Source organism: Colossoma macropomum, unplaced genomic scaffold (genome assembly GCF_904425465.1).
Source record: "Colossoma macropomum unplaced genomic scaffold, Colossoma_macropomum, whole genome shotgun sequence".
NCBI lineage: Eukaryota > Metazoa > Chordata > Actinopteri > Characiformes > Serrasalmidae > Colossoma > Colossoma macropomum.
In genome coordinates, this window is record NW_023494786.1 from 6252161 (window position 1) to 6307586 (window position 55426).

At 38.1% G+C, this 55426-nt stretch overlaps 1 protein-coding gene across 5 annotated transcripts; it reads left to right on the forward strand.

Moving 5' to 3' along the window:
* Nucleotides 1-10665: 10665 nt before the first annotated feature.
* LOC118799100 (NLR family CARD domain-containing protein 3-like) lies at nucleotides 10666-40256 on the forward strand. 5 transcript variants are annotated; one of them, XM_036558808.1, is made up of 9 exons: nucleotides 10666-11750; nucleotides 12265-12364; nucleotides 13482-13612; nucleotides 13744-13989; nucleotides 15142-17082; nucleotides 22358-22531; nucleotides 31541-31714; nucleotides 39231-39277; nucleotides 39554-40256. In XM_036558808.1, the coding sequence occupies exons 3-9, from the start codon at nucleotides 13491-13493 to the stop codon at nucleotides 40090-40092; spliced, it is 3243 nt and encodes a 1080-aa protein (XP_036414701.1). In that variant the 5' UTR covers nucleotides 10666-11750; nucleotides 12265-12364; nucleotides 13482-13490; the 3' UTR covers nucleotides 40093-40256. The 5 variants fall into 5 exon arrangements, with proteins under 5 accessions (XP_036414701.1, XP_036414723.1, XP_036414731.1 ...); XM_036558830.1 differs by having other exon boundaries at nucleotides 13516-13612; XM_036558838.1 differs by lacking the exon at nucleotides 12265-12364 and adding an exon at nucleotides 12479-12594 and having other exon boundaries at nucleotides 11663-11750; nucleotides 13516-13612.
* The last annotated feature ends 15170 nt before the right edge of the window (nucleotides 40257-55426 follow it).

The following is a 55426-nucleotide window of genomic DNA, read 5'->3' on the forward strand; positions in this document are numbered from 1 at the left end:
ATTACAGCGGCCATGGTATTGCTAGCTTGATTTGCTATAAGTCATCAGTCTTTTGTCCAATCTTCTCTAAAGTTCAGTTGTTTATATAAATTGAGACCCAGATGGGGTGTGCAATGTTTGGTCCAGATCAGCCTTTAGGGGCGCATTAGCACTCAAAAACACAAAAAATTAAAAAAATGCTATTACAAGGTTATTACAAAGTCTACAAACAAACAACTGGTCCCATTTGATTCATTGCATTGAACTGAATAACTTTGTAATTGCATGTTATGTCAGAAATTGCACTCATTGTTGGGTATTTTGGCTTAAATTTGTTTTGCTTTTCACCATGGTTGTCCATTTGGTCTAAATGGGCTCATGTGTGCTTGGAATTGTTCATTGCCACTTGCGGCTATATTTATTATTGTTATTATTACATGAATTATGTTTTAGATAAAGGTGTTGCCATTTATTTTGTTTGAATTGGCAAATTGTTTACAGTCTATATTGTAGGTGCTCTGAAATATGGAAGACAGGCTGTGTAATCATGTGACCATATAAAATAGGCCATGGGCTCAGCTTAGTACAGTCTAGTCACACCCCTGATTGACTTGACTTGCTACACAAGCTTTCCAGGATAAACACATTAACAGCAGTCGGATCTGCTTAAAAATTCTTTACAAATGTACGTCTGCACTTTATCAAGAAATCTGTGATGATATAACTTATTTCTCTTCACATTACACTGAATCAAGGCCAATAATAACAGTTTTAAGTATATACTATACCAAAATCCACAGCATGCTTATCTACACAAGACCCGTCCATTGCAAAGAAATATATATATTTTTATTTATTTTGTTACAAAATATTCATTGTGGGCCTTCATTCACTGTGATGAAGTGTGTTGTTCTGGTATTTTAATGTATTCCTGTATAAATGATGAGATATTTGTTATGAAGAGGTCACCCTCAATGGCCAAAATGACCACCAGATGGCAGGGTGACTACCGAGGTCTCCTGTACACTCCTCTGTTCAAACTTTAGAAACCAGTTATAAGAAATAAATAGTAATTGTGTATTAACATGTGCAGAAGTGTGTTCTCTGTAAAGGATGTGTTTATTTATTTTGACTTTTGCATATAGCTATATCTTCATAAAGCTGCCCCTTGTGATTATGAATTATGAGAAGTTCCGTCTGAATTATATGAAGATGGATCATATGAATGATGTGCTTTATTGTTATTGTTTTTAGCTTTTTAACTCTTCAGTTAAATGAACATAAACAGTCCTGACAAACACTTCTGGAGTTGTTTGGAGCTTAAGACACAGAGGAAAAGTGATACCCAGTGCTTCTTATTGCTGCCCGACTACTAGCAATGTGTCTATTTGAAGGAATGGCTTTGGTGGAAAAACTAAACTGATTCACCACCTCAAAAGATTCTTCTCTTCAGTCTCTGTTTGTTGGTTGGCTTTTTAATTACGAGCAACAACAACCAGAGAGAACCGAGCTAAAAACATCACCTTTAAAATCTCAGATAATATATTTATTCTCCAGTTAATAGTTTGTACTATAATAGTATAATAGTATAGTGCACTATAAAATCATATTGCACACTATAGTGTGGATGTTTGAGGGGATATTTAATATTTTCTTGTTACATTTATTTTTTTCTTTACTGTGTTGCAATTTACTAATTTATGATATATGTATTTGTACCAAACAACTACAATCTGTGTCTTACATTCTGTTATGTGAACTTATTATCAGTGTTCAATGAACTTAGACATTTAGGTTTGCAATAAATCTTTTTTTCACAGTATATTTATACACTTTGTAATGGTTTCTTATGTAATTGTTATTTCACTCATTTTGTCTGAATTGTAAGTTCTGTATAAGTTGTTTTGACACTTAAAGCAGATCCTTTAGAATGCTTTCTGGTGTAATCAGTTCATATCCACATACTGGTGAACACAACTGAGCTTTAAGAAATGTTAAATATAGAGGACGTGATACCGTACATAGTGGCTTAATGTATGGCATTATTTTCTTAGAAGTGAGGCAGGTTATTGATTGCTAGCTATGATCACCTGTGTTGTAGTACCTCTTCTATTTCTTTACACATTCACGGTTTTACTGTAGAGCTGGACAACAACTTAAGTTTACTGACACAACTTAATATTCCTTTGTACTGATTTCCAACTTCAAAAGGCTTTGTGTAGTGAGTGAGAATGTAACAGTGAGAACGATAACATAGACAAAATTTTCTTTCTTTGTTAAAACAAAGAAATAAAAGTTAGTACAACTCAAAGAGCTTTGCTAAAGAATAGTTGTAATTTTTTGTACAACAAATATTCTCATCATAGCCCAACTAAATATTTCTTTTATTTGACAAAAAATGTCAGTCAGTATAACAAAGTTGTTTATCAAAAAATTACACACTAAATTGGTGTTGGTGTTGTACTTGATTATACGTGTACAGCTACCTTGTATCTATGCTCATTTCCCATTTAATCAGGTCCATTTAATGTATAAGTGCACTTTGTAGTTGATCTGTTTCTCTGCATACTTTATTAACCTTTTCACCTCATTTATCAACAATCAGGACCCCTGCCTGGACCACCACTGAGCAGGAATTATTATTATTTTGTTCTCCGTACTGCAGTAACACTGACATAGTAGTATGTGTGGTGTTGGCACTACTGTATCAGATACAGCAATGCTTTAAACACCTCAGTGTCACTGCTGGAGTGAGAATAATAAAAAAACACAGCATCTACAAGGAGGATCAACAAGGTAGGAGTGTCTAATAGAGTGGACAGTGAGTGGACACAGTGTTTAAAAAGAAAAGACATATACAATAGAATACATGAAGGAGCATGTTATTGTGAATAACATTGTACTGTTTTTCACAACATCAAACAATCTTAATAGCTGTTGCTTTCACGCAACCGTTTTGCAAAGTAAAGAAAAAAGCAAAGCATGTGAGCCAGAGTTCTAAATACATCTTAAAATTCATAACATTGGCAATATTTGACTAACATTTTAATATTTTTACTAAAAGATGTAGTAAAGCATATAATGAAATCTGTACTAATAATACAAAGAGCAATACTATAAACAATACCATAAGTAAAAGCACCTGGGACAAGCTCTAATTCCTGATTGGTCAAGAACCGGACAGATGGCTGTAGGAAGAGAGAACATTGGTAAAGGTTTAAAATGCTAACTTCAAAAACTGAATCAGATGCCGGCGTATTTCTTTTGACTAACTAAACTTGTACAAGCTTTCAATCCTCTCAAATCCAGTGACGACGTTGCCACCATACCTGAAAAACACGAATACGTTTTTGTTCCTGACCTCTTCTGAGCTTAGATGGTCAGCGAGGAGCAGGGTGGCCAAAATACAAATACAAAGTTGAGTAAAAGCAGAAACACTCTTGGTTAAATATTACCTGTGTAGAGGTATTCAGTTACCATTTGTGCTTGAATATTGCTTCAAAATTATAAGTATCAGAAGTAAAGGTTATGATAGAAAATTTTAATTTTAATAAAAACTTTCTGTTAAGAAAACTTTGCTATAAACACAAACAATGAACTCTGATGTCTGCAGCCACACAGGCCTCCTTAACATAAATATATCAAATTCTATATCAAAATAATATAATTGCAACTGTTGAAGTCCATATTAAACACAATACATTATACATAAAACACTAAATTCTTGTTTCAGCATTATCGTCCATCTGCAATGACTTTCACAAATAAAAACATATATAAAAAATAACCATTAATAGTTTTACGCTTTATGCTATCTGATTGACACTGACTTTAAAACCAAGAACTTCTGTAGGTAAAATCATAAGAAGAATACTTTTGCTTTAACTCAAATAATATTTTATAAAGATAATTTCTACTTTTATTGAAATTCAGAAGTTTTGTACTTGTAACTGCTGGTGAGAAGCTCCTGTAGCTGCAATGTGGTGGGTGGGAGGGGCCTGGCGGTAATGGAAAAAGAGCTATTGAAACAGGACCTTAGTAAAATTCATATTTTAAAGATGGGGATCCACTATGGAGGCAGATATATTAGTCATGAAAACTCTAAAGGAGTAAAAAAAAAGAAAAAGTTGAGTAAACACAATCTGCTGTAGGCGAGTTCAGAGGCATCCTCACCAGTCAGTTTTAGTGATTTTAAAATGAAAATGAAAAATTCTGGTACACATTAGATTAAACTACAGGAAGGGAAAAAAACAAGTGGTTCAGTCAAACAAAAAAGTTTCATTGCCTAGAACCCCCCCCACCAAGAGTATTTTCCAGTTTCAAAGACAGAAGTCCACCATCTTACAATGACATCTCAATCCTTTAAAGTTGGCAGACTCTGGTCCACAAAGTACCCTAACAATATTAGTTACCAGTTCTGAATGAAGCAGGAGGCCATAGCTCTTTTATTTTTTCAATTTCCTATTAAATCACCTGAAATCTCAATGTTTTCATTCCACAATTTGAGGTGGCAACAAAATATGAATAAAAGTCAACTTCAGCTTCATGCTGTAAAAATGACTCGTCAAAAAAAAAACACTGCATATGGTAACTAGTAAATTAGTTTTATTCAGGCTAAATAAATAGTTTGAATGAACAATTCTTTCAATCAATGTAACTTCTTATGCTGAATAAAACTAAATCAATTGCTTGTTGTACAAAAAACCACATGAAGTAATTGTTTTACGTTGAACTGACAAACCATGTAGGGGAGGGTGTATTCTTATAGTAAGTTTGTTATGTGTTACACAGAAAACCATGAGAGACATAATGGTATACACAAAATGCAGGGCAACTACACATGAAAATAAATAAATAAATACATAAATAAACTTTGTTTCTTTAAATTGAATTTAGACAACAACAGAAACCAAAACCTCTGAGCTGAACAACATTTACAGAAACACAGCAGAATAATAGTGAATGTACACAAGCTGAAGTTGGCTTATTATTCAAATTTTCTGATCCACCTTAAACAGTGCAGCAGTAGTACGGCATGTAAGGAGTGTAACTGCTGCACCATTTAAGGTGGAGCTGGTGAGTAAAAAGTCAGTTTCACCCTCATGGTTAATGCAGCTCGTTTTAACAGCAGAAGCGTTTTAAATCCGTCAGATAGAGAGAGCACTGTTTCTCTAGGTTTACCAACATGAGGAAAATGGTCAGTTTGCCTGGTCAGTTTCTCTAGTAAGACTGGAGTTTAAGCACTGAGTGAGGGCTCACTTTGGGTCTCGAGTGTTTCTGTGTCACGAGGCTCTAGTTCAAGTGAAAGTCAGAGTCACGGGTGTTTAAGTGAAGTCTCATGTCTGTTTTTATTTTGTTGAGTCAAGTCTCAATAAACTCGCCTTCTTTACTTAGTAAACTTTACTGCATTTTACTGTAAACTCCACCCACAGTTTCTCAGAATGCTTCCTTATTGGTTCTGTGCTTCTTGAAATCATGTTCACTGAGGGACTCACTGCTGTTCTCCACACTTCATCACTAACTTCAGTTCACTGTCTGGGAGAAGAGAAAACCAGGACTGGATCTGGATTTGATAGATTTTATGAGGATGATCCATAATTAGAAGAACAAACCAGTGTCACTGCCTTGACTCTGATCACTGCAGACTCAAGAACTTGCACGTCAGGAGGCCTAATATCCTCCCAGTGCACCTGTATGTTTTCAGCTCTTTCAGTAACTGCACTGAGTGAATATGAGTTATATTTATGACAGGGTCCTCGTGGAGTAAATGAAGAGATTGTGGTTTTAGTGTGAGGGACTGTCAGGGTTCAAAGGTCGTACATAAAAGAGGGGCCAGGGAACGCCTCACTGATATCACACTTTATCTACAAGTTCAAGGTTCAGCAACAAGAAAAAGACTTTGCACTGCTAAAATGTGAAGATATATCCAAATCTGAAACCTTCAGCAGCGTCTGTTCAGTGAAGATCATAAACAGAGAAAAGCTCAGAGGTAATTACTGAAGATCAACACTCACAGTTTACTGAGGACATTTGATTCATTGCATTGAACTGAATAACTTTGTAATTGCATGTTATGTCAGAAATTGCACTCATTGTTGGGTATTTTGGCTTAAATTTGTTTTGCTTTTCACCATGGTTGTCCATTTGGTCTAAATGGGCTCATGTGTGCTTGGAACTGTTCATTGCCACTTGCGGCTATATTTATTATTATTATTATTACATGAATTATGTTTTAGATAAAGGTGTTGCCATTTATTTTGTTTGAATTGGCAAATTGTTTACAGTCTATATTGTAGGTGCTCTGAAATATGGAAGACAGGCTGTGTAATCATGTGACCATATAAAATAGGCCATGGGCTCAGCTTAGTACAGTCTAGTCACACCCCTGATTGACTTGACTTGCTACACAAGCTTTCCAGGATAAACACATTAACAGCAGTCGGATCTGCTTAAAAATTCTTTACAAATGTACGTCTGCACTTTATCAAGAAATCTGTGATGATATAACTTATTTCTCTTCACATTACACTGAATCAAGGCCAATAATAACAGTTTTAAGTATATACTATACCAAAATCCACAGCATGCTTATCTACACAAGACCCGTCCATTGCAAAGAAATATATATATTTTTATTTATTTTGTTACAAAATATTCATTGTGGGCCTTCATTCACTGTGATGAAGTGTGTTGTTCTGGTATTTTAATGTATTCCTGTATAAATGATGAGATATTTGTTATGAAGAGGTCACCCTCAATGGCCAAAATGACCACCAGATGGCAGGGTGACTACCGAGGTCTCCTGTACACTCCTCTGTTCAAACTTTAGAAACCAGTTATAAGAAATAAATAGTAATTGTGTATTAACATGTGCAGAAGTGTGTTCTCTGTAAAGGATGTGTTTATTTATTTTGACTTTTGCATATAGCTATATCTTCATAAAGCTGCCCCTTGTGATTATGAATTATGAGAAGTTCCGTCTGAATTATATGAAGATGGATCATATGAATGATGTGCTTTATTGTTATTGTTTTTAGCTTTTTAACTCTTCAGTTAAATGAACATAAACAGTCCTGACAAACACCTCTGGAGTTATTTGGAGCTTAAGACACAGAGGAAACGTGACACCCAGCACTTCTTATTGCTGCCTGACTATTAGCAATGTGTCTATTTGAAGGAATGGCTTTGGTGGAAAAACTGAACTGATTCACCACCTCAAAAGATTCTTCTCTTCAGTCTCTGTTTGTTGGTTGGCTTTTAAATTACGAGCAACAACAACCAGAGAGAACCGAGCTAAAAACATCACCTTTAAAATCTCAGATAATATATTTATTCTCCAGTTAATAGTTTGTACTATCATAGTATAATAGTATAGTGCACTATAAAATCATATTGCACACTATAGTGTGGATGTTTGAGGGGATATTTAATATTTTCTTGTTACATTTATTTTTTTCTTTACTGTGTTGCAATTTACTAATTTATGATATATGTATTTGTACCAAACAACTACAATCTGTGTCTTACATTCTGTTATGTGAACTTATTATCAGTGTTCAATGAACTTAGACATTTAGGTTTGCAATAAATCTTTTTTTCACAGTATATTTATACACTTTGTAATGGTTTCTTATGTAATTGTTATTTCACTCATTTTGTCTGAATTGTAAGTTCTGTATAAGTTGTTTTGACACTTAAAGCAGATCCTTTAGAATGCTTTCTGGTGTAATCAGTTCATATCCACATACTGGTGAACACAACTGAGCTTTAAGAAATGTTAAATATAGAGGACGTGATACCGTACATAGTGGCTTAATGTATGGCATTATTTTCTTAGAAGTGAGGCAGGTTATTGATTGCTAGCTATGATCACCTGTGTTGTAGTACCTCTTCTATTTCTTTACACATTCACGGTTTTACTGTAGAGCTGGACAACAACTTAAGTTTACTGACACAACTTAATATTCCTTTGTACTGATTTCCAACTTCAAAAGGCTTTGTGTAGTGAGTAAGAATGTAACAGTGAGAACGATAACATAGACAAAATTTTCTTTCTTTGTTAAAACAAAGAAATAAAAGTTAGTACAACTCAAAGAGCTTTGCTAAAGAATAGTTGTAATTTTTTGTACAACAAATATTCTCATCATAGCCCAACTAAATATTTCTTTTATTTGACAAAAAATGTCAGTCAGTGTAACAAAGTTGTTTATCAAAAAATTACACACTAAATTGGTGTTGGTGTTGTACTTGATTATACGTGTACAGCTACCTTGTATCTATGCTCATTTCCCATTTAATCAAGTCCATTTAATGTATAAGTGCACTTTGTAGTTGATCTGTTTCTCTGCATACTTTATTAACCTTTTCACCTCATTTATCAACAATCAGGACCCCTGCCTGGACCACCACTGAGCAGGAATTATTATTATTTTGTTCTCCGTACTGCAGTAACACTGACATAGTAGTATGTGTGGTGTTGGCACTACTGTATCAGATACAGCAATGCTTTAAACAACTCAGTGTCACTGCTGGAGTGAGAATAATAAAAAAACACAGCATCTACAAGGAGGATCAACAAGGTAGGAGTGTCTAATAGAGTGGACAGTGAGTGGACACAGTGTTTAAAAAGAAAAGACATACAATAGAATACATGAAGGAGCATGTTATTGTGAATAACATTGTACTGTTTTTCACAACATCAAACAATCTTAATAGCTGTTGCTTTCACGCAACCGTTTTGCAAAGTAAAGAAAAAAGCAAAGCATGTGAGCCAGAGTTCTAAATACATCTTAAAATTCATAACATTGGCAATATTTGACTAACATTTTAATATTTTTACTAAAAGATGTAGTAAAGCATATAATGAAATCTGTACTAATAATACAAAGAGCAATACTATAAACAATACCATAAGTAAAAGCACCTGGGACAAGCTCTAATTCCTGATTGGTCAAGAACCGGACAGATGGCTGTAGGAAGAGAGAACATTGGTAAAGGTTTAAAATGCTAACTTTAAAAACTGAATCAGATGCCGGCGTATTTCTTTTGACTAACTAAACTTGTACAAGCTTTCAATCCTCTCAAATCCAGTGACGACGTTGCCACCATACCTGAAAAACACGAATACGTTTTTGTTCCTGACCTCTTCTGAGCTTAGATGGTCAGCGAGGAGCAGGGTGGCCAAAATACAAATACAAAGTTGAGTAAAAGCAGAAACACTCTTGGTTAAATATTACCTGTGTAGAGGTATTCAGTTACCATTTGTGCTTGAATATTGCTTCAAAATTATAAGTATCAGAAGTAAAGGTTATGATAGAAAATTTTAATTTTAATAAAAACTTTCTGTTAAGAAAACTTTGCTATAAACACAAACAATGAACTCTGATGTCTGCAGCCACACAGGCCTCCTTAACATAAATATATCAAATTCTATATCAAAATAATATAATTGCAACTGTTGAAGTCCATATTAAACACAATACATTATACATAAAACACTAAATTCTTGTTTCAGCATTATCGTCCATCTGCAATGACTTTCACAAATAAAAACATATATAAAAAATAACCATTAATAGTTTTACGCTTTATGCTATCTGATTGACACTGACTTTAAAACCAAGAACTTCTGTAGGTAAAATCATAAGAAGAATACTTTTGCTTTAACTCAAATAATATTTTATAAAGATAATTTCTACTTTTATTGAAATTCAGAAGTTTTGTACTTGTAACTGCTGGTGAGAAGCTCCTGTAGCTGCAATGTGGTGGGTGGGAGGGGCCTGGCGGTAATGGAAAAAGAGCTATTGAAACAGGACCTTAGTAAAATTCATATTTTAAAGATGGGGATCCACTATGGAGGCAGATATATTAGTCATGAAAACTCTAAAGGAGTAAAAAAAAAGAAAAAGTTGAGTAAACACAATCTGCTGTAGGCGAGTTCAGAGGCATCCTCACCAGTCAGTTTTAGTGATTTTAAAATGAAAATGAAAAATTCTGGTACACATTAGATTAAACTACAGGAAGGGAAAAAAAACAAGTGGTTCAGTCAAACAAAAAAGTTTCATTGCCTAGAACCCCCCCCACCAAGAGTATTTTCCAGTTTCAAAGACAGAAGTCCACCATCTTACAATGACATCTCAATCCTTTAAAGTTGGCAGACTCTGGTCCACAAAGTACCCTAACAATATTAGTTACCAGTTCTGAATGAAGCAGGAGGCCATAGCTCTTTTATTTTTTCAATTTCCTATTAAATCACCTGAAATCTCAATGTTTTCATTCCACAATTTGAGGTGGCAACAAAATATGAATAAAAGTCAACTTCAGCTTCATGCTGTAAAAATGACTCGTCAAAAAAAAAACACTGCATATGGTAACTAGTAAATTAGTTTTATTCAGGCTAAATAAATAGTTTGAATGAACAATTCTTTCAATCAATGTAACTTCTTATGCTGAATAAAACTAAATCAATTGCTTGTTGTACAAAAAACCACATGAAGTAATTGTTTTACGTTGAACTGACAAACCATGTAGGGGAGGGTGTATTCTTATAGTAAGTTTGTTATGTGTTACACAGAAAACCATGAGAGACATAATGGTATACACAAAATGCAGGGCAACTACACATGAAAATAAATAAATAAGTACATAAATAAACTTTGTTTTTTTAAATTGAATTTAGACAACAACAGAAACCAAAACCTCTGAGCTGAACAACATTTACAGAAACACAGCAGAATAATAGTGAATGTACACAAGCTGAAGTTGGCTTATTATTCAAATTTTCTGATCCACCTTAAACAGTGCAGCAGTAGTACGGCATGTAAGGAGTGTAACTGCTGCACCATTTAAGGTGGAGCTGGTGAGTAAAAAGTCAGTTTCACCCTCATGGTTAATGCAGCTCGTTTTAACAGCAGAAGCGTTTTAAATCCGTCAGATAGAGAGAGCACTGTTTCTCTAGGTTTACCAACATGAGGAAAATGGTCAGTTTGCCTGGTCAGTTTCTCTAGTAAGACTGGAGTTTAAGCACTGAGTGAGGGCTCACTTTGGGTCTCGAGTGTTTCTGTGTCACGAGGCTCTAGTTCAAGTGAAAGTCAGAGTCACGGGTGTTTAAGTGAAGTCTCATGTCTGTTTTTATTTTGTTGAGTCAAGTCTCAATAAACTCGCCTTCTTTACTTAGTAAACTTTACTGCATTTTACTGTAAACTCCACCCACAGTTTCTCAGAATGCTTCCTTATTGGTTCTGTGCTTCTTGAAATCATGTTCACTGAGGGACTCACTGCTGTTCTCCACACTTCATCACTAACTTCAGTTCACTGTCTGGGAGAAGAGAAAACCAGGACTGGATCTGGATTTGATAGATTTTATGAGGATGATCCATAATTAGAAGAACAAACCAGTGTCACTGCCTTGACTCTGATCACTGCAGACTCAAGAACTTGCACGTCAGGAGGCCTAATATCCTCCCAGTGCACCTGTATGTTTTCAGCTCTTTCAGTAACTGCACTGAGTGAATATGAGTTATATTTATGACAGGGTCCTCGTGGAGTAAATGAAGAGATTGTGGTTTTAGTGTGAGGGACTGTCAGGGTTCAAAGGTCGTACATAAAAGAGGGGCCAGGGAACGCCTCACTGATATCACACTTTATCTACAAGTTCAAGGTTCAGCAACAAGAAAAAGACTTTGCACTGCTAAAATGTGAAGATATATCCAAATCTGAAACCTTCAGCAGCGTCTGTTCAGTGAAGATCATAAACAGAGAAAAGCTCAGAGGTAATTACTGAAGATCAACACTCACAGTTTACTGAGGATAACAGTGAGGATAACTGATCTGAGAGGAACAGCTGCTGGGTTCTGTTTTAGGTTCTGCTGAAAGGGTCTGTTTGATAAAGTCAGATAACTGAAGCTAAGCTAAGCTAATGCTCAGGTAGCCAGTAAACCCAGAGAATGTTGGAGCTTTTAGAGCATCAGAGCTTCTTTCTGTGAGGAGAATCTTTAATTTATGTAAATCACCACATTTTGGTTATAAATAGTTCAGAATGAGCTTCTTAAACACGTTTATTCTGGAGAAAAGATGCTAACGTCTAACAGCTAAATGCTATCAGCTGGGTGACTTGTTCGTGCTGTAGTTGAGCTGTGGGTGACTCATTTGTTTGTTCGTGCTGTAGTTGAGCTGTAGATGACTTGTTTGTTCATCCACCATAATTAATTTACTCCACAATGCATATTATCATATTTTTTTGCCTATATGACCTCAGTATGATTTTCCTCCGTTGTTCTGTTTCAGTCTGATTCAGAGAGATCAGACTCCCCTGATCTCAGCTACGATTCCATGAAGAGTCAGTGATCCACCATGAAGATCCAGAGAGGAGGACCGTTCCACTGAGGTAGAGAGAGTTTACAGTATGAATTGTGCAGTGAAGTGTTCCTCACTTCCAGCCTCACCTGATTAACTTCGGCAGGTAGAGCAGAGTAACCTGTGCAGAGCTGTGGTTCCACAGAACATGGAGAGAGGAGCTTCGGTTCCACACATGGAACATGGAACATGGAACTCCTTTCATCTAGATAACATCAGACCTCAGACACATTATTGATAATGGTTATCAGGATTATAGAGGTGATCAGTTCTACTGTCTGTTTATACTGAGATTCTATCAGTAAATACAGTTTATTAATAATGAACTGAAAGATCAGAGAGAGAATATTGTTAATAGTCCTTCTACAGGGTGATAATCTGCTCCGGGTAGTAGAGTTTGTGAAACAGTAACAGAAACTGTAAGTACACACTGAGACCACATCACAGTGCAAAATCTTCTCTCACACGTCCATCTGATCTTGATCATTTAAACAGTTTATTCTGTTTATTTTATTCTGTCATGTTTGAGGCTCGTGTCTGTCTTTCCACTGTTTGCTGATGTTGTTAAAGTAAGTCTCTCAACAACGTAACTTTGAGACAGTAACACATATTTACTCCTAGTTTTAAAAGCTCCACCCATTTTCTGAGTAATTTGGCAATGTTTTGCATGATGCTCTCTCATATTCATGTGGAAGAGAAGCTCATAAACTGTACATAAACTGAAAAAGTCCCCACTACATAATTTATTCAAAAATAATCACCCTTTAATCACATCTCAATTGTATTATGTCACTATGTCAACCTCAGCTAAATGTGAAATCATAACAATTAGGAAACTGTAATTCATTCATTTTTTTGGATTCTTTCATTTTTCATATACAAAGTGAAAGAAACTCATCTGTGATGGACAGTCTGAGCTCTACAAAGCATTTACTGGCAGCAGATTAGTATCATATAATGACTGATTATGATTAATAAAGAGTAGAGCAGCAGAAGGTGTGATGGTGTCAGTAGGTCTAGAACCTGTTTCCTGTGTCTACTTCAACTTCCAATGTAGTGATAAACATGAACTGGATCATTTTAATAAAAAACATATTAGTTAAAAAAATATTTCCTGCTGTGTTAACAACAAACTCATTACTCAACAGAGGTTATACATGTTTATGGATGAACTGTTCACAGAGAGCAGCATCTCCAGTGTCCAGCTGTGTGTGGAGAGTAAAACCTCAGTGATGGAGCTTCATCACTCCAGCAGTGGAGGAAGAACCTCTGATTCAAAGTGAGTAACTTTATATCAGTTCTTAACCTGATTAAACAGAAAGAGGAAATCGTGACTTCTGATCAGAATAAATGAATAAAAGAACATAATTACTCAGCACTTTAATCTCACTGTGGATGAACTTTTCTCAGAGTGAAGCGTGCAGGACCTCCAGAACCCAGCTGTGTGTCTGTGAAGAGTGACCAGTCCATGGAGGAACCTCTTAAATTCAGCAGAGGAGGAGGAGAACCCAGCTGTGTGTCTATGACAAGTGACAGGTCCATAAGGAACCCTCCTGTATTCAGCAGTGGAGAAACCAGCTGTGTGTCTATGAAGAGTGACCAGTCGATGACATTACCAGCACAGTCCAGTGGAGGGAGAGGAACCTCTGACTCAGGGTAAATATCTGCTACCAGTAAACAGCAGTTCAGACGTTGTAAACATGTATCTGAGCTCTTGGCTGCATGTTGTAGATCAGTTTGTAAAGACTGAAGTTGATATTTATTATCAAAATGTTCAGTTATAATTGATTTGGAGATCATTTATACCACAAGAAGTGAGTTTTGACTGAATGCTTTACAGTTCATACTGAGCCAAGGAAAAAGTAACATATATCTAGAGAAATGAGTAAAAATAGTGTTAATGGTTCTTTAAACCAGCACTGAATACTGTTTGATCTCTGTCTATTTAAGATTGCTCTCGATTAAGCAGAAGCAGCCAAATGCTAACAAGCTGTTGGACTGATTCTGCCATTGTGGCAGTGAATGTGGCTGAGAGTGCACGTCTGCAGCCAGACTCTATTGAAATAGACCTGATATTGACTATTGGAGTTTATGAAAAGTGAAAGGAAGTTATTAACCTATTTAATCAAAATGTGATGTTCGATGATGTTTCTTGCAACAAAAAATTGCCAGTAAAGACAGGAAATCACAGTACATAATTTAAAGTGACTAATGATGATTTTATAAATTTTGTTTTCATGAATTTTATGAATTTATGTATTCATCAATGTAAAACTTTGCTTGATTCATGTTTTATTTTGATTGTATTGTTTATTAATAATAATAATAATAATAATAATAATAATAATACCACTTTCAACATTCTCACAAATATTTTGCTGGGCAGCTTCTACGAAACATTAAGGTGCCTGCAGAGTCTCATTGGATAACTTAATGTCTGCTAAGCAAACTAGAGACGCAAACAGTGCCACACACCTCAGTACGGGTTTGATTTTCTGCTGCTCAGATCGCAATGTGTGTTAGTGAACCTTTAATCATGAATAACCAGTTCTATAATATTTAAGACCAAGTTTAACCTCAATTAATGTTATTTACATTATATTACTACATTATTGCCTGAAAATATTTATAATTGTTAATTCTGGAAAAATTAAAAACAAAACACATAATGTTATCTTTGGAATTTGAGATAAACCACAAAAGTATCTTTTTTAAGGAAATTGCTCAAATCTAATGAAATGAATGATTAGAAGCTTATTCTGAGTATTTGTGTTAATGGTGTTTGTTACTGTGTTTGGCCCTGATTAGGCTGCACTCCACACAAACAGCAGTGCAGATAAACACTCTGGCAGATATTCATCAACCAGTGGATGACGTCCTTCACAGAGTCTTAGAGAGACACAAAACCAGCATGAAGAACAAGTACGAGAGCTTATTTGAGGGAATCAGAACAGAAGAGAATAAAACCCTTCTGAACAGGATTTACACACAGCTCTACATCATAGAGGGAGAGAGTGAAGGAGTGAATGAAGAACATGAGGTTCTGCAGATGGAGAAAACATCCAGGAGACGCGTACAAGACTCTCCAATCAACTGCTTAGACATCTTTAAAACTTTACAAGGTCCTGAAGGAGAAACACTAGAAGAGAACATTAGAGCTGTGAAGGCTGACAGTCTCAGACACAAAGAAAGAAAAGAAGATCACAGACCAAAAGAGCCAGAGCTCAGAAGTGTTCTGACTAAAGGCATCGCTGGAATTGGAAAAACTGTCTCTGTGCAGAAGTTCATTCTGGACTGGGCTGAAGGAAAAGCCAATCAGGATGTAGAGTTCATGTTTGTGCTTCCGTTCCGGGAGCTGAACCTGATTAAAGATGATCAATACAGTCTTCATGGACTTCTGTGTGACTTCCATCCTGAGCTCAAAGATCTGGACCCAGATATTTATGATCAGCTCAAAGCTGTGTTTATATTTGATGGTCTGGATGAAAGTAGAATTCCACTGAACTTTGAACAGTGTGAGAAAGTATCTGACATCACCATGACATCATCAGTGGGTGTGTTGATGACGAACCTCCTCAAAGGAGAGCTGCTTCCCTCTGCTCTGATCTGGATAACCTCCCGACCAGCAGCAGCCAATCAGATCCCTGCTAAATACATCAAGCGTGTGACAGAAATTCAGGGATTCAGTGACCCACAGAAGGAGGAGTACTTCAGGAAGAGGATCAGTGATGAAGACCAAGCCAAGAGAATCATCTCCCACATTAAGACAGCAAGGAGCCTCCACATCATGTGCCACATTCCAGTCTTCTGCTGGATCTCAGCCACTGTTCTTCAGCAAATCATCAAACAGCGTCATACAGAAATCCCTAAAACTCTGACTGAAATGTACTCACACTTCCTGCTCATTCAGACAAACATGAAGAATGAGAAGTATGAGGAGAAAAAGAGGAGAAACCCAAAGAACCTGCTGGAGTCCAACAGAACCATTCTACTGAAAATGGCTGAACTGGCATTCAAACAGCTGATGAAGGGCAATGTGATGTTCTATGAAGAGGACCTGAGAGAGAGCAGCATTGATGTCACTGAGGCCTCAGTGTATTCTGGGATTTTCACTGAGATCTTTAGGGAGGAATGTGTGCTTTACCAGAGGAAGGTCTACTGCTTTGTTCATCTGAGCTTTCAGGAGTTCCTGGCTGCTGTTTATGTGTTTCACTGCTATGAGAGGAAAAACATGAAGGAACTGCAGATGTTTAAACCACAGTACAGTGAGTGGTCTAAGAAAGTTCCTCTGGATGAGGTTCTGCAGGGAGCAGTGAATAAAGCTGTAGAGAGTCAGAATGGACACCTGGATCTTTTCCTCCGTTTCCTGCTGGGCATCTCACTGGAGTCCAATCAGAGATGCCTACAGGGTCTACTGACCCCAACACAGAGCAGCTCAGAGAGAACCAGAGAGCACATCAAGAGATTAATCAAAGGAGATTATTATCACATCTCCACTGAGAGATCCATCAATCTGTTCCTCTGTCTGTCTGAAATGAATGACCAGTCTCTCTCCAGAGAGATTCAGGAGTATCTAAACTCAGAGAGACACTCAGAGGAGAAGCTTTCTCCTGGACAGTGTTCAGCACTAGCCTGCATGCTTCTAACCTCAGAGGAGGTTCTGTATGAGCTGGACCTGAAGAAATACAACACATCAGAGGAGGGTTATAAGAGACTGATCCCAGCTCTGACTGTCTGCAGAAAAGCTCGGTGAGCTCTACATTAATACAGCAGATAGTGTTATAGTGTTAGGGGAGGGGTCACGCTAAGTATGGCTCTAGTTTTTATAGCGTTATAGTGTTAGGGGAGGGGTCACGCTAAGTATGGCTCTAGTTGGGGATTTTTACCCAATTTTCTCCCCAAATTTAGTCGTCTCCAATTCCACCCACTAGTTAGGACTCCCCCAATCACATGATACCATCAACACTAGGAGGGCGAAGGCTAACACAGGCTTCCTCCGAGACCTGTGAAGCCAGCCACCGCATCTTTTCGAACTGCCGCTCACGCAACGTCATTGGACAGCTGAACGCGCTCGGAGGAAAGCGCCAACCGCCAGATCTGTTAAGTCAGCTAACAGACGCCTGCGCTGACTAGCATCGTGTTTTTGGTGATGGGGAGAGGGAGGGGCCATCGTACCCACCCAGAGAGAGCGAGGCCAATTGTGCTCTCTTGGACTCCTGGCTACGGATGGCTGTAGCATCACCAGGGATCGAACTCGCGATCTCCTGATGATAGGGCCAACGCTTAGACGGTTGCGCCCCTCGGGAGCCGTTATGGCTCTAGTTTTTATAGCGTTATAGTGTTAGGGGAGGGGTCACGCTAAATATGGCTCTAGTTTTATAGCGTTATAGTGTTAGGGGAGGGGTCACGCTAAGTAGGGCTCTAGTTTTATAGTGTTATAGTGTTAAGGGTGGGGTCACGCTAAGTATGGCTCTAGTTTTATAGTGTTATAGTGTTAGGGGAGGGGTCACGCTAAGTATGGCTCTAGTGTGTATAGCATTATAGTGTTAGGTGAGTTGATACGCTAAGTTTGGCTCTAGTTTTTATAGCGTTATTATGTTTGGGAGGGGTCACGCTAAGTATTTCTCTAGTTTTTATAGTGTTTTAGTGTTAAGAGACGGGTCACGCTCAGTATGGCTCTAGTTTTATAGTGTTATAGTGTTAGGGGAGGGGTCACGCTAAGTATGGGCTCTAGTTTTTATAGCATTATAGTGTTAGGGGAGGGGTCACGCTAAGGTTGGCTCTAGTTTTTTAGTGTAATAGCGTTAGGGGAGGGGTCGCGCTAAGTATGGCTCTAGTTTTATAGCATTATAGTGTTAGGGGAGGGGTCACACTAAGTATGACTCTAGTTTTATAGCGTTATAGTGTTAGGGGAGGGGTCACACTAAGTAAGACTCTAGTTTTTATACCATTGTCGTTGTTGAGATGGGGTCAGGCTGAGTGTGCTGCAAAGCCACACCAGATACTGAAACTTTTTATGGACACAACAGTCTCAGTTATTTGTTACTGCTGAAATCAAGAATATAAGTTATATAGTAATATGATAATATGACATATACTGTTACATTTATTTGCTTCTAATTTCCATTAACAATTCCATCAAATTTATTGATGAGTGGTAATTTTGGGCAGAAGTTATTTGGCTGAGAAATTATTTTTAGTGAAAAACTCCTTGAACAGGTTTTTGATGAATAAGAAGAAACACAAGCAACAAATATTATCAGTTGGGGAGTAGGTGTTTCTAATAAAGTGGAAATTGTGCATCAGTAACACATACTTCTGAAATGAAATTGGGGGAGCAGGTGCTCCAGTTGCTCCATTGTTGCTCCGAGACTACCTCACAGCTCCACTCTGCGCTGTGTTGAATGAGACAGAACATCAAATGTAATCTGCAATGTTTCATTCTGTACAACAGTTTTCACAGAGTAATGGACAGACAGCACTCGACCAGCAGTGATCACACTGCAGATCTACCTCATACATCCACGTGGAAAAGAAAAAACAATGGACTGATGCTGCGTAGTTATTTAAGACTCCAATCACCACTCTTTCAAAATAAAAGTTTCTTTCAGCTCATTAATTAAGTGGTGAATTAAGTGCAGCAAAGACTAAACATGTATTATGTGGTATTAATTTTATGCACATCAGTAAAAATCTAGTGCAACATTCCAGTCAGTTTTAGTCCATATGGTCCTCTTGTTGGTCAAACTGCTGTTTCTGATGCTCATTACTGTCCACTCTTATCCACAGAGGGACAGTGTGGCTGCAGGTTTTCCATTTCCACCAAGCAGGAGCTCAACTGATGTCCTCCTTTGTTCTGCTTGTGTTAGTCTTCAAACATCTGATCAAGGGGGTGTTTTACAAAGCAGAGTTTCTCAGCTAGGCTGATATCTTACACTCACAGTAAGCACTGTCCAATCAAAGGAGAGATAAGGGACATTCCTATTGGACTGTTCTCACACTGGGCTTGAGTTAAGGGGTGATCCTGCTTAGTTGGACTGAAGACCTACAGCTACACTGGCCCTTTATAGATAAGACATAGCATCCTTACTGTAAGGCTAAGATAACCTGAACTGTAATCTGGTCACTGAAAGCCTTGATGTCTGTATGTAAGTTTTTATTAGTTACCATTAAAAATACATTTGGTGTGAACAGTAAGTGGTATGGAAATTATTATTTTTTTTTGATAATATGGTTTTGAAAACAGTCTCAAATCAAAGTTTAAAAATCCAATATTGTGATAGAACTGAGAATTCATTCACCATAAGTGACAGTCTTATATGTCTCATTTCAGTAGTGCTTTGGATTATTTTAAACTGGACTGTGGTTTAATGGTACTGTCTGTGGAGATAAAGTTCTGTACAAAAGTCTAGGCACCCCTGGCCAAATTACAAACATAATTCCATAAAAAGTTGTGACAGTGTGTGAAATGCCAATAACACAGAAAGCAGTGATGAGTGAATTCTGTTTGAGCTGTTAAATTGAAAACAGCCTAAAAATGTTATTTTACCTCATATTTTACCTTCTGAACTTTATTTAAATTTGTTCAAAAAAGGTGGGACACAAGCAGGTTTATCACTTTACTACATCACCTTTCCTTTTACTTACGTAAATAATTGTATGTGGACTGAAGACTCAAACTGATCAGTTTTGAAAGTGATTTTTTGCCATTCTTCCATTATACCAGCCTTCAGCTGCGCAGTCGTGTGGAGCCTTTATTGTTGTATTTTGCTCTTCATAATGTGTCACACATTTTCAGTAAGAGATGGCAGGCCAGTCTAGAACCCGCACTCTCGGATTACGCAGTCATGCTGATTTAATACAATTTGCTGTTGCATTTTTGGCAGCGTGGTGAACCTTGACCCTTCCTTGCTTATTCAGGACTAGCCCAGTCCTGAATCCTCCTTTTATACCGAGCTTGTTTACATCTCCTCTTTTGAAATGTTTTCAGAACATTTATCAATGTTCATAGTGGTAAGTCACCCTGTCCCAACTTTTTTGGAACGTGTTGCAGGTATCAGTTTCAGAATGAACTTATATTAACAAAAGGCAATGAAGCTGATAAGATCAAACATTAAGGGTGTGTCTCAAAACCCAGTGAGCTCTCTTAGTAGCTGCTGTCTCCATAGGCAGCTGTCTAAGTAGGCAGCATTCTAACCATCATTGAACCTTGAACCAAGACAGATAAATGAGACCAGCAGGCAGTGTGATCCTTGGTGATGGTTGTCAGTCCCTCTTCTGGATGGTGGAGACTTCAGCTCCTAAAATAAATACTAAACTATAATCTAACCTTTGAATAAACTTATAGGAATTGGATCTAATATGCAAGTAGAAGATTTTGAGAAGGTAATCGTTTTAACTAGCTCAGTTTGTTGAAGTAAATGATTTCAGCCTCTCTGCAGTAGTTACAATATTCTTGAGATCTGGATTGGCTTTGTAAGGCAGCAGGTTTGTAGGGTTTAACTTTTCTTTTTTTAATTTTTTGCCTTGATTATTTCAATTTTATTACTGAAGAAATTCATAAAATCATTGCTGCTGTAGGCTGATGACATCTGGGGTTCAGTAGCTGTTTGGTTCTTAGTTAATTTAGAAATAGTGCTAAATAATAATCTAGGATTATTCTTATTATTCTCTATGAGAGAGGAGATATAGGCTGAGTGTGCTGCAGTAAGTGCTCTTCTGTAGTCTATAAGGCTATAATCCCTCCAGACGGACTGGAACACTTCTAGTTTAGTCAGACGCCATTTTCACTCTAGTTGTCTGACAGTCTGTTTTCAAGCTTGAGTGTGATCATTATACCACGGTGCAGCTTTTTCTGCCTTATTATTTTACTTTTTCATGGAGCCACAATATCTAGAGTAGATCAAAAAGTATCCTCTAAGCACTTGGTCATAGTATCTAATTCAGTAGGATTAGATGGACAGCTGATAGAAGCTGATAATTGTGGGAGGTTTCTGATAAAGCTACCAGCTGTGGAGGAAATTATAGTCTGCTTAACTCGATAGCTGGTGATGAACGTACATTACCACTAAAGTGAATTTCATATGAGATTAGGTAATGATCTGAGACTGCTGTGCTCTATTGAGAAAAGCTAAATGATCAATGTTAACACCAAAGGTATTCATAAAATAAAATGTGGCTTTTTAGTGAATCCACTAGTGAATTTTTTGTAAGGGCTCATTTGATTCATTAGACCTTAATGCAACTGAGGTGTAGATAATTCCATAGCATGAACACTTCCTGTTTGTAATGTGAAGTGTCTGAAATGCCAGTAAGGAAAAGATGTTAGGCAGGTATGCAGAGTAAAAGTTGGAAATAGTGATGCTAGTACTCTGTGCAGTGTTGTTGCACAAACATCATATACATGGAAGGGTCATCAGGAGGGTAAAAAAAACATAACTGTAAATGTAAAACGTAATTGAAATTGCTACAATCATCAAAGTCATGTTTGGAAATAAATAAATAAATAAATAACTTTTTGCCATCTATTAAGCATGGGGTTGGGTGTTTTATGCTTTGTGGTTGTGTGGCAGCCAGTGGCCAGGCTGCAGAGCTAAACTAGTATGTTCTGATTTGTGCTGAATATTTAATATTCATTTCACATGGTTTTAGACTTCTACTAAATCTCTTTCTTGAGCCATCCTTGAAATATAAACACACTAAAAGTATAATGTGCTGCTGAAAAACCATGATATTCTTTTTCACTTAATCTAAGAATTGCTTCTTTCAGTATTTTTGCAAGATATGTTCCAAGTTTAATTAAATCATGTATTGGCTGAATTTTTGTGGGCTTTTTATAGTCTTAAGCAGGAACTTCTACTTAGAGAGGAAAAACAATTGATGTGTTTCCTGTTTTAAATGGGATCACAAGAATGAATAATGTTATTTCTGAAAGTAAGGACAAAGTAGAATATGGAAAGTAAAGTAATTGTATTACAGTTCCTCTGATTACGCCATGTAATATATTTATTCTGATTTTTTACAGACTAGCTTGGTGTGGTCTCACCAAAAATTCCTGTGAGAATCTATCATCAGCTCTACAATCTATAAACTCGTCCCTGAAAGAGCTAGACCTCAGTAGCAATGACCTTCAGGATTCAGGAGTGGAGCTGCTCTCTGCTGGACTGAAGAATTCATATTGTAAACTGGAGACACTCAGGTGAGTTTTCTGTGAATTCAATCCTGAATGGAAAGAACCAATTAACTGGTAAATCAATAAATTAACATCATTTTTTCATTATCTCTCTCTGTTCTCATTCCTGTAATGAATGTGTAGTGATTTGTCATGGCATGTTCTCTCTCATTTAGTTCAGAAATCTTTCTTTGAGTCTGTTTTAATAAACTAGACTAACCATCAGTAAAAATGAACACAAAGTTTTTAGATTTAGTTTTTTTGTCAGTTTTCTTGTTTCTGCTTTTAAGTTCATTGTAATTACATATAAAACCATTAATGTAATGGTTTGTATTTAACATGTGCTGTGATAGGCTAAGTAATGACCACAGACTACATGAAACAATTCTAAAGTTAGCTGTATAGTGAAATGTTTTTGCACTGAAACTTAAACTTCTTTAGTTTAAAAGTAGAGCTGAAATATCTCCAAGTTTGGTAATGGTGTCAGTCTTGAAATTAGAGGAAAAACATTTGAAGAAACCATTGATGGCATTGCTTTTAAAATAAGTCAAAGAAGTACATTTTCTAAGGAAATGATTCACAAACACCCACGTTGTTTAAATAGTTTTACAATATTTTAATTGTAATTTATTTGTAATTTCATTTCTTTTTTATAAGGTAAAAGACTTTCCTCAGAAATCTCTTGGATTTAAAATCTCAACAGCGAGGTCAGTGTGCTACTATTGCAATATTGTGGTGAGCCTAGCAGCCTTAGCACATAGTGTTAGAAATTCAGCAGGAAGAGTCAGGAGACTGGATCTTCACATCTCAACTTTTATTCACATGTTTGCAGAGAATCATGCACAGACACAGTTTGATCATTTGTCTGTCACCAGTCTAATGAACCCACAGTCTGACATGGTTTAAGTAGAGATACTGAGGGTCAGGGGAAGGAGGGAGTAGGGGGGAAAAGAAGTTGAAAGAGGGGAGGATCAAAAATTACAGGAGAAGGAGAAGGCGGGAGGTGAAGGGGTCAAGGTTAAAAGGGGCAATGTCCTCACCTCAGGAGGGACACAAACAAAAGGACATACAACTGCAAGTAAATGCAGCAGACAAAAAAAAATAATAAGCCTTTTTGAAGTATCAAAGAAAACATGTGAAAGGAAAATCAGTTTATGTTGGAACAGCTGACCAAAGATAATCCACTGTGTCACTCTCACAAACTCATAGCCTAATTGCATATATGTGTTATAAAATATGATGAGGCCTCAGCTTTAAACTCTGGATAAAAGTTATATGGTACAGGGTATGGCATATGTTTGGAGGCTTGAGAATACTGTGCTCCAATGTCTGTAGGCTGTCGGCTGTGTTAGGAACGTATGGATCATCTGTCCTGTACTTTCTCTACTCATCTAGGTAGACCAAGTCTGATGTGAGCCTTTTTTTTTTGGACACACCCTGGATATGTACATAGTTTCACACTGAAATATCTTGATGAAAAAGATAAAAACAAATAAAAACTTTTGATCACAAAAAAATATGAAAAGGCCTGGCCTAATACCATTTTTCAGGGGCCACCACAGGGGGTGCTAAATGATTCACATGTAACGGGGTTTCTTCAGCTCCTCAGGAATTGCAGAAAATTTTCAGCTCTTGTGACTGGATCACTCGTCACATTCTCAAAGTTTTTACTGAGCTGAGAAAATCTTTTTTTAGTTTCAGTGCACCAGTGAACTGGAATACATTACAGAAAACTCTAAAGCTCCACTTGCTGGTGTCACTCCATCATTTTAAACTTTTAAACTCTAACCATCTTTGCTCAGCCTGCAACTGTTGATATGATGTTAGTTCTTTACTGTTCAATTTAATTTTATTATTAGTTGACACTATTTTTGGAGAGTCCACTGTAGATGTCTTGTAGATGCTTATCTTTCATTTAATTTACGTTCAATTAAATATCTATTAAATTCACCTTAGTCTAAAACTAACCCTGACCCTAAACCTAACCATAGTATCATCCCAAAGCCTAAAACTAACCCTCACCCTGGTGATGAACTTAATCCTGAAACTAATCTTCACCCAAATCCTAATACTGTTGAGAATCAATGGAGGTGCTGTGAGAGCCACAATGATGTGTTCTCCATGTCACTGGCCCACTATTTTTAAATTACTGTTTCGCATTGATGTTCTGCTTTGTAATAGTTGCACACTACAGACATTTAAAATGCTCACAGCTTCATAATGCAAATAATGTCTGTTTACATCATCTCAACAGCAGAGTAATTGGATCACAATTAGGCAAAATATCCTAATGTAACGTGCCAGAAATGGTCATATGCTCACAGTTCACAAAAGATCAAAGGAGACTTTACTGGTAGAATCAAAGTCCAGTTTTGTGGTCAAAACAAAACACAAAGAATGGGTCAAATCCAGAAAACATAACTAGTACAAAAAGACAAACATAACAACAGGTGAACAATCCAAAAGGGTCAGGCAAAAAGGCAGATTCAAGAAAACAGGCAAAAAGCTCATAAACAGTGATATCATGAAAGGCAAACAATCCGAAGGGTTGGGCAAAAAGGAAGAGCCGAGAATACAGACAACAATGGTCAAAAACAGGAGTCAAACAACAACAGAACGCTCAGTAGATAAAAAGTGATACAATACCTCGCAAACTGTCTCTGCTAAAGCCCGAGCTTATAAACTAAACTAAGAGGATCATATGACACACAAAACAGGTGAACAGAATTAGTACTCCGGTGAGTGAGACGCTGATTGGAGCGCAAGGGAAGGTCAGGAGTCGGGTGATCTCCCAGAAGATTCTGCAAGATGGAGTCTGAGTGTGTCTCAGAGCCAGATGGATGTCACCTAATAAGATCAGAAGTTGAACATAACCCTCACTCATTTACAAATTACAAATGACCACCATATAAAGAATCCATTAGACTCTCTGATAAAACTGTGTAGTAAATCTTTAACATATTTGTGCAAAATAAGCTAAAAAAAGGAAATTATTAGAAACCTCTTGGGTGATACGCTCCCAAATTCACTGCAAAATGATTTGTTTTAACTTACATCAACATGGCTGCCCTAAAACTGAGATTTTATTACATTTCTACTAAAAAGCTAACAGGATCTAAGATATAAAGAACTGATATGTTAACTCACAGTTTGAGATTCAGCACACTCAAAGGCAGGAATGCTACTTAATATTATGGGAAACACAGTTTTTACAGTTTCATACTGGAAGTACATTCATTCCATTTGCTATATTTCACTACTTTGTTGCACCTCAGCTTGTTTAAGCATTTAGTTTAATATGTATTGGCTATCAGTATAATAGCAACACAAAACAATTACATATGTACAGTGCTGTGGGAAAATATTTTCTGATTTGAAAATTTGTACCACTAAACAGTTTTAGATAATCACGCAAAAAGTAACATAAAACAAGGGGAACACGATTAAATGTAAAACTCTGATTTTAAGTGATTTCAATTATTGAGGGAAAGTAGTTGTCCAACATCAACTGGCTCTATTTGAAAAAGTAATTGCCCACTGAGTTACTCATTAAGCCAATTCATGATATTTACTTGATATCTGGGATGAATTAAAATAGACACACCTAGGCTTGATTGCTCCCAGCCCTGTTGAATCTAAATTCCACTTAAATAACTCCTCCAACAATGTTGTGTAGGCCAAAATGTCTCAACAAGCACCACACTACACCACGATCAAAAGAAATTCCAGAAAAGATGTGAAATCAGTCTGGTTACAAAGCCATATATAAGGCACTGGGACTCCAGTGAACTACAGTGAGAGCCATTATCTCCAAATAGAGAAAACTTTGAACTGTGGTCAGTCTTCTTAGAAAGTGATCTGCCTACCACAATTCCTCCAAATGACAACTCATCCAGGAAGTCACAAAAAAATCCAGACAAACAGAAAGTTTGAAGAAACTGCACTCACTCATCTTAGATAATGTACATGACTCCACCATTAGAAAGAGACTGGAGAAAAATGATATCAGTGGGAGAGCTGCAAGGCAAAAGCCATGGCTAACCAAGAGGAACATACAGGCTTGTGTCACATTCGCCAAAAAACACCTTGATGACCCCCAAGCCTTTTGAAGTAGTGTTCTGTGGATTAATAAGTCAAAAGTGGAGCATTTTGGAAAACAGGGGTGCCATTACATCTGGTGTAAAGCTAAATCAGTATTCCACAATAAGAAAATCATACCAGCCGTGAAACATGGAGGGGTAGTGTGATGGTGTGGGGTGCTTTGCTATTTTCGGGCCTCAGTGACTTGCCATAATTGATGAAGCCATGAATTCTGCTCTTTACTACAGTATCCTGCAGGAGAATATTTAGTCATCAATGATGATCTAAAGTTCAAGCATAATTGGATTATGCAGCAAGACAACAATCCCAAGCACAAGATTAAGTCCATCTTTGGATGGCTCAAACAAGATTAAAATTATCAAGTGGCCTAGTCAAAGTCCTGACTTTAAACCAATGAGATGCAGTGACACCTCATGCTCAAAAACCTTGGCTGAATTAAAGCAAAAAGTGAGTGGACCAAATGACTTAAGTGTTTGGTTACAGTTGTTCTTGTAAAAGATGGCTCAGCCAGTTATGTGAGTTTAGGGGAAGCTACTTTTTTAAATGATCTTTTGAAAACTTTTTTGTTTTTCCTCAAGTTCTCCTTGTCTTATATTACATTTTTATGAGTATCCTAATGCATTTAGTGTGACAAATATGCAAAATCAGAGGAAAACAACAGTGTTCTCTTACCTCTCAGTCACCTGGGCTGAAAACAGAGATGGGACATTTATAGTGCATTAGATTAGAAGGAAGAGAAAGATATGAAAGAAAGTAATGAAAATTCAGTGTTCAGCTAAATGTCTCAGTGCTCAGGCCAGCAGGGTGAGCTCCTGTAGTGGGGATGACCAGCCCTGTGCAAGAATCAAACTTAGGCCTCTAATATTAGAGACAAATGTACAACAAGGCACATCACCTACTGTAGACAAACACAAACTCAAGTGCAGAGCTGTACTCAAAAATGATTAACAGAGAAGTGAAAGGAACAAACTTAAAACACTGCAAGAAACAGAATCTCAGTCAATCTGAGTCAGATGTGAACTGTGGAACTATGGGTTTAAAAGCTGTCACAACCTAGGGTGAACTAGAGGGAGGAGCAGAAATAGGTTACAGAGTAACATACAAGTACAGTGTAGTGAGATCACATTTCAGGTAGTAATAAGTAATGTAATCACATTTAATTTTGAAAGAAGTAATTAGCGAATTGTTCTTCTTTAGTTACTACCCCAACGTCGGTGAGAGTTCCATTTTTCATCATTGATCAGAAGAGCAGTATTCTAAGCTTATTTCATGAGTTGTATATATTCTAAAGCACAGTATAAAAAAACTTAAATGAGATAATTGAAAAAGAACACTGATCAAATTTAGAGAACACTTTCAGATACCTGCAAGTTATTGGTGTTAATCTGGCACCTGGTGCTAATTTCCTTAATTATCTGACAAACCCTATTTAACTGGCAGCCTAACTTACCAGTTTTCACTGACTTTGCAATATGGTGAGCCGTTCCAAAGTGATTGAAACCCTCTGGCAGCAGGTTGTCCAGATGAAGGCCAAAGGGGTGACCCTATCAGCCATAGCAAGAGAAGTTGGTCATTCCAAGTCTGTGATTTCTAGAGTATTGCATCTTTACAACATCACAAACTCATTCAAGTCCCCCAAGAAGGCTGGTCGCCCACGAAAGACAAATGCAAGAGAGGACAGGATAATGCGGAGAATCTCCATGGGTAATCGGTTCAACACTGCAGCTGGAATTGCTCGCCAGTTCAGCACTGAACAGGGTAAGGAACTGGCTCGTCATATAGTGGCTCGACGTTTAAGAGCATTTGGACTGAAAGCCCACTCTGCAGTGACCAAACCTCTCATTAGCAGAAAGAATCAAAAGGCTAGATTAACCTTTGCTGAGGAGCATGTTGTGTGGTCAGAGGAGAAGTGGTCCAGAGTTCAGTTCAGTGATGAAAGCAAGTTTAATTTATTTGGGTCTGATGGGAAACATTATGTTCGTCGACAAACTGGGGAAAGACTGAACCCAATGTGTGTAAAGAAGTCAGTGAAAGGTGGAGGAGGAAGTGTCATGGTTTGGGGAATGTTTTCGACAGCAGGAGTTGGACCTCCCATACAGCTACATGGCAGAGTGAATGCAAGTGTGTATCAGAACCTTCAACAACACGTGGTTCCTTCCTTGCGTTCATCACTCAATCAGCCAGCAATTTTCATGCAGGACAATGCCCCCTGTCACACAGCAAAATGGGTAAAGCAGTTCCTTGAAACTGAAAACATTGAAACAATGAAATGGCCAGCCCAGAGTCCTGATCTAAGCCCAATAGAAAATCTCTGAAAAATCCTTGGTGACAAAGTTATGGCCAAGAAACCCACAACAGTCACTGAACTGTGGAAGAGACTGCAAGAAGAGTGGACCAAAATCACACCAGAGCAGTATGAGAGACTAGTGATGTCCTGTGGCCGCAGATGTGCTGAAGTCATTCAAAGCAATGGCCTGTACACTTCCTACTGATTGGTGACTGTTGTAACCTTCAGACAATTTAGTTGTAATCTTTCTATGTGCTACAGTCATTGCTGTTCTCTAATTTTGATCATTGTGTTTTCTGCAAAATTGTCACGACTCCCGTAGGCTCTGAACTTTCCTTGGACTCCATGTCCCAGAATCCCCTAGGAGATCACGTGACGCCAGCCTCACTTTCACGCTCCAATCAGCGCTCCAGTTCCCCAGATTACTGGTTGTTTTCACCTGTCTCTCTCTGATTAGTTTAGCTTATAGCCCGGGCTTGCAGTTAGTCTCATTGCGAGGTATTGCTTCTTCTCACAGAGCTACTGAGCGTTTATTTTCTGATTGTCTGTTCATATTCTGACCTTTTTGCTGTGTGTTTTGACCTGCCTTTTGCCTGACCCCTTTTGGATACTTTTGCCTGGTTATGTTTGTATTTTTGTATGTTTTGTCTTTTCTGGATCTGACCATTGCCTGTGACCTGACTACGATTGTGGATTCTGTTTTCACCAGTAAAGCTTCTCATTCCCTTTTTATCTGCAAGCGTCTGCGTCATTCTGTCGCGTTACAAAAATAAAGGTTTATGTTGAAGTACCTTGGTTATTTTGTAAAACACTGTTCTAGTGGCATGGTATACCCCTAACAAAAAATCCTTCAAATGTTGACCAATGAAGCTTACATTATTTCTGAAAAAAACGAGTGTTCATAAATTGTTCTCTAATTTTGATCTCCAGTGTATATATCAACTCTGTGATGCTTCCAGGAGGAAAATGGTTTCGGTTTTGGAGTCTTGGTTCTTCACTAAATCTTTTGCTAATCAAATCTCCTGGAGCTCTGAATCAGAATCTGATTTTTATCATGTTGTAATTAGTTGTGTTGAGTCAGTTTGTGTTTTTGTTCCATCCTGTTCTGTGTCAGAGTGTTGATATATATTGTGACGATCTTCCGGGCTGTTTGGTTTGTTTTGCCCTGAATGTGTTGCAGGTGAAATTTGGAGGTGGAGCTTGGACCTAATTGGACCTAATTGAGACACACTGGTGTGCAGGTGTTTGGGTCTCTTTGAAAGGCTTTCCAACATGGAGAGCTGGAGCCTCATCATCTCCCTCAACTGTGTGTTATGGACTGGCTGGTCTGTAACAATGTGGGGACATTTTTTGTTTTTGGCTGCACTTTTTCCTGGCTAAAATACTTGCTGGGGTTTGCCAGGATTTTTTGAGGAGGGGGGGTGAGTGTGGTATGGTTAAATTAAAAATATTTCCTGTTAGAACTGGGCTCATATGATTAGTTGGTTCATATTTTGTGTGTTGGAAGCCTTCTCCCTTGGTAGGTACAGCAGCATGTCCATTTGGTCATGTAGGCCCTTTTTTGTTTTAGTTTGTAATTTATGAATGATGATCATACATGAAGCAGTTGACTCAGGGGCACATCGGAGGTGCTACGTGTGGCCTGTTATTTTTATTTTTTTTTGCACTAATGGGCTTCAGTGCAGAAATACCTAACACTAGTAACTGTTTGAAGATGAGGGTCATGAGGGGCTTTTGTATCCCTTTTGTATCCCTCTTTTTGTAGTTTAGCTATTTTTTGGTTCCACTGCATAGAGTTTCTCCTTTTTCAGACCTCATTAAACTTGAGGTCGTGTTAGAGGTTTGCCCTGCGCTTCCTGTGGATGGGGCTTCAGTAATTTTGGGGAACGACCTGGCTGGGGGGTGTGCATAATGTGATGCGTCACCACCATTAATGGTAACACCTACTCCTCCTTGTCTCAGGTTTGTGATGAGCTGGTGCCTTTTCTTGCAGCCTTATGTTCTTGATATTTGTCGAAGTTACTGACAATGTCATAGCGGATACATTGTTACAGATATCAGTCTCTTAATCTTTATACCTGTTATTTGTTGTTATGTACTGTTTTTACTGTCTTTAAACTTCCCAGGGCCGGGAAGTGCAAGGACGTATTGGATGGGACTTGTCTAATATTAATGAAAATTGTAAAATGTAAAATTATTTTTTTGCACATGTTAGTGGGTGGTGGTATATAAAGTTTATTTTTTTATATGGGGTGGAGATGAGAGAGGGTGTGATGATTAAGTTTGTTTTGCCCTGAGTGTGTTGCAGGTGGAATTGAGAGGGGGAGCTTTGACATGATTGGCTACTGAGACACGCCGGTGTGCAGGTTTTTCTTTTAAAGGCTTTCCAGTGTGGAGAGCTGGAGCTGGAGCCATTTTCTGCCCATCTTGGGGCTAATGCTGTCAGGAATCCAGTGGGTGGGCTTCAGTAGGGCTATCCTTGTGGTTTGCAACCCATTTTTGAATAGATTGATTTGAAAATAAAAACAACTTTCACTCATTGTCTCCATCAGTTGTTTGTTATGAACTGGCTGGAGGCCAATTCTGTACTGCAGCTGGGTTTTGCAGTATGTAAATGCTATCTGTTCCTCTTTCTTTCCTTTCTGCAGATTGTCTGGCTGTATGGTTACAGACAAAGGCTGTTCTTCTCTGGCTTTATCTTTGAAATCAAACCCCTCCCACCTGAGAGACCTGGATCTGACTTATAACTACCCAGGAGAGTCTGGATTGAAGCTGCTGTCTGATCTACTGGAGGATCCACACTATAAACTGGAGAAACTACAGTGAGTTACTGACTTACTTAATGTGTTCCATTCTGAAGGGAGCTGCCTAACTAGTCACTGCCTTCAAAGGCAGCTCTCTTGTTGGGCAGCATTTTAACTGAAAAGGAACCTTAGTAGGCATCGCATTCGGGACAGCGCTTAAGAGCCGTCATACGTCATAACTTTCACTGCGCTCTTCATGTTTTATCTGTTTACTCACAGTCGCTTGTTAGCTTACACTCACCTCTGACTAAAGGTGGATCATCTCAGTGTAAAAGTACGGCTCTGAATCTGCAGTAGCTGTTTTCCTGCACTGAAACTGTTGTGGAAATTTGTATATGAAGAACAGTTTGATTTAAGGAATCATAGTTATCGTTATATACTCGACTCAGCAGCCCAGATAAATACAGATAATCGTGACTAGTTTATAAAACATTTCAATTCATTCCGTCCTCATCCACCTTAATGAACCTGCTTTATTTCTAGCACACAAAGGATAAACAGTAATGTTATGTATAATTATGTACAAAATGCACTGAGAAAAAAGGATCCCATGCAATCTGTTAAGCAGCTAATATGCATTTTATTTTATGTGTTCTCATCTGATTTATGAGCTTCTAGTCTGAAATTTAGCCATCAACATTCACCTCACACTTTTGTGACTGTGGTAAGTGCAGCAATACACGACAAGCGGAGCAGCAAAAATAAGCACCTGTAGTATTTATTAAAAAAACATTTTATTTCTGAACTTCTACATAAGTTAAAGTATTTTTCATCATTCAGGGAGAACGTCAGTCTGTAGCGTTGGTCCCACTGTGTTTTCCCCCAAAATATGTTCGGCAAGTCAGCTACTTTCGGTCATTCAGCGTAGTTTGAATCGCTCCTCTTCCTCAGCCCCTCAGACAACACCACTGTAATGTTAGTTGCTGAGGACAGAAAAAAAAATCCTGACACTAAACGAAACTAAACGCTACTAAACAGTGAACAGCCAGTATTTTAAACCGGACTCTCTCCTTTTGAACAGCCGGCACGTTTACACAGTTAGCCCACTAGCTAAGTTAACTAACGTTGGTTTTATCTAGCTAACGAGCTACAAACGCAGCTGGTCAATTCGCCTTAGACAAGCGAACTGCCAGAATTTCACTACAGGAACAATTTCTAGAGATCTACATACATAAATATGTTCAATACTTTACACAAACACAACAATTAATCGAAACAATAAAGACAGTAATGAAGAAATAAGTTACATTTGTAAACTCCTCGGTTGGCAAAAAACGGCCGCTTCGTCTGCCATGTTTATCAGACTGGAGCGATGGAACTTTCGGCAGGTGAACAGTATTGTAGGATTGCCTTCACCGACAAGGATACCTGCGATGATGCCTTCAGATTTGGTCAAAATAAGGCATCTTAGAAGGCAGCTGCCTTATGCTGCCTTCCGAATGGGACAGCACTGTTGGGAGCGTGCAAATGCTGCCTTAGAATGCTACCTACTTAGACAGCTGCCTTCCGATTGGAACGCACAACCTTATGTTCTGTTCCCATTTTCAACAACAAGCACCCTATATAAGCAGTTGGTTATACTGTTCTGGAGGGGAACACTTTAGAATTGGCTCAGATCCCCTCTCAGGTACTTTTATAGTGCTTGATATGATACTGTTTTACTTTGTAATAAACATCTTATACAAGCGAGACGGTGTCAGCGGAGACTTCATCATCTTTACATTATCGCTATTTAATAAACACTATCAAACTCTCTCACACTCGCTATCAAACTCTCTCACACTCGCTATCAAACCCCTCACACTTGCTATTAAACTCTCTCACACTCGCTATTAAACTCTCTCACACTCGCTATCAAACTCACACTTGCTATCAAACTTCTCACACTCGCTATCAAACTCTCTCACGCTCACTATCAAACTCTCTCACAGAATATGCCCACCCCCCACATGCAATATTTCACTCTTAAAAACAGTTGGTTTTTCAAGGGTCCTTTAGTAAAGACAGTGGTTCTATATAGAACTAGGAACACAAAAAATATTTGCATGATTAAAGAGCTCTTTTCATGGTGAAATGGTTCTTCAGATTGATAGACATTGTGCTGTAGATGGTTCTACATATGACTGAAGTCCTTTTGATGCTATAGAGGTTCGCGTACCTTTGGGTCATTCCATTTTCATTTAAAAAACAGTACTGAGAAACAGGAAAATGGGTGAATTCTCATTTATTGTTCTGTTATTGTCAGTGGAAAAATCAGGAAATAGATTTGTTTCACAGTTTCACAAACTATTCATAAACATCGTTATAGTGACTGTGTTACAATTCCAGTCTCAAGAATTAAAGCTGTGAGCTCCGCTGTCCTGTGTTTATATTGTTCATGTGATACTGTAGCAGCTCCGGTTTTGGGAAGGAGCTTTAGAGGCACAGTATGCAGTGCTGCCCTGTGCCCATAAAAAAAGGACAATGTTGAGGTTTTATGTTAATGTTGTTGTTCTGTTATTCTAAATGTATGTATGTGTTATTTGTGTTATTCTGTAGCCTCTCCTGTGTCTATCCAACACACTCATCACTCATCTCTGAGTGAGGCACCAACAAGTGCGGATTAATCGTTATTTACACACAAACAACCAAATAATAATAATAATAATAATAATAATAATAATAATGTTTATTTACCTAGCACCTTTCGTACATTAAAAATGCAGCTTAAAGAGCTTTACAATACAAAGTAAAGAACAACAGAGGAAGAAGAGGGAAAAAACTAATCAAAAAAATAAAAACAAAATATAATGAACAAGTAATAAATAGCAGAAAATTGATATATTAACAAATACAATTTAAAAAGCACAAGATAAAACTATAAATAAAAAGAAAAAAGACAAAAATGCAACTAACAAGAACATAATTGTTGTTTCCTTTGTTTTTACTGAAATATCAATGTTACTTTTAAAAAACTAGTTAAACGCTGAAGTAAAGAAATATGTTTTAACTGGTTTTTCAAACACTGACTGGAGGAGCCTGATGGATGTTTAGCAGTAATGTGTTCCAGATCTTTGGTGCATAAAAAACAAAACGCTGCCTCTCCGCTCTGTTTAAGTTTCATACATAGAACATGGAGAATCAGCACTGGATGATCTTAAAGCTGGATTAGGAACATCATCTATCAGCACTCAGAGACGTATGAAGGTGTTAAACCATTAAGAGATTTAAAAACTAGTAGTAAAATTTTGCAGTCAATTCAGAGAGACAGGCAGCCAGTGCAGTGAAGCTAAAACTGGTCTAATATGATCATGTTTTCTAGTCCTTGTTAATATTCGTGCTGCTGCAAGTTGTAGTTTGTTGGTTGTACTTGCAGGACGTCCTGTGAACAAAGCGTTACAGTAGTTAAGTTGAGAAAACACAAAAGCATGGATCAGTTTTTAGCATCTTGCAGACAGAGGTCTGGTCGAACTTGTGCTACAATCCTTAAATGGTAAAAGCTGTTTTGGTAATATTATTAATATGTGCTTTAAAAGTTAAATCAGAGTCTAGAGTTACACCAAAATTCCTAACTTCAGTTTTTATTTGTAGAGCCAGATTTCCATGTCTTCCATTCACCTTTTCCTCTTTGCTTCACTATCAGTTATAATTATTTCTGTCTTTTCTTCATTACGCTTTAGAAAATTACTATTCATCCAGCTAACTATGCTGGACAGATAGATAGCGAGCTTATCTACTGAACTGATATTGTCTGGAGTCACAGATATATAGAGCTGTGTATCATCTGCATAAATATGAAAATTGATGCCCTGCTTCCTAATAATCTGACCCAGTGGCAACATATAGAAAGAAAACAGAAGTGGACTTAGTACAGAACCTTGTGGTACACCACAGAGAATATCATGCTTATCAGAGATATGTTCACCTATATTTACAAAAAATGTTTTGTTATTTTATCTTTTATGCCAACAAAATGACATACTGAAAACCCCACAGTAGTGATCAGAGATCGTGATATCAAGGATTTAATTTATATTAATAAATAAACCTCGTGACAGACTAAATCTAAATAAAATATGACAGTGAGTGTGTGTTGGACTAGTTGTGTGCTGAGTAAAATCAAATGTGTTTAATAAATTCAGAAGCTTTTTTATCTGAAGCTTCATCAACTGTCAGAAGAATCCGATCATGATTAGTTACACAGACAGTAGTTCAGACAGTTCTGGTGAGAAGAGGTGCCTATTTGGATGGACGATAAAGAACCACCAGCAAGACTGGTTCCTGACCTTTGAGTAGAACAACAAGATATTCAAAAGAAGAAACTGTTCCAATTTTTTTTTTTTCACAATTAAAAATACTGGGAAAAAACAGTTTGATTTATAGCTAACTAGACTAGCAGTGTGATTTATAGCTAACTAGCATAGCATTGTAATTTAGAGCTGACTAGCCTAGCAGTTTAATTTAGAGCTAATTAGCCTAGCAATGTAATTTAGAGCTAACTGTACTAGCAGTGTGATTTATAGTTAACAAGCCTTGGAATGTGATATGTAACAAGCCTAGCATTGTAATTGAGTTAACTAGTCTCTCACTGTGATTTAGAGCTGTGTGATCTATCAATTTGATTTTGAGCTAACTAGCCTTGCAATTTGATGTAGAACTATAATAGTATAATAGCATAATAGTGTATGAGGTAACAATCATAGCATGGTGATTTAGAGCTATATAGCCAAGTATGATGATTTAAAGCTAACTTGCCTATCAGTATCATTTAGAGCTAGATAGCCTAGCAGTGTGATGTAGAGATAACTATACTAACAGTGCAATTTAGAGCTAACTAGCCTAGAACTGTGATTTAGAGTTAACTAATCTAGCAGTGTAATTTAGAGCTAATAAGGTTAGCAGTTTAATTTATAGTTAACAAGCCTAGCAGTGTGATTTAGAGCTAACTGGCCTAACAGTGTGTTTTAGATTTAACTAGCCTTGCATTTTGTTTTACAGCTAAATAGTCTAGCAGTGTGAGTTAGAGCTAACTAGCCTAGGAGTGTTATTTAGTGCTAACTAACCTAGCCCTGTGATTTAGTGCTGACTAGCCTAGCAGTGTGATTTAAAGCTAACTAGAGTTCACTTGCCTTGATTTGGAGTTCACTTGCCTAGCTCTGTGATTTAGAGAACTATCCTAGTACTGTGATTTAATGTTTATTAGCCTAGCATTGTGATTTAGAGCTAACTAGACAAGCATTGTCATTAAGAGCTAATAAGCCTAGGAGTGTGATTTAGAGCTTACTAGCCTAGCAATGTCATTTAGAGCTAACAATCCTATGACAATCCTAGCCAAGTGGTGTGATTCAGAGTTAACCAGTCTAAGAGTATGATTTATAGTTCACTAGCCTAGCACTGGGATTTAGAGATAACTATTCTAGCAGTACAATTTTGAGTTCACTATGCTAGCAGTGTGATTTAGAGCTATTTGACCTAGCAGTGTGATTTAGAGTTCAATAACCTAGCACTGTGATCTAGAGTTCACTAGCCTAGCAGATTGATTTATAGTTAACTATCCTAGCAGTGCAATTTAGAGCTAACCAGCTTAGCAGTGTGATTTAGAGGTAACTTACCTAACACTGTGACTTAGAGCTGTGTAGCCTAGCAATTTGATTTCGAGCTAATGAGCAGTTTGATTTAAAACTATGTAGCATAGCAGTGTAAATTAGTTACCTTTCCTAGCATTTTGATTTATAGCTATCTTCCTTTGCAGTTTGATTTATTGCTAAATAGCCTAGCAATGATTTAGAGATTGATTTTTAGTGATTTAGAGCTCTCTAGTCTAGCAGTGCAAATTAGATTTAACTAGCCTAGCTTTGTGATTTAGAACTAACTAGCCTGACAGTGTGATTAAGACGTAATTAACATAGCATTGTGATTTAGAGCTAAGTAGCCTAGAACTGTGATTTTGAGCTAACTGTCCTAGCAGTGTGATTTAGAGCTAATTAGTCTAGCAAAGTGATTTAGAGCTAACACAGCAGTGTGATTTAGAGCTAATTAGCCTAGCACTGTGATTTTGAGCTAACTGTCCTAGCGGTGTGATTTAGAGCTAATTAGTCTAGCAAAGTGATTTAGAGCTAACTAACACAGCAGTGTGATTTAGAGCTAATTAGTCTAGCAAAGTGATTTAGAGCTAACACAGCAGTGTGATTTAGAGCTAATTAGCCTAGCACTGTGATTTTGAGCTAACTGTCCTAGCGGTGTGATTTAGAGCTAATTAGTCTAGCAAAGTGATTTGGAGCTAACTAACACAGCAGTGTGATTTTGATCTAACTAGCCTGGCAGTGTGATTTAGAGCTAACTAGCCTAGCACTGTGATTTAGAGCTAACTAGCCTAGCTTGGTTCATTAAAGCTAACAATCCTAGCTGTGTGATTTAGACCTAACTTGCCTAGCACTGTGATTTAAGCCAACTAGCATAGCTTTGAGATTTAGAGCTAACTATCCTAGCACTGTAATTTTGAGCTAACTAGCCTAGGAGTGTGATTCACAGGTAGCTATTTTAGCAGTGTGATTTGGAGCTAGTTACCATAGCAATTTAATTTAAAGCTAACTAGCCTAGAATTTTGATTTATGGCTAACTCACATAGCAGTGTGATTGAGAGCTTTGTAGCCAAGCAATTTGATTTTGAGCTAACTAGCCTAGCATTTTGATTTTTGCTATGTAGCATGGTAGTGTATATTAGTTAATTAGCCAAGCAGTGTGATTTTGAGCCAATTAGCCTAGCAGTTTAATTTATATTTAACTAGTCTAGCGATGTGATTTAGAGCTAAGCATCTGGTTTAGTGCTGTTTAGCATAGCAGTGTAAATTACAGTTTACTATTTTGTTTTATAGCTAAATAGTCTAGCAGTGTGAGTTAGAGCTAACTAGCCTAGCAGTGTGATTTAGCACTAGCTAGCCTAGCAGTGTGATTTAGAGCTAACTAGCATAGAAGTTTGGTTTGTATCTAACTTGCCTAGTACTGATTTAGAGCTATGTAGCATTGCGGTGTAAATTAGAGCTAACTATCCTAGCAGTGCGATTTAGAGCTAACTAGCCTAACACTGTGTTTTACAGCTAACTAGCTGAGCAGTGTGATTTATATCTAACTAGCCTAGCAATGTGACTTAGAGTTAACTAGCTTAACACTGATTTAGAACTAACTAACCTAGCCTAGCACTGTGATTTAGAATTAACTAGCTTAACCCTGTGATTCAGAGCTAACTAGCCTAGCAATGTGATTTAGATCTAACTAGCATATCAGTGTGATTTAGAGCTAAGCAGCCAAACTGTGATTTGATCAGTTTGATGTTTTAGTCTTTATTTTAGTTTAGTTTTATCTGGACTGTAAGGTCTGAAGGGTGTTTTATACTGTAATGATCTGGTTTAGTGTTTATTTTGGTTCAGTTTTATCTGGACTGTAAGGTCTGAAGGGTGTTTTGTACTGTAATGATCTCTTTTAGTCTTTATTTTAGTTTAGTTTTGATTTGATATGAAGTTTAATGAATGTATAAATGTGTGTGTTTGTTCTTCAGGGTGGATCATGGAGGGAAGATCAGGATCAAACAAGGACCACAGAAATGTAACAAACACAAACACACGCTTTACACCCATAATGAACTATATAAACCAATACACTTGAGATATATATATATAATATCTTACAGAGTCACACACATTAAATTTTCTCTGTGGTGTGTCTACTCTGTTTGTGTGGTGTCTGTGTGTGTGTGTATATATCTGTGTGTGTGTGTGTGTGTGTATCTGTGTGTGTGTGTGTGTGTATATATATATATATATATATATATATATCTGTGTGTGTGTGTGTGTGTGTGTGTGTGTGTGTGTGTGTTTACAGATGCTGTTAATCTCACTCTGGATCCAAACACAGTGAACAGTCGTCTCTCTCTGTCTGAGAGGAACAGAAAGGTGGAGGATGTGGGAGAAGATCAGTCATATCCAGATCATCCAGACAGATTTGATGGCTGGTCTCAGGTTCTGAGTGTGGAGAGTCTGACTGGACACTGTTACTGGGAGGTTCAGTGGAGCAGAAGAGCTGAAATATCAGTATCATACAGAGGAATCAGGAGGAAAGGAGACAGTGTTGACTGTGTGTTTGGATTCAATAAACACTCATGGAGTTTGGAGTGCGATAATACCAGATACACTGTCTATCACAATAAACAGAGAACTGACCTACCTGCCCCCCCCTCCCCCTCTAACAGAGTAGGAGTGTATCTGGACTGGGGGTCCGGCACTCTGTCCTTCTACACTATCTCCCCTAACACACACACACTGACCCACCTACACACACTCACCACCACATTCACTGAACCGCTCTACACTGGATTTAGAGTTTATTCTGACTCCTCAGTGAGTCTGTGTGAGATAAAATAAGCAGAGAGAGAGAGAGAGAGAGAGAGAGAGAGAGAGAGAGATACGGGCGGGGAGGGGTTCGTTGTGTTTGTTGTTTATCAGTTTGATCTCAGTTTGTAAATATGAGAGAAATCAAACCTTTCTGTGTTTAAATTATTCAGAATAAATAAAGAGAATAAAATAAACTGTTTTCTCTAAAATGTGATTCAGAAAAAGATTCACTAAACAGAACAAAAACACACAGACATGAGTTTATATATGAGACACATTTCAGATTCACTGTTACACAAACACACACATTTACACACACACACATTATACACACACATTACACAAACACATTTACACACACACATTTATATACAAACACACCCACTCTCACACACACACACACACATTTACACACACACACGCATTTACGCACAAACACACACATTTCCACACACATTTACATACAAACACACCCACTCACACACGCATTTACACACACACACATTTACACATACATTTACATACAAACATACACATTTACACACACACACATAAATCTCACTCACCAGAGAAATGTTATTATTTATTAAATAATCTAAATCAATTATAAATTAAAGTCAGTAATAAAGTATTTTGAAGGGAATATAAACCTACACTGTATAAAGAAATTGTAAGATAAAGCTCACATGACTGTGTTGGTTCAGTGGTGACTGGTGTTACGGTAAATTCAGTCCCCCTGTTTCCCCTCATTGTGCATATCGAAATCATGACGTCTTCAGCTGACGCTGCGCTGCAGGGCTTAGATGGTCTGACTGTCTGAACTGAGTCTGAGGAGGATGTCATCCAATCTTTAATGTCCTACACATCACATTAATCTGAGGTTAATGTTCATTAATTTTATACAGTTTTATACAGTTGTATGTAACACAGCTCATAAACTGTGTGGTTAGGGTCAAATTTGAAGTGGCCAGTTTACCAGCTTCCATACAAATGAACACAAGCACAACTTTGTAATTAACATCTGACCAACACAACACAGACCCCTGATAGAGCTCTTTCTACTGGTAGGAGAAAAAAATCAGTTTTGGTTCATATTGTGACTCATTAGGTTAAAATAATTATTTTTTCTTGAGATTTTAAAAAAATTAACGTCTCAATAATCTTATTACTCATCAAGGAAGCGCATGATTATTTTATAATGAGTAATTATTTTGAGAAAATAAGATTATTTGAGTCAGAAAATTCTGGAAAATATTTATTCATTTGGACTTTCTGATTTGGAACACCTGCTCATCTCAGATGAGTTTGAGTTCAGTACATTTGGAAACTGTGAGATATTGTACATTTTTTAAAACTTGCTCTTAAGACACTTTGTTGAGTGTAAATCGACCCAAAGTTTCAGGAACAGCAGTTTGAAACTGCACACAGTCAGTATTTACTGGTATTCACTATCAGCCCACTGTGAGAGAGATCAGAGTAGGTGCTGTTTATGGTGCAGAAAACTTTAATAAATTTGTTCTTTAGGCTCGTGTTTCATACAGAACTCGCAGATTTACACCTGAAACTGGATCTAAAAGCTCAGAACATCAGGTCCTCTGTTTACTCCAGATCACCCAGAGAAGGTCGGGGCTGATTCCTCTTAAAACATCTACTGCATTAAGAGTCTGCTGGTGTGTTTGAGTTCAGTCTGTAATGAACCCTGAAAGCCACGCCCCCTACCAGAGTCTGACCTCTGATCACTGTATTCTCAGAAAGTAATTCAGGCTTCTGTTTTTAGCTTCATGCTAATGATCTTTAGTCCATGTTTCTAGTAACAGTGAGTCATACAGAGTCAGAAACCACATAATCAAGACTATTAGAGACACTGAAGACACAGGAACTTCAGGGGTTTAGCAGCATTGTGTCCTCAGTGCGGAGGTTTGCACTCCCACAGGACCCGACACGATATCTTGTGGCGCGGGAGTAATTTTCAGTGTTGTTCGCAGGAGCAGGCGGGAAAAAGTATGTATGAAGAGAAATCCCACAAATTAATGAACAGCCTAAATAAAATAGAACGACAACTAAATTATATATATAAATAATATAGAAGGAAAACAGTAAAACAGTTAAAATGTCATTCTAAAGAGCTGTGAAGCAGCTGATCACGTGAACAACACGCAGATTCATTCTCCCAGAGGAAACCAGCTCAAAACATTAAGAACAGACTGACATTAACGTCACCCAGTAAACAAAGAGTGAACAGTGACAGTGACGACAGTAACAGAGCCATCAGTGTAGTTAAGAGCTGATAGATCAAACAAACAAAGTAAATGAACAAGTCAGCATTTACTAATAAATAGAGCAGCATAACCACCGCCAGCCAAACGAGGGAGCCGAGAGGCTGCAGCATGAAGTCCCGCCCCCTCTTGGTCCGCTCGGGCTCTCTGATTGGTCAAAAGAAGACAGCGCAACACTTCAGGCCACTATCAGGCTGAAAAGATGAGAGAGAGTAAAACACGCCCACAGCGCTCACAGTAACACTGTGGTTTAATTCCTGCTCTTAAATGGTGAATAAACGCTGTTCGGTGAAGTTACTCACAGTGAGCCTGATGAGCACGACTGCCGTGTTATTTCAGCAGAGAATAATGTATCTGTGATTAGACTGTGTCAGATATTAGATTTATTTTACTGCAAAGGAGGATCATTTTATTTTTACCTACAAATCTAATTCTGCTGTGGAGCCACAACAGGGCAGTAAAAGAGCTGCACCTGATTTAGACAAATACTGAACAAGATACCAGTCTCAGGCAAAAGTGTACCGGCATCAGACCGAAAAACATTTGCAAGCTATTTGGTTAATTCAGTTCTTATACTCTCCTGTCCACATGCTTGAAATACAGGTTTTGTTTTGTTGGACCACTGAAGAAGCTTTTATTGGACTATATTTTTCTATTGCTTAAACACATATGGAATATATTCTGATTAATAACACCTCGTGTCGGCCCATCAGGAAGTTCAGGATCCATCTGCATAGAGAACTTGTTCAGAGAAAATAGCAGCACCAAGTATGTAACATTCATTTTATACATGTTTAATGTTGCTGTTTCTGCTACATTTTGTTTCTAAATAAACTAAGGAAGAAGAACGATCGTCTACTATTTTTGTACTTTCCAGATATGTTTGTAGATTTGATTCCAGAATGTTTTGTATGGGTTTTAGAATGTAACTTAAAAGTAAAGTAATGAGGTTTGAGATTCCATTTTCCAGAAAGTAATGAGCAAAGTAATCCCATTACAATTGTAGTTAAGTACTGAGTAATCGGTAATGGATTACTTTTTTTGAGTCACTACCCCAACACTGTTCATGACTGCATGAGTGCACAGTAAAATCTGTCATGTGACATAAGCTGTTGAGACATTATGCATTAGTTACGTAAAGAAAGTATAAATATATTCTGATTACAATAATCAACAACATAGACTTTCATGAATGTTTGATTAATAACTAATACTTTTCAGAATATAATTACAGGAATTATTCCTAAAAAAAGTAACAAATTTACACAGTTGTCCACTCACCCCAGACGTAATCTATCAGCCAAGACCTGTTTGGTGTCCAAATTCAGCTTCTTTAGCTTAGAACTGGAGCTACAGGGCTAATCTAGCTAACAAACACTAGGAGTGAATAGTCCAGGTCTTCATGAAGGTGGTGCAGGCTTGTAGCTGTGGTTTGGAACACAGTGTGATTTACTGTGAGATATAAACGTGAACTAAACTTCACTGTGTAGCTGAACTCTGCAGTCAGATCCTTCAGATAAACAGGTGATGTGCTGGACTCTGACTTGTCCACAGAATCCAGCTGCCCTTTACGTTCATGACACACAGTCATACAATAGCAGTGGAACTTTGACTGGAAATAGGTTTTGTGGTCAGACGAGACAAAAAAAACACCTTTTTAAAAACAAACACTTAAGGTGGGGCTGGTGGAAACAGGAGGATGGTTCTGTAGAAAAACATCACCTCTGCTGTTAAGTAATGTGGAGGATCTCTGATGTTTTGGACTGTGTTTGTCTCCAAAGGCCCTGAGAACCTTGTTAAGACACAAAGCATCTCAGTCTACATGAAGTATAAAGCGATTTTATGTCTCTCTTTGAGCTGCAAGTGTGTTCAGTGGCCTGTGGTGTCACTGTGTGTTGTCTAATTCTAGACTTACAGGGATGATGCATATTTCAGGATGGAGAAAGAGTGGTAATCTGTAATCTGAATATTGTCTTTTTAAAATCAAATCAAATCACGTTTATTGTCACATCACATTTACACAGGTGCAAGGAGTGAAAATCTTGGGTGTGTAGCCCCCTTGTAGAGTTTAAATACTATATATATATATATATATATATATATGGAGAAAAAAGAAATATATAAACTCAGACTCTAAATATATACACATATACACAATATACACTAGTATTGCACTATTTACAATGTACAGTTGTACAGTAATAAGTTAAGAAATAAAACTATAAAATGTGCTGTTGTAAACATTCCGTATGTGCAGTGAGTCTGAGGTAGATAATAAATGAGATGCAGGTACACAGAGGATAGAATATTGATATAGAAATCTTCCAGATTATACAAGATATGGATAGAAGATGTACAAGATGTCAATCTATATGTGTAAGTATAGATTTGCTAGATTGAAGGTGCAGTAAGATCAGAGTGAGTCTGTTGAGGTGTGGATGTGGTGTAGATTGTCCATGGAGATCATCATGATGATGACTCAGAGGTGCAGTGACAGCCGATACACCAGCAATACTGGCTGTTCAGCAGCCTGATGGCTCGGGGGAAGAAACTGTCTCAGGACCAGCTGGTTCTGGACTTTATGCTTCTGTACCTCCTCCCGCTCGGCACTTGTGAGAACAGACAGTGGCTCAGGTGGAAGTCCTTTAGAATCCTCCTGGTCTTCCTCAGGCAGCGGCTGGTGTATAAAACTAGGAGGTTTGGGAGCTGGACCCCGGTGATGTGCTGGGCCATCCGCACCACCCTCTGCAGAGTTTTCCGCTCAATGGCAGTGCAGTTCCCTTACCAGGAGGTGATGGAGCTGTTAGAATGCTCTCCACAGTACATGTGTAGAATGTTTTGAGGATGTGGGGGTTCATGCCAAACCTCCTCAGCAATCTGAGGTAGAAGAGGCACTGTTGTGCCTTTTTTACCACCTGTGTGGTGTGTTTGGTCCATGTCAGATCCTCTGTGATGTGAACACAGAGGAACTTGAAGCTGCTAACCCTCTCTACAGTGGCTCCATTGATGGTGATGGGGGTGTGCACTCTCACTTGCTTCCTGAAGTCCACTATGAGCTCCTTGGTCTTGTCGACAGTGAGAGAGAGGTTGTTCTCCTGGCACCAGTGTGTTAGGAAGCTGACCTCCTCTCTGTAAGCCTTCTCTTTGTTACTGGAGATCTGGCCCACAATCGTGGTGCCATCAGCAGATGTGATGATGACATCGGAGCTGTGTCTGGCTGAGCAGTTGTGGGCGTACAGGGAGTACAAGAGAGGGCTGAGCACACAGCCCTGAGGAGCTCCGGTGTTAAGAGTCAGTGAGGAGGAGGTGATGTTGCCCATCAGGCCCTTCTTCCTTGCGGATGTTCACGCGCTTGAAGGCTCTGCGCACGTCAGCCATGGAGATGGAGGGGGGTTGACTTGGCTGTAGTGGGGGCAGGGGCTCTTTCCAGGAGCACGGTGTGATTTGCCTCAAAACGGGCTGAGAAAGTATTCAGCAAGTCTGGAAGCTGATGTTGTTCACAGAATGAGTTTCCCTCTTAAAGTCTGTTATTGTGCTTAAATCCTCCCACAGGCTTCTCGCGTTGGTGGTGTTGAACTGTGACTCCACTTTAGCCCTGTACTCGCGTTTGGCTGCTGTTATGGACTTACGGACAGCATAGCTGGCTTTTTTATACTCATCCGTGTTTCCTGATTTAAAAGCGGCAGTACGTGCTTTCAGAGCTGCAGGGACCTCACAGTTGAGCCATGGCTTCTGACTGGGGTAAACATGAACTGGTTTTGTGGGCACAACATCCTCTATACACTTTCTGATGAATCTGGTATGTGGTTCTATATAGAACCTTCTTGAAAATGACTCAATACAGCACCATTTTCTGATATTGTTATAATGGCAAGCTTGTAACAATAAAAGAATCTCTTCTGGTGCCGTTTTAAAACCATTTTCAAAAGGTAACACTTTACATTAAAGGTACATGATCTGCCAGTAATTAAGACATAATGAATAATTAATCAGAAAGTTGTTAAAGTCATTAATCAGAAACAAATGAATGTTATATTAACAACAAGATTAAACTGCTAATGATGTACTAATGAATGAAGATGAAGGTAATAAAGGCTTTTCTTCAACATCTGAATTTATCAGGATTTCCTGTGTTAATGTTTGTTGTCACAAGATCCTCCTGAGACTCAGTGTTCTGGAATATTGTGTCTATCAAAGTCACCTGTAGCTCCATCCTCTCATCATCTTGTCCTTCTGCTTCATCTTGCTGTGTAAGCAGCTCTTGTATTTGCCTGTCTCTGTCTGTCAGGTCTTGAGTTTATTGTGTTATCTTCTCTGTTTCTACCTACTGAGTGTCTGTTGATGTAATAAAATAAAACACTTACACTCACATCTTTTTACCACTAGTCCTCATTTGTGACCATTGCCATAGTTTTAATTAATCTTTCATGTTAATAATGTGACACGTTTTAACTCCTATGCTGATACTCAGAGCTGCATTGAGGGAACAGTTTATCCTACAGTGACCACTGAACTCGGAAATTAGTTAATAATTGATAGGGAAAGTGCAGCGTCTTTCTCCCAGGATCATAAGAATCCTTCATTCAGAGGTTCCCAATCCCAGTTCTGGACCCCACATTGTGGACATTTTTGTGCTTTCCCTCATCTAGAACACCCGACTGAACTCTGATTCACAAGCTCCTGTTGTGCTGGTTGAGGTGTGTCAGAGTGAGGAAAACACAACACTATAGAGTCAATTCTTAATTCATTATAATTGAGAATATTCATTGCTTATTAAAATGACAGTCATTCTTTTACCCTCTCAATAACAGTTATGAAGTACAATGTGGCTCATAATCATTGACAAAATTCACTGAGATAAAAATAATTTATTATGAAATTATGACTTTTACACAACACACAGAACCAGGGTACGTGAATATGTCAGTGTTGTACAGTGAAAATGAAAAGGAACCAATACATACTGGTTCTGTTGCTCCACAAACATCTGTAAAACAGACAGAACTGCTAATTATCTTCATGAAGATGTTCATATTGTTGTGCGCGGTGTTTCCAAAGACTCACACAAGCTGAAGATCCAGTCCAGACTCAGCTTTACTGGAAAACTCAGAACAGCATACAAAAGAAAAGCGGAGGGTATCGTGCTAGTTTAGCGCTCAGCAAAGCGCAGTTAGCGCCCTCTCGCTGTCTCGGCCATAGATATACATACCTGGATGTCACGGTGTCTGTTGTTTTCTATCTGAGGTGATACGCCTGCGCGTCCGTCATGTTGGAGAGGTCAACATCCGCTTGTGAACAAGTTCAATTGTATTGAGAGGTGATGAGTCTCAGGATTAAATCAGCCACAATTTCCTTATTACTCAACCAATTTTCACCAAATTTGTTTTGTTATAATCCTCAGACACAGATTAATCCAGGTTGCTGCTCTCGGTAGCTTTTATTTCTTTAATAACTGTGATCGTGCTAATTAGCCGTCCTGACCAGCAGAAAAGTATTCAATCTGCACCTGGCTTTAAAAACGGAGTTTAGCGCGGGAAACATAATCTCACACATCAGAGATATTCCCTCAAGACTCTATGGCCACTTGACATACAGCAATTACCGCAATTACTGCCACCTAATGGCAAAGAAAAATAGCAGTAATTTCCAGCTGTGCAAAGAATTAAAGAGTTCCAAACTGCTGTGTTTCCATTACTAAAAAAAAATAGAAATAACAAATTCTTGAAAAGAATAACAGATGTATAAAGGGAAACACACTTTCATTTTTCTGAGAGTGGTATATATATTTTCCATTATAATGGTGGTGTATATTAAGATAACAAGATAAGATGAAGGATAAGAATAGGACGAAACCAACAGAGCGTCTAGCAGTCGGCCGATGTGTACTAACATTTTTGCATGCTTAATTAACACATGATTTCCTGATAAATTCAGATGTTGAAGAAAGACTTTATTACCTTAATATTCACTGATTAGTACATCATTAATACTGAGTAATTTAATATTATGGTTATTAATAATATGACATTTGTTCCTGATTAATGACTCAATATTTATTGATTACTTATTTATTACTAAATGCTTTAATTACTGGCAGGTCATGTACCATATACATGCTCTTATACTAAGTTACTTACAGTGATACATGAATGTAATGTGTAGGAGTCTTTCCCAAAGCCTCTTATTATAACAGTGTGGCGTTCCTTCCTGGACTGGGAATCGAACCTTTGAACATTTGTGCGGCGCAATATTGTGAAAATGTTTGTTATTCAATCACTACCATTAATGTAAACCTACACAGGACAACTAATGATGGAAAACACACTTCACTGTGTAAAAACAAGACGGGTGGATTTACTGGATTTACATAATGACAGTGAAAAACAGAAAAGTATATATATTTTTTTCACTTCAACACTATGATGTGATGTAGCAAAATAAGTAAAATTAGAGCAATGGCCAAAATTTAATGATAATCATTTCATTTTAATTCTAATTATAAGTTTCTTAATTATTAGGGGTTAATAATGACCTAGAAAACAAAAACATATTATTTGTAAGCGAGTTTAGAAATGTGATAGAAATGCACTTATATGATGCATTAATAAGAGAATTTCTAAACTGGTTATTAGCTACTTGTTGAATAATGAGTTAAATGTTAATTAACTGTAATCCTTCAGATGTAAGCAGACTTAATGAAGAAGAATAAACAGGAAATAATGATCTGAATTCCCTGTGAACAAAAAAGGCAGAGAATGCAAGTAAATGGTCACATTTCATTAGTTGGGGACACCTGAACAAAGTAATTTTACAATAACTTACAATACAGCTTATAATGTTTCTTTAAATTACAATATTTCATTGTACTTTGCAGAGTTCATGTCTATTCCTAACAGTTTATTACATGGAAATATTATTTGTTTGTTATTTACACACTATTTTAGGGAATTTGTAAAGATTTGTAAGCTCCTCCTTTCACCATCATACAGATCATATGGTTTGCTTTCAGTCATTTCTACTCTTCTATGCTTGCAAATGAAATGTGACCATTTACTGATATTTAATACCCTGTTTGTTCATTGTGAATCCAGATAATTGTTGCATGTTTATATTCGTTGATTAACATGTTATAAAAAGATATTTCAAGTCTGCTTGTAACTGAAAGATTACAATGATTTTTGAACTCACTGGTCAACAAACCGTTAATTGCTCATTTACAGAAGACCTTATTAACACACAAATACATTTATACTACATTTCTACACCTGCTTATAAATAAAATGGTCTATTTAGTAGGTCATTTTAAGTGCTTGCTAATAGATAAGTAATCATTAAGAATCAGACCTTGAAATAAAGTGTTACCAGTTAATTAATATATGACTGCAGGATTATGACAGCATAGCACAGTTACCCCGGCTCAAGAAGGATGCTGGAGGCAGGGTTCAGTGTCGCAGCAGCCATTTTCTTTATCTTCACTCACCAAACAAAACAACTCAAAAGTTTAGAGAAGGCCTTGCACAGTTTGAGCTCCCAACAACAGTTTAGTGGAGAGAACACAATGTAGTTTGAATACCCATATGGAGTTTGGTTTAGAAAATGGTTTGTACAGTCTGAATACCCATACACAGTTTAGTTTAGAGAACACCTTTTACTTCTTGATCTCCCAACAATTTAGTGTAGACAACGCATTGCAGTTTAAATACCAATACATAATTTGATCTACCAACAACAGTACAGGGTAGAGAATGCATCACAGTTTGAATCCACACACAGTTTAGTTTGGAGACCCAACAATTTAATGTAGACAACGCGTTGTAGTTCAAATATCCATACACAGTTTAGAGAAGGCCTTGCACATTTTGAACTCCCAACAATACCTTAGGGTAGAGAAAGCATCGCAGTTTGAACAAGCGTGCAAAGTTTAGTTTAGAGAGCGGCTCATGCAGTCTGAATACACATGGACAGCTTAGTTCAGAGAATGCCCTGCACAGTTTGACCTTCCAACAACAGTTTACTGTACAGAACACATTGTAGTTTGAATACCCAGTTTGGTTTAGAAAATGGTTTGTACAGCCTGAATACCTATACAGAGTTCAGTTTAGAGAACACCTATTACTTTTTGACCACCCAACATTTTACTGTAGACAATGCATTGCATTTTAAATACCCAAACACAATTTGATGTACCAACAACAGTTTAGGGTAGAAAAAAGTATCACCGTTTGAATACCCACACACAGTTTAGTTTAGAGAACACCTTTTACTTTTTGATCTCCCAACAATTTAATGTAGACAATGCGTTCCAGTTTAAATATCCATACACACAGAAGAGCTTGCACATTTTGACTTTCAACAACAGTTTTGGGTAGAGAATGCATCACATTTCGAATACCCATATGCAAGTTAGCGAATGGTTTATACAGTCTCAATACACACACACAGATTTGTTTAGAGAACACCCTTCACTTTTCAACCTCCCAACAACAGTTTAGTGTACAGAACGCACTGCAGTTTCAATACCGATACGCAGTTTAGAAAACTGCTTGCACAGTTTGACGTCCTTTACACAAAGCTCTGTTGTTGGGAGATGTTGCCATTTGGTGTCCCACCAGTTTAGGGTAGAGAACACGTTTGCTCTCTCCTCACACACAGACTGGAGAACGTAAATCACTGATCACTCAAATACAGTGTAGAGAAAACATCAGTGATTAACCCCACACATACCAGTGGCATAGACAGGAATACATTTTCAGGTTAGCCTGTGGAAAAAGTGGGTTGGACAAATTTGTAGAAACAATTTCCTAACATGCTACGTACCACAATGTTGTGACAAAATGCTATACTTCAGCATACAACACTGATGGCAGTGCATCATTATACATTTTCTAATGCTTCTTCCCCAATACAAAACAATAGGAAGAATCAACTGACATCAACCAGAATGCTGGATTCACATACACCAGAACCTGCACTTCACTAACCAACCGCACCCTTAAGTATAAAACATTTCAAAGTGAAAAAGGTGAACCCAGCAAGGTGGACAGAGGAAAAGCAAGAAAATGAGGTAAACAAAAAATGGCAGAGGCTGAATAAACTGTGGATACGAGTGGAAAAGACTGGTACGTCCAACCAGCCACCACAGATATTCACGTCCATGACAGATGCCTCCTCAATTAATCAGCATCGTGACTGCTAGCTCAGTCTACAATTCACACCTTAGACTAACCTACAACCACATCTGAAACTGCAGACACAGGAGAACCCCAATCACTGATCGCTCCAATACACAATGCAGCTAACACCAATGACTAAACCCCACATATGTACAGTTTACTGCTAAGAAGGCAAAACATTGAATGATCCTGGAAACACACAGCTTTCCCCGCTCTGGTATCCAACTCAGTCCGTTCAAGTTCTTCTGACGTCACTTCACATGGCAGATTCAAAACACAAAGACAGAAAAGAGATTCATGAGAAATTAATGAGAAATAAAGATTGATTGCCCATCACCAGGGACTGTGTTTGTGTCTGTATGTAATACTTACCTGAATGTCTACCTGTAATACTCACCTGTTGTCTGTTCCTAGCAGAGTCTGCAAAAGGGAGGCAGAGCAGATGGAGCTCACTCATGAGTGTGCCGGAGGGCCCACGGCTAGCTCATGGGAGGGGTGATGTCTCCAATCTAGATCCAAGAAAACAGAGTGAGCCAGGTTAATAAATGTGCGCACCGTGATGAAACACCTTTACCGGGAATGACATATTAAGGCCTTATGACATTGATTGGATTTAAAACAAAGGTAAATAAAATCATACTCTTACAGGACACCCCTGCAGAGTGGAATGGTTCAGCTCAGGTGATGCAGGGGTGGGGCTAAGCCCATAAAAGGTATGGGAGAGGTTTAGCAAAGGGAGGCTAGCTCGAGGATACTCACCTCAGATTGAGAGGAAGCTGTGGGGGAGGAAGTAGAGCCAAGCTAAAAGTGTAGTTCTATGGCCTTGCGGCCTAGGGCTAATTATACTTACCTGTACTGCCAATGAGTCGGGTCAACATTTTAACTATCGTTTATTTTGGGTTTGCATAGTTTTTCTTTTGTATGTCTTCACATTGTAAATAAATGATTCTCCGTTTGAAAAGAACCATTCGTCCAATCTTCAGCTTACAACTGCATTCCACTTACCATTCAGTCACAACCTACCCGGTGACTTCGTGTCTCCTCACGAGGTTCGACGAACCATCATCACATTGATTTTTAAATTGTAACAAAAAAACAAAAAAAAATTGCAAACGTTTAACCAAACTCAAGATGAACAACAGAGATGGCCTCGCTGTCCTCTGTGTCCTTGGTGTAGAGATCCTCAACACTTCTCTGAACTCTGACTTGCACGTCATCCTCTGGTCAGTCCAGCCAGGCACAGATGTCAGCAAGTACAGGCCAGGAGGAACCTAGCTCAGAATAATTCCACATGAATTAAAGCATGCTTAAAATTGGATTCAACAAACAACATTTGAGGAAATTCATACACACCCACAAAATAATAGTATGATAATATTTGACACGAAATTATTGCTAACATCTGCTCATTTGCACACAAAGTTTAGTGAAATCAAACCCAGAGTTGGTCAATAATGGTGTTCAACAGGTTTCACTACAGTCCTCCATCTATGGCACTGGGTCCACGGTGAACCCAGCAAGGTGGACAGAGAAAAAGCAACAAAATGAGGTAAATAAAAACATGGCAGAGGCTGAAGAAACTGTGTGGATATCGAGGTAGTGCTCCTTACTGAAGAAAGACTTACCCAGACTCATGTCCACATAAAACACATGATCCCATCCTGCCAAATCAGAGGGAAAACTATGCCAGGCTGACATGCTCCAAAACTACCCTTGAGCTCAGACACTGCCAAAAATGAAAGCAAGTGCCAGTACCTACAAAGAAAAATACAAAATTAACCATGGCATGAATGCAAAACAAAGCATTTCAATAAGAATCTTGAATTAGTGTTCGCTTAAGTGATTCTTGAAGAATTGGGCCTTCGCTTTATGTTGAAGACCGCGAGGGAGTCTGCTGTTCGGACAGCCAGTGGAAGTGGCACAGAAACACACAGACATGCAAAAATGTTAAGAAGTAAGAAATATGAAAACATGAATCTAATAATTAAATCTAAAGGATGTACAAAACACAGTCTAACGAATCCTGTAGCCGATTCAAATCCTGGCGGTGGTCGACGTAGGCTGCTGAACGCAGAAGGTGCAGGTGTCTTAGTGAAGTTCTGGTCCCTTGTCTGCAGTCTCTAATCCAGGAGGAATGGTGTCTTCGTGAAGTCCAGGTCCTTCTGCTGTCTGAAATCCTGAATCCAGGAAGGACGCTTCACCGGATCCCTGCACAGAAAACAGTGGAAAAGACAAAGAAAGGGAGGAAAAAAAAATATTCCTAGCATGGTTTAATAAAATCTGGGGGTTTGTAATATTTAAAACCTAAAAAGACAAAATAAGGAGGATATAGACTTCCATTGTGGTGATGAGTGGATGTGATGTTCGACCTCAGCGCTCCCACTGGTCAACATTTAGGGGCTCTGGTTACAGACGACAGCGCCTGCACCTGAAAACAAAACACTCACACAGAAACACACAGACATGCAAAAATGTTAAGAAGTAAGAAATATGAAAACATGAATCTAATAATTAAATCTAAAGGATGTACAAAACACAGTCTAACGAATCCTGTAGCCGATTCAAATCCTGGCGGTGGTCGACGTAGGCTGCTGAACGCAGAAGGTGCAGGTGTCTGTGAAGTTCTGGTCCCTCTGCAGTCTGTAATCCAGGAGGAATGGTGTCTTCGTGAAGTCCAGGTCCTTCTGCTGTCTGAAATCCTGAATCCAGGAAGGACGCTTCACCGGATCCCTGCACAGAAAACAGTGGAAAAGACAAAGAAAGGGAGGAAAAAAAAATATTCCTAGCATGGTTTAATAAAATCTGGGGGTTTGTAATATTTAAAACCTAAAAAGACAAAATAAGGAGGATATAGACTTCCATTGTGGTGATGAGTGGATGTGATGTTCGACCTCAGCGCTCCCACTGGTCAACATTTAGGGGCTCTGGTTACAGACGACAGCGCCTGCACCTGAAAACAAAACACTCACACAGAAACACACAGACATGCAAAAATGTTAAGAAGTAAGAAATATGAAAACATGAATCTAATAATTAAATCTAAAGGATGTACAAAACACAGTCTAACGAATCCTGTAGCCGATTCAAATCCTGGCGGTGGTCGACGTAGGCTGCTGAACGCAGAAGGTGCAGGTGTCTTCGTGAAGTTCTGGTCCCTCTGCAGTCTGTAATCCAGGAGGAATGGTGTCTTCGTGAAGTCCAGGTCCTTCTGCTGTCTGAAATCCTGAATCCAGGAAGGACGCTTCACCGGATCCCTGCACAGAAAACAGTGGAAAAGACAAAGAAAGGGAGGAAAAAAAAATATTCCTAGCATGGTTTAATAAAATCTGGGGGTTTGTAATATTTAAAACCTAAAAAGACAAAATAAGGAGGATATAGACTTCCATTGTGGTGATGAGTGGATGTGATGCTCCACCTCAGCGCTCCCACTGGTCAACATTTAGGGGCTCTGGTTACAGACGACAGCGCCTGCACCTGAAAACAAAACACTCACACAGAAACACACAGACATGCAAAAATGTTAAGTAAGAAATATGAAAACATGAATCTAATAATTAAATCTAAAGGATGTACAAAACACAGTCTAACGAATCCTGTAGCCGATTCAAATCCTGGCGGTGGTCGACGTAGGCTGCTGAACGCAGAAGGTGCAGGTGTCTTAGTGAAGTTCTGGTCCCTCTGCTGCAGTCTGTAATCCAGGAGGAATGGTGTCTTCGTGAAGTCCAGGTCCTTCTGCTGTCTGAAATCCTGAATCCAGGAAGGACGCTTCACCGGATCCCTGCACAGAAAACAGTGGAAAAGACAAAGAAAGGGAGGAAATAAAAAAATATTCCTAGCATGGTTTAATAAAATCTGGGGGTTTGTAATATTTAAAACCTAAAAAGACAAAATAAGGAGGATATAGACTTCCATTGT

Excerpts from the sequence above, each read along its gene's own strand:
- LOC118799100 (XM_036558808.1), top strand. The coding sequence starts at position 13,491 with ATGTTTATGGATGAACTGTTCACAGAGAGCAGCATCTCCAGTGTCCAG. Across the intron at positions 13,613-13,743 it reads GGAAGAACCTCTGATTCAAA|AGTGAAGCGTGCAGGACCTC; the intron begins GTGAGTAACTTT and ends AACTTTTCTCAG. Across the intron at positions 17,083-22,357 it reads ACTGTCTGCAGAAAAGCTCG|ACTAGCTTGGTGTGGTCTCA; the intron begins GTGAGCTCTACA and ends GATTTTTTACAG.